The sequence below is a fragment of the Gossypium raimondii genome, chromosome 6 (assembly GCF_025698545.1).
Source record: "Gossypium raimondii isolate GPD5lz chromosome 6, ASM2569854v1, whole genome shotgun sequence".
NCBI lineage: Eukaryota > Viridiplantae > Streptophyta > Magnoliopsida > Malvales > Malvaceae > Gossypium > Gossypium raimondii.
In genome coordinates this window covers 15,896,703-15,968,791 of record NC_068570.1, presented here as the reverse complement: position 1 = coordinate 15,968,791, position 72,089 = coordinate 15,896,703, and the positions used below count along the sequence as shown (strand labels likewise).

The 72,089-nt window shown below is 32.4% G+C and overlaps 1 protein-coding gene and 1 long non-coding RNA gene across 3 annotated transcripts; both read left to right on the top strand.

Annotated features, from left to right (window-relative positions):
• Positions 1 to 21,624: 21,624 nt before the first annotated feature.
• On the top strand, positions 21,625 to 29,108 carry LOC105773443 (LRR receptor-like serine/threonine-protein kinase ERECTA). 2 transcript variants are annotated; one of them, XM_012595365.2, is made up of 27 exons: positions 21,625 to 22,286; positions 22,695 to 22,833; positions 22,978 to 23,049; positions 23,173 to 23,244; positions 23,349 to 23,420; positions 23,519 to 23,590; positions 23,686 to 23,757; positions 23,877 to 23,948; positions 24,040 to 24,111; positions 24,205 to 24,273; positions 24,371 to 24,442; positions 24,553 to 24,624; positions 24,778 to 24,849; positions 24,977 to 25,048; positions 25,123 to 25,194; positions 25,278 to 25,349; positions 25,527 to 25,598; positions 25,672 to 25,743; positions 25,825 to 25,896; positions 25,978 to 26,049; positions 26,420 to 26,488; positions 26,601 to 26,672; positions 26,774 to 26,847; positions 26,934 to 27,062; positions 27,335 to 27,682; positions 27,830 to 28,200; positions 28,328 to 29,108. In XM_012595365.2, exons 1-27 carry the CDS (start codon positions 22,202 to 22,204, stop codon positions 28,661 to 28,663), a joined length of 2,916 nt encoding a protein of 971 aa, XP_012450819.1. In that variant the 5' UTR covers positions 21,625 to 22,201; the 3' UTR covers positions 28,664 to 29,108. The 2 variants fall into 2 exon arrangements, with proteins under 2 accessions (XP_012450819.1, XP_012450818.1); XM_012595364.2 differs by having other exon boundaries at positions 21,626 to 22,286; positions 27,332 to 27,682.
• Positions 29,109 to 32,122: 3,014 nt separating this feature from the next.
• Positions 32,123 to 33,174, top strand: LOC128041646 (uncharacterized). Its single transcript, XR_008196565.1, has 3 exons — positions 32,123 to 32,175; positions 32,307 to 32,570; positions 33,093 to 33,174. It is a non-coding gene; the product is annotated as an uncharacterized LOC128041646 (long non-coding RNA).
• Positions 33,175 to 72,089: the final 38,915 nt, after the last annotated feature.

The window sequence follows — 72,089 nt, the reverse complement described above, 5'->3', positions numbered from 1 at the left end:
CGCCGCTAAAGATCATGTTCTTTAGTGGCATTAAAAAAAAGACGCCACTAAAGATCATGTTCTTTAGCAGCACTTTGGAAAAAAACGCCGCTAAAGATCTTGTTCTTTAGCGGCGCTTAACAAAAAAATGCCGCTAAAGATCATGCTCTTTAGCGGCGCTTAAAAAAAAGACGCCGCTAAAGATCATGTTCTTTAGCGGCGCTTGGTAAAAAAACGCCGCTATAGATCATGTTCTTTAGCGACGCTTGGTAAAAAAACGCCGCTATAGATCATGTTCTTTAGCGGCGCTTTCATCACGAACGCCACGAAAAGTAATGTTCTTTAACGGCGCTTTTATAAAAAACGCCACTAATTTTGGGATTTTTGTAAAATAAAATTTTTCATTTTATCAGCCCTCTTGTAACAACAAATCAAAAGCAACCAGATCTAAACCAGCCAAAAAAATAAAATTATATAATATTTCAAATTAAACGAATAAAATAATATTATTATCAATAAATAAAAGTGAATTCATACTTTTCTTTACAAAAATGTTAAAAGTTAAAATGATAAAAATATTTATGCAATACAATATGATTGAGGAAGTTATTTCTTTGAAACATCTTTATCATAATCTGAGTCTTTGTTGAAGTTCGTCGTACTTTTTGCTCTGCTCTGCTTCTCTCGATGCCGCATCTACTTTAAGTTGTAGCTGGAGTTCTTCATATTTCTTTTGAACCTCTGCTTCTCTCGCTGCTTCTCACGCTGCAGCCTCTGCTTCTCTCGCTGCAGCCTCTACTTCCCTCGTTGCCGCCTCTGCTTTAAGTTGTAGCTGGAGTTCTTCATATTTCCTTTGAACCTCAAATGTGGTTGCTTGCATCTGAGCCATCTGGTCTTTTAACCTCTGAACTTCAGCTTGAGCCTGACTCCCCGAAGCCATGTATTGCTGCGAGCTAGATCCAAAATATTGGGTTGGACTAACAAAAGATCCTTGAAATCGAACCCGACCATACCTTTCAGGACCCAAAACTTCAATAATAATTCGGTTATCAATGTCTTCTAGATGAACAAAACTATCACTAGAAGCAATCGCTTCGTACTCCGCCTTTTTATCTTTTAGTTTTTCCTAATAAATAAATCACATAGTTAGGAACGCAATATATATTAAAAAACAAATGCAACATAACAATAGTCGCATTACAAGAAATGAATTAAACCATTAGAAAATAAACACTATAAATAACTAAAACAAGTCAAATCGTATTAAGTAAACGTACCATAATTTCACCAGCTTCAGGAGTCATAGCAGATCCATCTTTCTTCCTATGTGTAATTTCAAAAAGTTGAAGGCGTCCAACTTTTTGACCGGACGACCGTTCCTACAATATAGTAGTAAAAATATTATTTAATGGAAAGTTATACATATTTGACAATATTAAAAAATTAAAAATACCTCCGCCTCAGTTACACATGCAAAACTTCTCGACCCGGTTGTGTGAGTGAATTTTTGTTTCTGCCTGCTACTTTTTCCAACTCGTTCACGATCCTACGTTATGAAATTTTTAGTACGTAAATAGTAAATACTATAAACAAAAATAATTAAAATAGTTTGGAAGTACGTCATACCTCGCCTTTCTTCGAATGCCAAAATCTAACCGCATCTTCCCATTGGTACCTCAGCATACCCGGCGGGACATTTTGTAATTTCTCATCGAGGGTTTTTTTTGTCTTATAATAATATTTCTTCAAAGTGCTTTTATGGTCTCTCCATCTTTTACCCAATGCCTTCTTTACATAAGCATCCGAAACCTCTAAAGCAAACTTCGCCTACAAAAAACACAAGTTAATAAAGTAAATATAAATGAAACTATTTCCCAAGCATTACAGATGACATTAACATTTTGTTACCTTAATATTATCGAGGGCTTGGTTTTTGTTGCTATCGGGCATTTGATGCCATGACTCGTAGTTGATAGGCAACATATTCGCATTTTGTGCTAAAATGCCCATGTATCCTGGTAAAAGTCGAGCTTCTGATCCAACAGGCTGACCAAAACTGTTTCTGCATACCTTGACACGCTCGACTGGATCTAACTCGTATAAATCTGTAAGTAGCGTACGTCCTCGACCTCTGCGCGTCCCACCATTTTCAGCTGCAAACGGTATATTATAATATAAGAATTGAAAAAATAAATTAATTATAAGTCAACATGCATGTAAATTAAATGTAAAATTACTTTGAACTTCTGTAGGATCCTCAGGTGTAATCGGAACATTTGAAGATCCAATTGATGTCTGTTGTTCAATACCATTTGTTTCTGTCGAGTTTGGATCATTTTGAACAATGCTTCCCCTTGGAATTTTTCTTCTAGGCATTTTATCTGCAATAAACATTAAATAGTTGAAAACTTAATAACTAATTACAACAATAACAGCACATATAAAATAGTTGAAATATATAATAAGACCAAGATTTAAATTATGATATTACATATAATTAAACAATCGTAAAATCTTACTACATCATTATTCGTAAATATCTTCATCCGTATCCTGAAGAACCCATTGAAATTGTGCACTAGTACTAGGGATATTATCGTTCAAGTTTTGTTCTGCAAAGGGTAAAGTTTCTGATCTGTCGTCGATGTTATCTCTACTTCGACTGCCAATGTCAAACAAGTCTCTAGGGATGTTATGGAGTACAACGTACCAACCCTCATCAGTTGGATCTTTTGAGTAAAAAACTTGTTTGACTTGAGATGAGAATACATACGGCTCATCTATCAGTTGTTGTCCTGTGAATCAATCGGTAAGTTCACCATTGTAAAACCAAATTGATCTTGCTTAATTCCACGAGCAGTATTAACATCGGCCCAATCACCTCGAAATAAGACAACTTTCCATTTGCCGTAGTAATCCAACTCAATTATGTCAATAAGATGTCTGAAATATTCCACATTTCCCTCGACAGGATTATTGTCCCTAGCACTAGCATAACTTGTAATTGCAGAATTAACAACTATTCCACAATTTTGCGTTCTCCTCAACCTCTATCAATATTTTGTATGAAATCTGAATCCGTTGATGAGGAACGCACTATATCTTTTAACCACTCGATTTGGATCTTGGGAGAGCCATTTAACTTCGTCATTTACGTTCTTCCCACTCCAAACCTATTGAATGGAAAGTAAACTGAGTAATTAAAAATGTTATGAGAAAACATTATTATTTGTAAGCGGAAGCTCCAACTGCATACCATTTGGCTTAACCATTCATGAAAAGATTTTGTAAACAACTTATTGATATCTCGATGTTGTGTTCTTCGGGAGCGCGAACGAGATCTCAATATTTGTTTGTACTCACTATGTTAAAAAAATTTTCACTTTGTTAGAAGATAAAAAAATTTTAATTTGATAAATATTTATCAAATTTATAGAACTTACTTCCGTAAAGGTTCCATTGATTCATGGTGAAACAGAACATATCGATGTGCTTGTACGCACGATAAATGATCAAATTCTGTAATTTCAACTTTGCCGATTGGTTCTCCAAAACTTTGGAACAAATAAGTATCGGCAAAGTTATGGTCCGTGAGTCCAGCATTCCTATTTGGTCTGTTCAACCTTGTTTCAACATCTTCCAAATATCTTGAGCAGAAGGTCATACATTCCTCTGCCAAGTAGCCTTCAGCAATCGATCCTTCTGGATATCGCTTGTTACGGCAGTAAGACTTTAATTTGGATAGGAACCTAAACACGATATACAACATTATCAAAAGTGTATTACTAAAGCCATAGAGGTGAATGAAGGAAAATTTTAAAAATTTTAATTAACACATTTCTATGGGATACATCCATCGATAGAAAACGGGAGATGGATTATCAAGTGAACCATAATGGTGAAGAAGGAAGGTGGGAAGATTTTCTCCATGTTGCATAAAGTCAAAGTGGCTCGATCCTGTACCTTCTGAAGTTCTTTAACATCCAAAACTTTGCCACAAATGGCTTTCATTATATTGGATAGTTCAATTATACAATACGTCACCTTCTTGGACATACAACATCGTAGAGCAACTGGCAGTAAATCTTGCATCAAGATGTGATAGTCATGTGATTTTAGCGAATATAATCTTCGATCTTTAACACTAACACATCGAGATATATTTGATGCATACGCATCTGGAACCTTTATATCCTTCAACACCATGCAAAACAATTCTTTCTCCATCTTGGACATTGAGAAAATTGAAGGCGGCAACCGATATTTCTCATTCAGAAGTGGATTCAGATGAAGATCAGGTCGAATTCCCATCTGAACTAAATCAAGTTGACTCTGAAGATTGTCTTTTAATTTTCCGTCTACATTCAATGTACCGACAATGTTCTCGCAGACATTTTTCTCAATATGTATAACATCAAGATTGTGTCGTAATAGGTGGTGCTCCCAATAAGGCAACTCAAAAAAAATAATTTTTTTCCACAAGTCCGCCTCATTAGGATCATCCTCTTCATCGGAGTCATCATCAGCTTCATCATTTGATCTTTTATTTCTTTGCGTGTTTGCCGGTTGGTTCATCTTCCCATAACTGAAATTTATTTCTTCCAACATTAACAAGATTTTAGATCCAGTTGTCTGCGAAGGAGCTTCTCTGAACTCTTCAGTACCGTCAAATGCTGAACTCTGAAATCTAAATCTATGATTTTCGGTAACCACCGATGGTGCCCCATGTAAAAGAACTTCTTCCCATTGTATAACCATTGCGAACATGTTTGTGCAGCACAAAAAGGACACGCATAACGACCTTTGGTACTCCAACCGGATAAATTGGCATAAGCGGGGAAGTCATTAATGGTCCACATCAAAGTTGCACGTAAATTAAAGTTCTCCTTTCTCAGCACATCATATGTCTCGACACCAGCCCATAATTGTTTTAACTCTTCAATAAGTGGCTGTAAATAAATGTCGATATCATTCTGGGGCCCTTTCTCTCCAGGGATAATCATAGATAAGATAAGGGAAGATTGCTTCATGCAAATCCACGGAGGCAGATTGTAAGGAACAAGCACTACTGTCCAAGTACTGTGCGCAGTACTCATGATCTTGTAAGGATTAAATCCATCAGATGCTAAGCCAAGCCTCACACTCCTAGGATCGCTTGCAAAGCTTGGAAATTTATTGTCAAATGATTTTTAAGCTAAAGAATCTGCCGGATGCTTTAATAATCAATCATCGGTTCATCCATCATGGTGCCACGTCATAGACTTCGCTGTCTTCGACGACATGAAAAGCCTTTGAAGCCTTGGTATCAGCGGAAAATACCGTAAAATCTTGACCGGCTTTTTTCTTTGTTGTACATCATTTTCATTGTCGTTCCCATCTTCTGTGTTTCTATTTATCCAACGTGATTGGCCGCACATATGAAAGCATTGTTGGTTTCTCCGATCGCCCAAATACAACATGCAGTCATTCGGGCAACTATGGATTTTGGTGTACCCAAGACCTAAATCTTTTATCATTTTTTTCATATCCTTGCATGATTGAGGATTTTGCAAATGAAACATCTCTCTCAAAACTCTAACAAAGATTGTCAAAGAGTTCGGTCCACCCTCCCAAACATTTTAATCGAAAAAGATGAATACAGAAAGACAATTTTGAGAATTTTGATCCCTCATACAGTTCTTCGTTCATGTCATTAAGTAGCGCGTAGAACTTTGCCGCTTCTCCATTCGGCTCTTCATGATGTACACTTGTTTCGGGTTCGGTAAAAGCATACCGAGATTACAATCATCAGATGCCACAAAGTCGGCTGGGAATGACTGTAAACCATGATTGTGAATGTTAAATGCTTCCCGCAACATCCCTTCCATGTCATCCCCTCTAACAGTCTGATGGTAAGCAGTACTATCATAAGATACATCCATCCTTGAAAAGGAAGTACTAGGCAGGCATTCTCCATGAAAAACCATTGTTTATAACCCCAAACAAACCCATCAACAATTAGATGCTCGTAGACAACTTCACGATAATGCCAGTTTATGTTGACACATTTCTTACACGGGCAAAGAATCATGTTCTCTTGGCTTGGATATTGAAATGCAAAATTTAGAAAAGTATGTACTCCATTTCGATAACCGTCGCTTACCCTTGACAAATTCATCCAAGATCGGTCCATTTCTTATTTCTTGAAGTCTTATTTTCACCAGAAATTACAAGGGTAAGTTGTTCAGTGGTAAGTATAAATGAGTTATGTAAGTATATCATATGATATATATTTATAAATTAAGTAAATTATGTAAGTTATATACGTGTATGTATTATGTAAGTTATGTATTAAGTAAGCTATGTAAGTTGTGTATTATGTAAGTTATGTATTAAGTAAGCTATGTAAGTTGTGAATTATGTAAGTTATGTAAGTTATCAAAGTAATGTATGTTATGTAAGTTGTAAGTTATTATGTAGTATGTAAGTTATGTAAGTTATCAAAGTAATGTATGTTATGTAAGTTGTAAGTTATTATGTAGTATGTAAGTTATGTAAGTTATGTAAGTTAAATGTATTATGTAGGTTATGTAAGTTGTGTAAGATATTTAAGTTATGTAAGTTTTGTATTATGTAAGTTATGTATGCTATGTATTATGTAAGTTGTTATGTTATTACGTAAGTTATGCAAGTTTATATATAAGCTTGTAGATAACTTATGTAAGTTAATATGTAAGTAATGTATTATGTAAGTTTATATAAAAAAATTTATAAGTTATGTATTATGTAAGTTAAAAGTTATGTATTATGTAAGTTTACATATAAGTTTATGTGATAGTCATGTAAGTTTATATAAATATTAATAAGTTATGTAAGTTCTTGTACATACAAATTTTGGTTATGTAAGATATGTATGATGTAAGTATATCACTTTTATGTATCTTATTTATAATTCTTTAAGTTATGCAAGTTTATATATTGTATGTTATTTAAGTTATGTATAAGTTATTATATTGTATGTTATTATATAAGTTATTATATATTATTGATAAATTTGAGTTATGTAAGTTATGATATGATTGATAAATCTTGAAAAATTATATATTTTAAAAATATATATATTAAATATGTATATAAATATTTATAAGTTATGTAAGTTATATATTAAAAAATTTGGTTATATAATATATGAGTAATATAGTAAGTCCATATTAATATATATATTAAAAAGATTTTGTCTTATAATATATGAGTAATATTTGTATCCCAAATTGATTGCGTTTTTTGCACGAAAGGTTGCGTACATGGTTCAAATTCAAGTAAAGGAAAATATTTTCAGCAAAGAAAACCGAACACATGAAGTCCAATTTGAGATTTAAGCAAAGACTAAATTCGGTATCCGTACGTACATGGTTGATTTAGCAGCAAAAAACAATAAAATGTACCATCTTAGCAGCAAAAACAGATGAAAAGGTACAATCTAATTAGCTGCAAAAACCAATTAAAATCCTTTATATCCTAAATCCAAAACCATTTAAATTACAAAACTTCCAAAGAACATTAAGCGAAACTTCCAATGAGAAAAGAACTTGCAAAGAAGATTAACCAAATACCAAATTAAAACAGTCCCAACTACAAATATACCAAATATAAAAATAGTCCAAAATCACATGTAAATTTATAAAATGAAAAAACAAATAAAATAAAGGATAAACTAACCTTCTGGTTATCTACCCTTTCTATGTATTGCTTCAAACCAGTGAGAGGTACCAAATTTGCAGACTAGATTGCTAAAACTAAATTGCTGCAACCAAAGGAAAGAAAAAAATTAACTAAGAAATTGAAGAAAATACCACCTAACACAAAATCAAAATCAGCAAGAAATTGAAGAAAAAATCAAGAAGCATCAGCAAGGAACAAAGAGAATTATAGCATACTAGAAACCTGCTAATGTGCATCGACAGGATTCTCTAAAATGACACATGATAGCATTTTTTTTCACTGACAGTGTATAAAACAATTAGATGTAAATTTAACGTATTTTCAAGTCATATTGGACTTAAAACTAATTCATATCAGGTGGAGAGCATTTAAGGTTCAAAGTTGCCCTAAAAAACCAGAAATGAAAACGAGATAAAAGAGAACATGTTTGTAACAAACAGTATACCTCTACCAGGCAAATACATTCAATCAGCATGCCAGTACCAACAACATAACGTCAGTTGCATACCCAATAATGAAACCATTCCCAAATAGAAGTAAAAACAAACAATTACAGTACCTGTAGGGGACGATGAACTGAAACGAACGAAAACCCTATACAGAGAGAAGAGAAATTTTTTAAAGTAAGGAACATAAACGAATAACAAACAAAATAAAATTAAGAAAGACAAGAAAACCCAAAGATTACATATGCAGAATCGGAACAAAATCGAACCTTTGGAACTTTGAAGATTTTCGAGGCCTATTGTGCGACGTTCGTCTTCTCTAGAAGGAGAAAGGAGGCGAATTAGGGATTTGGGATTTCCAGAAATTCTGCAATAATATGTATGAGAAATTCTTCAAGAAATTGGACTCAAGAAATTCACAGAAAAAAGGCGAATTAGGGATTTGGGGCCGATGAATTTGGGGCTGGGGGGAAGATTGCTTCGGGGGTATACCCCAAAATTGTTTTCATTAAGCGAAACGGCGTCGTTTTGCGAAACGTTAATTGACTTTTCTGGTGTTTTTATAATAAACGCCACTATTAGATTTTATGAAGCTCACAAACGGCGCCGCATTGGGGAAGTTTATATATAAATAATTGCGGCGTTTTCCATAAAATGATATTATAAAATTTTTTCCAACACTGAAACGGCGCCGCATTGGGAAAAGTTAATCAATCATTGCGGCGTTTCCCCTAAAAACGTCACTATTAAATTTTTATCACTATTAAAACGACCTCGTTTTGTATTATAATATTTGTGGCGCATACGCGAAAACGCCACTACTTTCACAACTTCTGCGGCGTTTTGACAAAAAACGCCACTAATCTTCAACTCGTCAACGTAACGGTGCCATATTGCTTCATTTTTTATATTTTTGCGGCGTTTTCTGAACAAACGCCGCTAATATTTAGGTTTTTTTATATATTTTATACATTGTTCTAGACATTATTTTTAATTGATACATTAAAATTATGACATTATTAATATTATTAAAATAATTATTTAAAAATTTTATCTGATTTATTATTTTCAATTGTTAAAATTTTATAAATTTTATAAATCTTAGAGAGTGTATAATTTAAATATTATCAATATTCAAAATTATTAAATTATTTATAGTATTCAAATAATGTATTATAATTTTAAAATTATAAATACTCTATTTTTAAGTGAATATATAAATGATTAATATATATATATGTAAATAACACAATTAAATAATTTGTTTCATCATAAATAACATATAAATATGCCATTCGTCATTAATTAGTAAACTAATCATTTGTGTCACTTAAACCCTAGTATCATAATAATAATTAAAAAACAATACGCATTTGTCATTTTTTTGAAATTGGTACCAAATAAGTCATTAAACCCTAAATCGCCCAAACCCCAAAACCATGCATTGTAAACCTTAAATTATAAAATGCAAACCGTTAACCACAAGCATCAAGCCCTAAAACAGTAATTAACCTCTTAACATGACTAAAGCGGACTAAACCCCAAACCTTAAATCTTAAACCCTAAACTTCTAAACCCTAAACCCCAAATTATATATGATAAACTTTTTAACTTATAATAATCACTGAACCTTAATCACCAAACTCTCAAACCCTAAATCGAAAACACTAAACCTACATCGTAAACCTTAAACCCTAAACTGTAATCCAAACATAATAAAAATTATATAATGAACCCTAATACCCTAAACCTAAACCAAATATGATAAACTAAATATATAATAACCTACATTATATAATGCATGGTTAAGAACAAAACGCTGCGTTTTGGTTAAGATATCTTGCGGCGCTTTTGAATAAACGCCACTAATAATACAGCAAAACGGCCTCGTATCAATAAATGTTAAAACATTTTTGCGGCATTTTAAGCAAAGCGCCACTAACTATAAATCAAAACGCAGTCGCTTCATCAACACTTACCTCAAACTGGTGGCGTTTTCAAAAAATCGCCACGAATAACATTTACAAAACGGAATCGTTTCTATAAATGTTAGAACAACTTTGCGGCGTTTTAAGTAAAGCGCCACTAAATATAAGTTCAAACGAAGTCGTTTCCCCAACAGTTTACTCAAGCTTGTGGCGTTTCCTGAAAAACGCCACAAATACCATAGACAAAACAACTACATTTCAATAAACATAATTACAATTTTGCAGCGTTTCTTGTAAAGCGCCACTAATAGCAACGTAAAACGGCGCAGTTTTATTAACTACTAACAAAACTTTGCGGCGTTTTCTTTAAGCGCCACTAATAGAGCAGAACAAAACGGCGCCATTCCCCTTCTCAGTTATAGGATACAAATATACTAGCACGTGAGTTGTCAAATTAGTGTCATCCAAGATTGAAGTTAAATTGATCCAAAATTAAAACCAAAGTTATAAAATGGAAAAATTAATAAAAAAAGAGAGAATAATACATTTTTAAAAAAATATAGTCCACTAAAGTATAGTCTTTTTGCGGTGTTTTGCAAAAAACACCACGAAAATTTTGCATCAAAACGTAACGCTTTTCTCAGATCGAACACAAATTTTATAGCATTTTAAAAACGCCACTAATGCATAAACACTAAAATAAATTTAATTTCTGCCATTTTTTATTAACCTTAAACCCTTAGACCCATAAACAGTAAGACACTAACTATAAAAAACTTAACCTTAAACCGTAAACCCCAAATCCAAATAACAAACATTAACCACTAAACCTAAAATACTAAACATTAAACCCGAACTCTAATATGATATACCCTAACACCCTAAACTTTAAACCATAAATATATATTATAAGTTACAATTAAAAGTAATTAAAAAGAATCGTATTGCTTATTTAAACCCTAAAATAACTTTATTTTTTATATTTTTATCAAAATCCATAACCCTTAAACCCTAATACCCTAACCCTTAAAACCGTAATTAAACACTAAGACTCGACTATAAAAACTAAACTCCAAACAATAAACTTTAAAACACTAAATCCCAAACCCAATATAACAAACCCTAAACCATAAACTTAAAATATTTATAGTACTAAACATTAAACCTTAAACTATAAAAGCCCTTAAACCTCTTAAACCCTAAACCCCAAAAAAATTTAATCAATATTAAATATTGCTTCCACAATTTTTTATAAACATATATAAGCTTTTACATTAATATATATCTATGTGTATATACATGTACATCAATATGCACATGAAATTTTTAGGGGTTTAGGGTTTTAAGGATTATGTTTTTAGGGTTTAAGGGTTTTGAAAAAGCCATATGGCCGGCATCGATTTTAACAGCTTAATGGTAGCTTAAATGAAAACTTCTAATTATAATTCATATAAATAAATCAATTAAATAACAAATAGAAAAATAATTATTTTGCGGCGCTTCATCAAAAACGCAGCTAAATCCCCAAATGCTCAGAAAACGGCATCATTGGGCTTAGGCTTTTTACGGCGCTTCCACAAAAAACGCCGCTAGAGTCCTGAGCATTAGCGGCGCTTTACCGAAAACGCCGTTAAATCCCCGAATGCTCAGAAAATGGCGTCGTTGGGCTTCGGTTTATTTGCGGCGCTTACTCAAAAACGCCGCTAAAGTCCTGAGCATTAGCGGCGCTTTACCAAAAACGCCGCTAAATCCTCGAATGCTCAGAAAACGGCGTCGTTGGCCTTCGGTTTATTTGCGACGCTTACTCAAAAACGCCGCTAAAGTCCTGAGCATTAGCTGCGCTTCACCGAAAACGCCACTAAATCTCCGAATGCTCAGAAAATGGCATCGCTGGGCTTCGGTTTATTTGCAGCGCTTCCACAAAATCGTCGCTAAAGCCCCGAATGGGCGGAAAACGGCGTCGTTGTGCTTAGGTTTTTGCGACGCTTTATGGAAACCGCCGCTAATGCTTATTTTCAGCGACGTTTTCCGTAAAACGCCGCTAATGATCGATCTTTCGCGGCGTAAACGCCGCTAGAATCGCTGCTAAAAGCCTGTTTTTGTGTAGTGTTTTGACCTTTTTTTTACCTTTAAGTCAAAATAGTGACGTTAGAAATGAAACTGCAAAGTGATATAGACCTGAAATCAATAGGCATTAACTAATCCCCTCGTCGTAGATGCTCTTCAAAGAGGTAAATGGTTGGCCATAAAATGTATTCCATTTCCATGGGCAAAGATCAAACCCCCAACCTTATGATTAAGGGATGAGCTAAGCAACCACCACACCACATCTCATGATTAAGTTAATTTTTAATTCTAAACTTTATAGGTTGAGGTTATTTTAGTTTAGGTGATTTTGGATTTGTGTTATTGGTGTTTATATTTAAGTTGAGCTATTATGAGTTTTAATCATTTTGAATTCTGGTCAAATTAAGTACATATCATTTTTAATTACTAGTTTGGGTACATATTTTTTGGGGTCTGGGTTAATTTGGATTCAATTCAAATTAACTCGGGTTTCAAGTTGAACAAGTTCCAATTGTTGATATTTTATGGTCAAATTAGTTTGAGTTGAACTTAAGTTTGGATTGAATTTTCAAATGACAAATCTATTAGTTAGGAGGTGTTTGTTTTACATAATGAAAGATTACTTATGATAATAGGACCATTGAAATATAAATTTGCTTAGGGATGTTTGGTTTGTAGAATCTTACGTTCCTAATAGGTTAAATTCTACTATTAGACTTTGTACTTTACAAAATTTGTGAATTTAGTCATTGTACTTTAATCTAATCAAATTTAGTCATTGTATTTTTCAAATTAGTCAGTTTTAGTCCATGCATTTAAATTTGTTTGGTTAAATTCAATTACTAGTCCTATACTATGCATACAATTGTAAATTTAGTCCATATTTTCCAATTGGATTATTCTAAGTCCCTATCTTGTTTGAATTTTGAAATTTCAATTTTGACGCAAATGATAGTTGTTAACCCATTAACCGAATTTTTATTGAGTAATATATGAAAATAACAACTCGACTTGTCGCATCAGTATTCTAGAAATAGTATAACTTAATTTAATGAATTTAATAATTATCATTTTGTGAGAACTGGAATTTTAATATTTGAAAATATAGGGACTAAAATGACTAAATTAAAGTACATAAACTAAATCCATATCTTTCCCAAAGTATATGAATTAATAGTAGAATTTAACCTTTCTAATAATAATGCAAGATTTTGGAAATTTGATTACCATGTTAGGACTTCAAACATTCCTTTAGGCCAAGATCTCATATTCCCAATAGTGTAAAGATTTTGAAATATGAGAGGTAATCTCAATCTCATCTCTTTCTTGTATAATCTTACATTCCAAACACAATCTAAAATTTTGGACAATTTTATCATGTGTTTTTTTTTTATTTTAACCAATTCTTGTGAAAGGTAAATTCGTTAATTCATTCAATGAATAGAACCATACAATTCAGAGAAAAAAATAGCAAATACCTGTCGTAGATGGTGAAGGACAAGTTCCATCAGCACAATAAAGGCTTTAGCCTCAGCATAAATAGAACATTATGACACGTTGGCAATAGGCTTTGTCACAACTCAAGCACGACATATTTGGAGTGATTGCAAGTACTTAATATGATAAGGAAATTAGCCCCCAATGGTCCAAAGCGACGACCAAAAATCAACAAAAGAATCTAGCATTCACCAAACTAGAGAAGATGACAACTATAACACCCCTTACCTGTATTTGTCGTTGGAATATGGTTACATAGCATTATTGTTCAAACTTTAAATCATTCAATTCATGCATTAATGCCAACATAATCTAATTACATTCAGTTACACTCATAATGTCCTTTATTCGAGCCCTCAATGACCTAAAAATACATTAGAAACAATTTGGGACTAAATTGAAAACATTTGGAAAGTTTAAGAAAAAGTTAGAATAAATTTAGACTGCAGGGGTCACACGCCCGTGTGGTCGGGCCGTATGACTCAAACGGCTGAGACATACGCCCGTGTAGCGAGGCCGTGTGACTCACACGGCTGAGACACATGCTCGTGTCTTAGGCTATGTAATCTTCGAAATAGGGACACACGGCCATGTCCAGCTCGTGTAACTCTTTGAGTTGGGTCACATGGTCAAGTCACACGCCTGTGTGCTAGGCCACGTAACTTCCTGACTTGAGAGCCTTAAACCTATAGAAGACACATGGCCATGTGTCACACACGGCTGAGTCACATGCCTGTGTCTCAGGCCATGTGGACCTAAAATGAACCTTGAATAACAAGTTTACCATTTCAAGCTTACTTGGATCCTAAGCAAACCATTTACCAACCGAAATAACTATTCAAAGTGACATTAATCAAGCCAAAAACGTACCAAATCACCCTATTAAGCACCTAACCAATGTACCCTCATTGGTACCACAAGTATATACAATTGTACATCAAAATAAAACCTCAAACACAACTTATCAATTCATCAAATCAACATTTAACCAATGTACCTATCATAGGTACCTCAAATACACATATCATTAACACGTACCATTTCTATTTGCATTGAAACATCTAACTCATTCATATATATCTTATAGTTTAACAATATGTACATAAGTCTTACTTAACATTATACACATCCAAAGCATTTACAATGACATATACACCTAATACATGCCATTTAAATTGAAAAGTACGTTCTAAAAACTACCGAAATTAAACAACCTTCTGAGTATCTACAAGAACATTAAACAACACAAGTAAGTTCAATGAAGCTTAGTAAGTTTGACGTATTTAAACGATAAATCTTACCAAAATAATAGCAACAATTCAAACATTAACTATTCAACCACGAAGGTTTCCTGTCATTCATAATCTCATCCGATAAATCACATACGTTCAATTTAATACTTAAATGTATTGCAAATCCATCAAATTCATTAAATAAATTACCTTATCGAGATTTTCAATTTGAAGAACAACTTACGGATAGGAGCATATCGTCAGTCCAACCATAACACACCCAATGCTCATACGAGCCAATCCCTCCAAAACACACCAAATGCTCATAAGAGCTAGTCCAACCGAAACACGCCAATCAGAGAGTATAAGATGAGAGTTCGCAACAAATGTTGAACCTCGATTTACTTAAAATATATATATACATCCCTCCAAAACCATCTCCACTCCAATTCCCCCACAACACACCATATCACGATTGTACTCTATCTCGCGTTTAATCCAAGCTGAACATCAAATTCAATAACAAATCTCAAATAATCATTCATTATCAACAATTGAATATATATATATATATATATATATATATATATATATATAGAATCATGTTATACTATTCATATAGATGTTAAATTTTAAACCATACAAACTTACTCGGATGAATTGTAGTAGTTGCTAAAGTTCGTGGACTATTCCTAATTTTTCCTTTTCCACGAATATCTACGAGATCTTAATATAAAATATAAAATTTCTCAATAATCAACTTACATTTCACATTTCAATCGACTTTACAATTAATACCCTTTTATTTTTAAATTTATACAATTACCCCAAACTTTTACTATTTATGCAATTTAGTCCCTTAACCCGAAATTCATCAAATTAAAAATTTTCTCAATTGAATATTCCATAAAATATAATAGGCCCTTAAAAAGTCCCTAATGAACATTAAATTTACTATCAAACCCTAAAATTTTGACATTTTCACAATTTAATCCTAAAATCAAAATCTAACAAAAATCACTTTACAAAATCATAAAACAACACAATTAAAGCTCCAAAAACATGGTATTCATCATAAACATTCAAAATTCATCAATGTAAACTTCAAAAATTTTTAATAGAGTAAAAAACGAAGGTACGGGCTAGCTGGATCTAGTTGCAACGATCTCAAAAACATAAAAAGTATAAGAAACGGGATTAAAAATCACTCACATGCAATGAATTTGTGATTGGACGATTCTCCCAAGCTAAACATCCATGGCTTTCGATTATCACAAGCAAAAATTAAAGAAGATGATGACAATTTCATATTTGTTTTATTTTTAATTTTAACCTAATTACCATTTTGCCATTAAAATCACATTATTTTATTATTTTCTTTTGTTTAGCAATCCAACTAAGTTAGTTAGGGCTAATTTACCACTTAAGTCCATAATTTAACATTCAAGCTATTTAATCAACTAAATGCAATAATTACCAAGTTTTGCACCTTTTACAAATTAGTCCTTTTTCTAAATTAACTATCTAAACTTATTAATATTTCCAGATCAAATTTTAATACGACTCAAATAGCTCTATAAATATTCTAAAAATAATATTTATGAGTCGACACGACGGAAATTTGTGGTCCCGAACCACTATTCCGTCACCACTGAAAATTGGGCTGTTACAACAATAAAATTATCCCTAAAATCACTTGTAAAACTAAGATTACATGCATAAGAAAGACTAGAAAATGTGCTACAATAGCAAAAAATAAAACTTAAGACAACACGGGTCTAAATCGACACATGAAATCATTTATTATTCTAAAATACTCTCAAAACAGAAACATATTAAGAAATTGACGAAGAGTCACCTACTTTCCAAGAAAAACTACTAGTGATCGCAAACGACAAGCACCAGCATCTGTCCATTACAACTTATGAAGACAACAAAGATACCCACAAAATAGATCTATAAACAGAAGCAAGAGAAGACATGTGTAGTGAATGAGAAGAAGAAAGAAAGAAAGAAAGAAAGTGTTGATGGAAGAAGAAAAAGGCAGGCGATAGCTAGCCTAGAGGTTGACACCGCGGTTGAGCAAAACAAAAGAAAAGGAAAAGCAAATGGAGATAAAAAAAGTTTTTAACAATTTTATTTTTTTAAATACAAATAAAATATAAATCTAATTTAAAAAACCATTTTTTCCATGAAAAATATTTATTTCCCTAGCAAAAGTCAAGTGTAATTCTATTCAAATTTTATTAGTGTTTTTCAAGCACATATCAAAATTTAATATAAATATTTAATACATGTGAATTATTTTGTGAAAATTTTGGTTTCATTCCTATTTTCATAATAAAAGGCACCAAAATTTCTAAAACAAACAATTGATAAGTGATAGAAATAAGTTATTATAATCAGGCTTGATTGTTGGAACCAAAAACTAAGGTTTAATGGTTGTTGAATTGAATTAATTGTTAAAATCAATGTGTAATAAAAATAAATTTTATTTACTATAATTTTATGAATAATTTGAGACTAAAAACATTAAATGAACTAAATGTGTTAAAAATAATTTATATAATAAAACAATTTAATAAATTATGTTGTAAGTGGTCTTATCTTCTACCACTCAAACACTAAAATTTTATATTCTAGTTAAATCAATCAAACAAAATAATATAGCACACCAAATAATATACCAGTAAACTTATATCCAAATAATCCTACGTTCCTTAAATTTTATTAGAGTTTGATGAAATCAAACACTAGGACAACTAGCAAGGAGATGAGATAAAGGTAAAGTTCAAATTTTGAAGTTTTAATAGTCGGGAGAATGGCTCAAGCAAGATTTTCTAGATCGGAAACATACTCATGTTTTAAAAAAAAGTCTATATTTTCTGGTTTTTATTAAATTTTATTTTGTTAAATTCAAATTAATTATAACATTTATTTTATTACATAATTATAAAATAATTAAATGATTAAATTTATAGAAATAAAGTACAAAAACTAATTACTAATTACGAAAGGGATTTTAATCTAAAACATTGAGACAAATAATTTTAGTACTAAATTAAAGGAAAACAAAGAGAGAGAGAGAGAGAGGCATTCGGACCCATGTGCTGGCAGATGAGGAACACGTTCTAATCCTAATCCAGAAACATTTCTCAACCTTCCTAATTATGAAAACTTAAAATTACAAATTAAAAAAAACAAAATTGAAAAAACAGAGGTTGACAGCAGCGTTAACGGCGTCAAAGGTGTCAGTGAAGGGACGAGACGAGACAAATGACCTTCCCGAGGTGAAATAAAACTTTATTAAATAAAATTAAAATTCTATTTGGAAATTTTTTGATTGATTGGATTAACTTTTTTCTTTTCTGAGGAGATTTATTAGCTCAGTGTACGATGGTCTTGGCTAGGGGTGAGTGGTGAATAGAATCATATCGAAATTAGGATAAAATTTTTGACTTGATTAATTTTATTTTATTAATTTTAATTTAATTTAACTTTTTTAAATTGAATAGAGTAAAATAGTAAAATTCTTCAAATTAAATTTAAAAGAATTAAATATATCAATTATTATAATATAATTAGTTTCATATTAAATTACTTAAAATTGAAAATTATATATATTTAAAAATTCTTTAGAAAAATACATGAATTGACAATTTAATTTTTATTTTGAATTTTTAAAAGTTTTATTTTTATTTATATATCTTTTTAGAATTTTTCGATTTTTAAAAAATGAATTTTTAATTTTTTTAAAATATTTTGAATATTTTGTAATTTTTATTGAAAGAGATCAATTTGCTCATTTTAAAATTGATAAGGACTAAAGTGGTGTTTATACTAATCTATTATTTGAGTTATTCAAATTATTTGAATTATAAAATTCAATTCAACTCAAATTGAAAAATCGATTTACTTATTTAAGTTGACTCGAAAACCAAACAATTCAATTCGGTTAACTCAAAATTTGAAAAAATCGATTTTTCAAGTCAAAACAAGTTTTACTTACCCTTAATCTGAATCCTTATTTATTTTTAAGATTCTTAATTTAGTTTGCTTTGGTTTTATTTACAGCAACAAAAATTACTTCAATTAAAATACATATGAAAAATTACTTGATATGCTCTTAGTGAAATTTTAAATTTCATAAGAATTTGAGAGATAATAAATATCGAATAAAATATTAAAAAGAACATACGTTAATTTTTAATATTACTTATAAAAGAATATATATATATATATATTATCACCATATAATATAATTAACACCAACGTAAACAGTATTTTAGGATATTGTACCTGCAAACAGATATACCTGATTTAAAATAGTACACAACGTAGATTTGTTATACGTGAGTTTTGTATGGTTAAAAAAATGCGAGTTTCGTGCTTTGGTTTATTTATTTTATTGTGTTTTACGCTAAATTGATTTTATATTATAATAGGTTATACAAATATTTATAAATATTATGCACTGAAACTTTGGAAAAATATCACTTTAAAAATTATTATTTTATCAATTTTGTTATATATATGTTTTTCACATAAAGAGGTAATTTTAAAGAATCAAAAGTCATTATAAACATAGAACAATGACGATAAATTAAAGATAATGATTCCATATAATCAAGATCTCTAACATTTAAAAATGATAAAATCAATAAAATAACAATAAAATATATAAATTTATTAAAATATTAAACTATTATAAAATATAAAATATAATTATCATAATAGAAAATATTTGATCCATTGTTGGTAAAGTTTTAGACTCCACAAACACAGACAAGCGTTGACAAGTATCCTATAAAAGTAAAATAAAATATTGACAAATTTTTAAAGTTGTTTATGAAATTAAAAAGAAGTACAAATACTAATTCTTATTATAAAATATATAAAAATTAATCTTTTCCCCGCTTTGTTGGCTGTCTCAAGGTATTCGTTTTCAATATATACCGGAAAACATTTTGGCATCAACAAACATATATGTTGAGTAAAAATCTCAAATTTTAGAGTAGTCAAAGGGATGATGATGACCAGTGAATAAGGAGCCAGCAGCAAATATGGTGAAAACAACTTAGGCTCATATCATTAACAAATTTCTGGCACTCCTAATGAAACATCCATGCTTTGTTCATTGTAGTAAATTGAAAACGAAGAGTATGAGATAATTTAATGCAATCAACAAAGGGGGGAATTTTTTTATACATTTTATAATAATTTTTCTATATTTTTTATATTTTAAAACAATTTTTATATTTTTTTAATAATTCTCTCTATGCTTTCCTTTTTTTTTACATTTTTAACTTTTGCTTATTTTTCCTAAAGTTTAAATATTTTTATAAATTTTATTGAGTTTAATATTATTTTATCATTTTTCATCGGGGTCACAGGTTGTGTAGATAATAACTTTAAAATTTTAGGATCTTCTTATAAATTTTTCTATATCTTTTATATTTTATAATATTTTTCCTATATATATATTTTTATAATATTTTCTATATATATATTTTTCTAATTTTATTGATTTTTATCAAACTTCCTCTTAGTGTAATAATCAAGATGTGACTCGTGGCTAATTTAATTGAAAAAAGAAAAAAAGCGAGAGATAGTTAATTTTAATGGTCATTTATTAAAGTTAATAGTTAAATGACTTTTTAATGTATTTTAGCAGTTCAAATATCGCAAAAAAAAGGCTTAATAATTTTTTTAAAAAAAGTTTTTTTACACCATTAAACTTTACTTTTAAACCTAACAAAATTTAATGATTAAAACGATATACATTGATTTGGTGTGATTCACGCGAAAATGCCAAGAGTCATTTGGTATGGATCCGAGAAGATTAAAAAGTAAAGAATACCGAGAGAGATTTGGATCAAGTTTTTATTAATGAGAGAAAATATTATCCTTATTAAGGTGATGTAAGAGTTTTTATGAGCTACAAACTTAGAAGCGATTCCGTTGCACAAGTGTTCGTTGTAAAGAGTTCAAAGAATTGAATTACGGTAAACCTTCTTACATGTATATTTGTGATAAAAGTGAGATCAAATTGACTTGCTTCCTATAAACTTGTGGATGAGCGAAGGACTAGGATTTGGGCAAGTTGGCTAGTTGTTCTCTAATTCGAGCTCCTCCTTATGATTCAGTGATTGAAGAAATTAACTCGACAAAGTGTTCCGAGTGAGGTGAAATATTAGCTTTTCATTTGCTTATGGTATATGGGGTAACTTATGTTTATCAAAAAGAAATCACTGATTATTGATAAAAATATTTTAAAAATAAAAAAAGAGAGAGTAAATTTTACATAAATTATATCAAGTGTTGAAGAAATTGTTTCGAATAATATTTCGCAAATTTTTTAGTACTGAAATTAGTAATCTTCCTCTATGTAATTAAAAAATAATTAAATAACAAAAAGACACAAAATGATTAGTATGTTTCATAACTTACTTTTCTTTTATTTAAAAACAGAAAGACCTTAAATAAAATCTAAAATTGTATAAAATAAATTTAATATCCAAAACATGACAGAAGTTAAAAAATAAAATTAAAAAGTGATCTTTCTTTGTCAACCTAGAAAAGAAAAGATTATTTTATCTGCTGCCAAAATACACAAAGAAAGCGACCCTTGATTTGTTTCATAACTATAATCTTTAGTACTTGAAAACAAATTAAACTACAATCTTTACTTAATCATCACATTATATTCTATTATTCATTATCCTCTGCAGAAATTAATATGAAAACAAAAAGAGAGAGAAAGTTGTATGTTTGTATGTTTGCAGTAGGCAGCGAAAATGGCAGAGCTATGATAGAGAGTTTTTCTTTTTTTTTTACATTAATTAAAATAATTCTTCTTTTGTTCATTAAATGATTCTTCTTTCTTACACTGTCTCGTTCTCTTTCGCTGTATTTTCTTTAACAGTTGCAAGTATTTTTTCCCCTCTAGGGAGACTGTTGTTTTTATATTATTATTATTATATGGAGGATGGAGGGTCTATATTTTGCGGAACGATGTGATGTAACAGAGCAGAGCAGACTCCTCTTCTAGCTCTTATTCTACTTTCTTCTCTTCCTTCTTAATATCGTTATATTGCAGGAGAAAAAAAAAACAACATATGTTAATAATAGGGACAACGAAAGTATCATAAAAAGTTGAGCAGATTCTTTGATTCTCCAGCATCATTTCCACAGCAAGTAGAACAGTGGGAGACAAAGCTGAGGCTTTTATTTTCTTGGGGGTTTTTATAAGAATATTTTGTTCTTCTTTCTCGAGTTTGAGATAATGGTGTACTGAGGTGGTTTGTTTGAAACAAAAAGAAAAAGGTTTCTTCTTGCAAAAAGAGGTTGAATGATGGCATTGTCATTTCGTTTGGAGTTGGTCTTGTTGGTTTCTCTCTTATGCTTGAATTTGGCTTTTGGGGATTCAGAAGATGGTAAGTTTTCCATTTTGTAATAAATAAAGAGGGTCTCTCCTCTGTTTATTACTGTATGTATGGCTCTATGCCTTTTTCTTTCTGGGTTTTGTTTGGTTTCTCTGGTATTGTAAGAAACCATTGACGAGTAGGAAACTTTTATTTTTCAAACGTATTTAAGTGTTGGTCTCGTTTTTTTTTTCAGAAGAAAATGGCTGCTGGTTTATGAACCTTCTTCTTGCTCGTAGTGTTTGTTTATCGTTACAGTTGTGGTTCATGCTAGAAGCAACAATTATATGATTTAAACTTCTTTTTAATTCTTTCAAAAGGTTTTGAAGATAAATTGATTCTTCACGTGTTGTCTAACTGTATATTTTACAAAGGAGCTAAGTTTTCGTGCTTTTCTATATGGTATGTTATGTAATGAAGGGGCAACACTCTTAGAGATAAAGAAGTTCTTTAGGGATGTGGACAATGTCCTATATGACTGGTCGGATACACCATCTTCAGATTATTGTGTTTGGAGAGGGGTCACTTGCGACAATGTCACCTTCAATGTCGTTGCACTGTAAGTTTTCTTTCATTTTGGTGTCTTTTGTTTTTTCTATTACTTTCTTGGTCTTGATGGTACAATTTTTCTTCGTTTTCCAAGGGTTGGTTTTTGTTTTTCATCATTCAACTGTTTTTTTTTTTGGGTTCTCTTGCACTGTAGCAACCTATCAGACTTGAATCTTGATGGGGAAATCTCACCAGCCATTGGAGATCTCAGGGATCTTCTCTCTCTGTAATGTTCTTAATTTTCTCTGCCTTCTCTTTGAAATCCTGCACCTTTTGTCGTTTGAAAAGAATCGTTATAGCCAAAACTTATTTGCCATTTTGCACGAATTTTTTTATGTGTTTTGATCAGTGACCTTAGAGGAAATCGTCTGTCTGGACAAATCCCAGATGAGATGGGTGATTGTTCATCTTTGAAAAGCCTGTAAGTGCTTCAAAGGAAAAGAGCTCAAGAATCTAATATTGTGAATGAGTTTTATGAAGTGGCTTTTAAGTTAGATTGAGCACTATTATCTTGTGTTACATCAGGGATTTGTCATTTAATGAGTTATATGGAGACATACCGTTTTCGATCTCGAAACTGAAACAACTGGAATTTCTGTAAGTTATTTTGAAGCATTTCTTACAATACCGTATCATATGAATTCTTGGTTGCTCAGTGGTGCGAATTTGATTTTTTTTAATAAACGACTGTTTAGGATATTGAAAAGCAATCAGTTAATCGGACCAATACCTTCAACTCTGTCACAGATTCCAAACCTGAAAGTTTTGTAAGTTATTTTGTATAATTTCTTAACATCAGCGAATGATTCACTGGTGACTGGATGAAGTTTTCATTCCCTAACGTATGATATATTGGTTCCAGGGACTTGGCACAAAATAGACTCAGTGGAGAAATTCCGAGGCTAATCTATTGGAATGAAGTGTTACAGTACCTGTGAGTGTAAAAGTGTTGCTGCACCCTTTTATTTCTACCATATAACAGTTCAATTTTAATGTTTTTCCCATCAAATGGCATGAATCCTTTATCCTTGGTTCTTTTTTTCGCTATTTTAGTGGTTTGCGAGGAAACAAACTAGTTGGTGGGCTCTCTCCGGACGTGTGCCAGCTAACTGGTTTATGGTACTTGTAAGTTTACTTTCTATCCCACTTTATTTAAGAACCTTGTTATGTCTTTTTTTTTTTGGCAAGTCTAACTTAAGTTCTCTACTCTTTGAAGTGATGTGCGGAACAACAGCTTGACTGGCAGCATTCCTCAGAATATAGGCAACTGTACTGCCTTCCAAGTCTTGTATGTACTCCTCATTCAGCTCAAGAGGACAAATGCTTTCAAAATGTCTGTATTGGTTAATTAAAAACCTCTTTTTTATCTTCTGATTGGTAGGGACTTGTCCTACAACCAGCTAACTGGGGAAATTCCATTCAATATTGGGTTCTTGCAAGTAGCTACGTTGTATGAGCTGAATTTTCTCCATTCTTCATCCTCAATGACCATGTAGCTAGTAAAATTTCAGTTTATTAATTGTTCTCATGTTGATTTTTGTGGCTAGATCTCTGCAAGGTAATCGACTTTCTGGGAAGATCCCTTCTGTTATTGGTCTGATGCAGGCACTCGCTGTATTGTAAGTGCATTTTGTTAATAACTGCACTTAAGTTCTTTCACTATCATCGAGTTCTCTCCTTTTTCCGTGCTATCAATCTCATGTTTCAATTTGTCATATGTGCTAACCAGGGATTTAAGCAGCAACAAGTTAAGTGGACATATCCCTCCTATTTTGGGGAATCTGACCTACACTGAAAAATTGTAAGTTGTTGCTCACAGTTCATATTATTTTAGTATCATTTGTCAGTGAAACTCTGATTTTAAGTTTTAGATTATGAAATTCAAAATATGATGAAACAGCTGCTAGTTTATATTCTTGACTGATATTTTGATGGGAAAATACCGTTTGTGTAGATATTTGCACGGTAACAAACTGACTGGGTCAATTCCCCCCGAACTGGGAAATATGTCGAAGCTGCACTATTTGTAAGATTAGATGGTCTTTGTTTATCTCGCTTATATGCATTGCTAATTGGCCTCTGCCAAATTGTTGTGCTATGTGAAATCTGGGATGGCAATGTAACATCTGTTATGTCGGTTCTGCCTTGTGCAGGGAACTGAATGATAATCAACTTACTGGGCATATTCCACCAGAACTTGGGAAGCTAACTGAGCTATTTGATCTGTATGTTAGTTTTCCTGGTGGTTCTGTATATGAAGTTCTTAGTATATACAAAGCACTTATACAAAATTTTGCAGGAATGTTGCTAATAACAACCTTGAAGGACCACTTCCCGATAATCTTAGCTCATGTACAAATCTCAACAGCCTGTAAGCACTGATATACTGATCTAATTTCTGTTCTAAACTTGAATAACCTCAAGGTAGTAACCTATTGATTGATTTGCTGACAGTAATGTGCATGGCAACAAGTTGAATGGAACCATTCCATCTGCTTTTGAAAGGCTAGAGAGTATGACCTATCTGTAAGCTTCACTCTTGTTATATTAATGCTCTATTTGGGATCTCAATGGGGGGCACCATGCTACCAAATGGAGCCTAAATGCTTGGTTCAAATATTCACTAATATGTATTATCCTTTTTAGTTTCCTTTAATTTTTCATGATGATGCTCATCACTCTAATCGTGTTGTTTTACCTCAGGAATCTCTCCTCTAACAATATCAAGGGCTCTATACCAATTGAGCTCTCCCGAATTGGTAATTTAGATACTCTGTAAGTACAAGTGCCCAAAGTTCTTCTTCTTTGCTCCTTTTATTGGTTCTTATTTGTTGTTTATTTTCTCCAGGGACATTTCTAACAACGAAATTAATGGCTCTATTCCTTCATCCCTTGGTGATTTGGAACACCTTCTAAAGCTGTAAGTGTTACTAGAAAAGGGATCTTGTTTAAGTGCTTAGCAATGACTCAACTGTATTATTGTCTTCTTTTTAACTTGTAGGAATTTAAACCGGAATCATTTGGCCGGAGTCATTCCAGCAGAATTTGCTAATCTGAGAAGTGTTATGGAGATGTAAGAAGCCTTAATTTTACTTCATTGAGTAGGCAAATATTTTTCCTTGCTGACTTCTCTTGTTATGCTTATACTTTGTAGAGACCTTTCAAATAATCATCTATCAGGTGTCATTCCTCGGGAACTCATGCAGCTTCAGAATTTGTTCTCATTGTAAGTAACGGTCAACTCCATTTTTGAACATTTATGTGATGAAATGAACATGTAAGTATTTATGGAACTTCAATTGGGTGGCACTTTTTATAGCTGTAGTAAAACTACTGTTGAGGCTCAAGTTTTAGTTACTTCCTTTTATAGCTCTGTTTTGGGTGTTTGTGGTAATCATATTAAGTCTTTACAATAATAGGTCCATCTTTTGATTAAAGTTGACACCTTATGTAGCTCAGCTAGGTTCTTAGATGATTATTGAGATGGTTATGAATTGAATATTTTCTCTTTTTCCGTTTTACCTGTTCTAGCAGGATCAAACTTCTTGATCATCTAAGTCTTTATTCTTATAATTTTTTGGTTCAAAATGATGCAGGAGGCTTGAAAACAACAACTTATCCGGAGATGTGATGTCACTAGTCAACTGCCTCAGTCTTACAATCTTGTAAGTTGACAATTCACTAAATTTTGTGGTATATTTTCAATATAGCTTTAACTTCCAATGGACAGTAATTCGAGCCTCACATGAATCCTATGCATTCTCGAAAACCTTGCAGAAACGTGTCTTATAACAACCTTGCTGGTGATATTCCCACAAGCAATAACTTTTCAAGATTCTCACCAGACAGGTTAGATTTTTCTTATTTGAATTTTGAACAAATATTTTTGAGCAGAAAAGCTACCATTTCCCCATTAAAGCTAACTTGGAAGTGAAAACAACTGTTTGCAGCTTTATTGGAAATCCCGGGCTTTGTGGCTATTGTCTCTCTTCTCCATGCCATGTGTCTCATCCTGCGGAGAGAGGTAATTCTGACCTGTAGAGTAACAAGTATTTTATCTTGGTATCTCGACTATTAATCATTTTGTTGTTCTCTCTCTTGTTTATGCAGTTGTAATCTCCAAAGCAGCAATCCTAGGCATTGCACTTGGTGCCCTTGTGATTCTTTTGATGATCTTGTTTGTTGCATGTCGCCCGCACAATCCTACGCCTTTTCCAGATGGATCGTTGGATAAGCCAAGTAATTTCTCTTTTTATGTAACTCCTTTTGCTTTGAAGTATTGAAACATTGGTGTACGGTGAATTATCTGAGTTCCAAGGTCCCATTTTTGGTTGCCAAATTGTTTATGCAAAATATATCATTTAACAATGTAAGATGGTAAGCTGAACTAGTCTAGAACAATTTGGAGAAGATTGGACAAGAAAATTAATCATGAAAGATTTTATGTTTTTTCTAGATGCCTAGTTGAATTTTATGCTCATGTTTTTGGCTTGTGAACTTATTAACAGCAGTTACTTACTTGAGACCGAAATTAGTGATTCTTCACATGAATATGGCACTTCATGTATATGAGGACATCATGAGGATGACCGAGAATTTGAGTGAGAAGTATGTAATTGGCAATGGTGCATCAAGCACGGTCTATAAATGTGTTCTTAAGAATTGCAAGCCAGTTGCCATCAAGAGACTCTATTCGCAGTATCCACAGTGCTTGAAGGAGTTCGAGACAGAACTTGAAACAGTAGGGGGTATTAAACACCGAAATCTGGTCTGTCTTCAAGGATATTCATTCTCCCCTTCCGGGAATCTTTTATTCTATGATTACATGGAAAATGGCAGTCTTTGGGATCTCCTCCATGGTAAGTTGTCTTCTGAAGTGGAAAAATGATTACATTGCTAGAATAATATGTTGGTAAAGAAATATTTCTTAATTTCTATGGCAAAGGAAGCATCTTTTTTTTTTTTTAAACTCTGAATTACAAATTTAAGGTATACTTTTACTGCAGTTTCTACCAAGAAGAAAAAGCTTGGTTGGGACATGCGTTTAAGGATAGCACTTGGAGCAGCGCAAGGGTTAGCTTATCTGCATCATGATTGTAGTCCCAGAATCATCCACAGGGATGTCAAGTCATCTAACATTCTGTTGGACAAGGATTTTGAGGCTCATATTACTGATTTTGGCATTGCGAAAAGCTTATGCATCTCAAAGTCTCACACTTCCACTTACATCATGGGCACTATTGGTTATATAGACCCTGAATATGCCCGCACTTCCCGCCTGACTGAGAAGTCAGATGTTTACAGCTATGGGATTGTCCTACTCGAATTACTGACTGGAAGGAAACCTGTAGACAACGAATCCAATCTCCATCATCTGGTAAAACCATCATCCAGTATCTTAAGTTTTATATAAATGTAAATGCGGTTGGCAAATCTTTATTTTCATTTTGATTTGGGTATTACATTTAGTTTAAATCGCCAATCAGTATTTATATGCGTATCAGATTTTGTCTAAGACTGCCAATAACTCTGTCATGGAAACTGTTGATCCGGAGATCACTGATACATGCAAGGATCTTGGAGCAGTTAAGAAAGTTTTTCAGCTAGCCCTTCTATGCACGAAGAGACAACCGTCTGATCGACCAACCATGCACGAAGTGACCCGGGTTCTAGGAAGCCTAATGCTATTAGACACCCCACCAACAAAACAGCTGGCATCGATACAACTGTCCAAAGTTACTTGCTACAAAGATGAGTATGTAAATCTCAAGACTCCACACTTAGTCAATTGCCCCTCAATGAGTACCTCACAAGGATCATGGAGAGGTCATATCTCTTGAAGCCAATCAATGTAAGCATCAAAATATTCCAGGAGTGAACAGCATTAGATGATTTGAGTGAAAAGTGATCATGGGGAAATGTGTATAGAGACTATGGTTTCAATTATTGTAGCTTAGAGAAAGAAAAAAGGAAAAGGATGGGACTTGGAAAGTTGATAGTACTGGTACCACAAATTAATGCTTGTATATTGTACCATATGAAATTATGGTGGTAACTTTGTTATTGTCTCAAAATGGGGTCTCTGCCTCTGGCAACTAAGCTTCTGCATTAGTGGGGTCGCAGTTTCAGGCTGAAAGGGGGAGAGTTGGGTGTGTGCTCTGCATAAAAAAACACATAATATACATGACCTGCAATAATGCACCGAGAAGCCTTAGCTGTGTTCTGAACGCTATCAGTTATTAGTACATATTTTTTATTACTGAAAGATAACCATCGATTTGCTCAGATGTCACCGTCTTAAAGCCAACCTGGGGCTTCCCTCCACTTTACTGCTTATGGACAACTCTTATCAATCAAAACACTCTATAAGTTGGCTGGGATCATGTTATACTCTGCTGTTAAAACAGAATAATATGACAAATATCTTTAAAAAAATGATAGAAAATATATTTGAAAAAAATTGATGTGTCGAAACCATAGTTTTGAAAAATAAAAGTTTTAGGTTGTCGACTTTAAAAAATAAAAATTGAGAGTCGTCACCAATATTTTATTAAGGTGTGATTGGGTCATTTAAAAACGACTTTGGTCTACGAATTTTAGAAAAACAGGTTCGGGAGTCGGTTACGTATGAGGAAGGATTAGCACCCTTATTACGCCCAAAATTGGTACCTAGTTAATTAATTAATGTCTTAATGTCGAGAATTTGCAAAATATAATCCTTAACAAAAAAAAACTTAAAACGTTACGTATTAAGACCCTTATCATTTCAGAGAAGAAAAAATAACACACGCAATGCGTTAGGTCACAACATTCTAATTTCCTCCAAAATGAATTAAGTCAGAATACTCGTATAATAAAAAAAATTTAAAAGAATACCCATTTATCCAAGATTTAAGAAATCGCGGCCCAATACGTTAGGGCACAATTCCTTTAAAATCTCAAACTCGGAATATTTCCTTTATTATTTTTTAGAGAAAAATCTTCATTTCGAGAAATCAATGCGTCACATCCAATACGTTAGGACACAACGTGTTGAATTCCCAATAATGAGTTCTTATTTTTTTGATTAAAGAGAAATGCTCGATCGTTAGATTTAACGAAGAAAATCGGAACCCAATACGTTAGGGCTCAATTTTCTTGAAAATCCTAAATACTGAGTATTATCTTTATTTTGAAAATTTTCTATTTTTAAATTTGAGTAAAGATGATGTAATGTTATATTATACGTACAAATGCTATAATAATAAATACAACAATAATAAATACATCAATAGCATAAAATAATATAAACAAATAAATAAACGAAATGAATATATATGAAAGCAATATTTCATGACATGCAAAATATTAAATAAAAAATATAAATGTAAACACAATTAAGTAGCGAATGAAAAAACAAGCAAAATAAATAAAGAAAAGAATGTATATAATCTACAGAAATTTTAAAGAAAAATACATATGATTTACAAATAAAATTTTGGGTTATAAAACTTATATATACGAAAGTCATAACATATTAAAAATAAATAAATAAAAATAAATAAATAAATATGTATATGTAAATTATAAAATACGTGTTAAAAATATAAGCATGTATTTAAGCATTTTCGAAAGTAAAAAAACATACGTGTATATATATATATATATATATATATATATATATATATATATATATATGAACATATAAAATATATTAAAATAGTTAAATAATATCTACATTATCAAAATAAATAAACATGCATAATTATATAAATATGAGAAAACTATTAGTTTAAAAAATTATGAAGAATAATATATATATACAAAATGTATAGAAGCATACGTATTTACATATTTACAAAAGTAAAAAAAAAACAAGTTTTTAAAAGTGTATATATTATAAAAATGTTTGTATTTACATGAAAATAATAATTACAATACCAATAATAATACTAAGTAATAATAATAATAATAATAATAATAATAATAAATTTAAAAAAGCAAAATTGCAAAAAAAAACCAAATAGTTAAAAACTACAATAACAAGAAATAAATGAAATTTAATCAAAATAATGGGCCAAATCGCGACATGCGAATTACATGGAGGGCCAAATCGAAATAATCCGCCTCCCCAAAGCGGTGTGCAGCGATATAATGAAATGAACAAAGGCGTAAACATTTGGGTCAAATTAAAAGGAACAATAGGTTTAATCCAAACATGTCGCAAAAGAGGAGGTCTAAATGTGCAAATTTCCCACTTATGGTGGAAATGCGTGGACCCCACTGGATGGCACCGTTCTGCTTCTTTTTCAGTTTTAAAAAAAAAAGCCAAATTTAAGGAAACAATTTTGTTTCCCCTTTCTCTGAAGCAGCATATGAAATGGCTTCTTTAGGGTTTCATCAACCCTTGAGTGCCACCGCTCAGCCTTGTGCCAAAGCTTCGATTACGACGGAGATGGCAACAACTCGGTGGTTCCGGCAGAAAAGGTAAGTTTCTCGTTCTCTTCCTCTTTATTATTTTAAGCAAACTATAAAAATAAAAGAAAAAAGAAAAAATATAGATAGATAGTAAAAGAATGATGAACGCCAATAATGTAGAACGAAAAAAAAAAAGAAACCTTTGTATTCAAAAAATTCTTGTATCTGTTTTCTCTCTTTTTCTTTGTATCCCTTTCACCCTTTTTCATACAGTATCTCAATGGCTTTTTATAGCCATAATAAAAATACAAAACAAAGAAACAAATCTGTTGCAATTTTATTGATTTTTCTTGCCATTGTTGTTTATTTCCTTTCTTGCTTTGTCAGCGGTGGAGATCGCGTGGAGGTGGCTTGCGGCGCTGTTGATCCTCAAAAACCCTAGGGTTTCCTCATCCGTTTTGGACCACTGTATTTGGGCCATATTCGAAATTGGGCCACTGTTTTAAATCGGTTTGGGCCTTTTACTCGGGCCAAAATCGGGTATTACAGCTGCCCCTCTTTGCTCGTTGTCGTGTAACAGGAACAGAGCAAAGACTTTAAAAATGCTCGATTTTGTCCGGTCGTGCTGGATTTTGGTACTCTTCTTCTTCTTTTTCAAGGTTTTAATCCGCTCCACTACATCTTCAGAAGTATAGGAGCTAGTGCTTCAATCTATTCCACTGCAACTGCAGGGAGATAAGACTTACAATCTTCAATCTATTCCACTGTTGCCCAGGGAAGTAGAATTACTGGTTTCAATGTACTCCACTGTAACCACAGGGAGGTAAAATCCGCCATCTTCGATCTACTCCACTATTGCTTAGGGAGATAAAATCTGAAATCTTTTATCTATTCCACTGTTGCCCAGGGAAGTAGAATTACTAGCTTCAATGTACTCCACTATAACCACAGGGAGGTAAAATCCGCAATCTTCGATCTGCTCCACTACTGCTAAGGGAGATAAGATATGAAATCTTCAATCTATTCCACTGTTGTCCGTGGAAGTAGATTTATCGCTTCAATGTACTCCACTATAACCACGGGGAGGTAAAATCCACCATCTTCGATCCGCTCCACTACTGCTTAGGGAGATAAGATCTGAAATCTTCAATCTATTCCACTGTTGTCCAGGGAAGTAGAATTACTGGCTTCAATGTACTCCACTATAACCACAGGGAGGTAAAATCCGCCATCTTCGATCTGCTCCACTACTGCTTAGGGAGATAAGATCTGAAATCTTCAATCTATTCCACTGTTGTCCAGGGAAGTAGAATTACTGGCTTCAATGTACTCCACTATAACCACAGGGAGGTAAAATCCGCCATCTTCGATCTGCTCCACTATTGCTTAGGGAGATAAGATCTGAAATCTTCAATCTATTCCACTATTGCCCGGGGAAGTAGAATTACGGCTTCAATGTACTCCACTATAACCACGGGAGGTAAATCCGCCATCTTCGATCTGCTCCACTCATCGCTAGGAGATAAGATCTGAAATCTTCAATCTATTCCATCGTTGTCCGGGAAGTAGAATTACTAGCTTCAATGTACTCCACTATAACCACAGGGAGGTAAAATCCGCCATCTTCGATCTGCTCCACTACTACTTAGGGAGATAAGATCTGAAATCTTCAATCTATTCAGTGTTATCCAGGGAAGTAGAATTACTGGCTTCAATGTACTCCACTATAACCACAAGGAGGTAAAATCTGCCATCTTCGATCTGCTCCACTACTGCTTAGGGAGGTAATATCTGAAATCTTCAATCTATTCCACTGTTGTCTAGGGAAGTAGAATTACTGGCTTCAATGTACTCCACTTTAACCACAGGGAGGTAAAATCCACCATCTTCGATCTGCTCCACTACTGCTTAGGGAGATAAGATCTGAAATCTTCAATCTATTCCACTATTGTCCGGGAAGTAGAATTATCGGCTTCAATGTACTCCACTATAACCACAGGGAGGTAAAATCGCCATCTTCGATCCGCTCCACTCTCGCTTAGGAGATAAGATCTGAAATCTTCAATATATTCCATTGTTGTCCGTGGAAGTAGAATTCATCGGCTTCAATGTACTCCACTATAACCACAAGGAGGTAAAATCGCCATCTTCGATCTGCTCCACTCTCGCTTAGGAGATAAGATCTGAAATCTTCAATCTATTCCACTATTGTCCGGGAAGTAGAATTATGGCTTCAATGTACTCCACTATAACCACGGGAGGTAAAATCCGCCATCTTTGATCTGCTCCACTCTCGCTTAGGAGATAAGATCTGAAATCTTCAATATATTCCATTGTTGCCCGGGAAGTAGAATTACCGCTTCAATGTACTCCACTTTAACCACGGGGATGTAAAATCCGCCATCTTCGATCTGCTCCACTCATCGCTAGGAGATAAGATCTGAAATCTTCAATCTATTCCACTGCTGCCCGTGGAAGTAGAATTATCGCTTCAATGTACTCCACTTTAACCACGGGAGGTAAAATCCGCCATCTTCGATCCGCTCCACTATCGCTAGGGAGATAAGATCTGAAATCTTCAATCTATTCCATCGTTGTCCGGGAAGTAGAATTATCGCTTCAATGTACTCCACTATGACCACGGGAGGTAAAATCGCCATCTTCGATCCGCTCCACTCATCGCTTAGGAGATAAGATTTGAAATCTTCAATCTATTCCCTGTTGTCCGGGAAGTAGAATTATCGCTTCAATGTACTCCACTATAACTACAGGAGGTAAAAGCCGCCATCTTCGATCTGCTCCACTCATCGCTAGGAGATAAGATCTGAAATCTTCAATCATTCCACTGTTGTCCAGGGAAGTAGAATTATTGGCTTCAATGTACTCCACTATAACCACAGGGAGGTAAAATCCGCCATCTTCGATCTGCTCCACTACTACTTAGGGAGATAAGATCTGAAATCTTCAATCTATTCCACTATTGTTCAGAGAAGTAGAATTACTGGCTTCAATGTACTCCACTATAACCACAGGGAGGTAAAATCTGCCATTTTCGATCTGCTCCACTACTGCTTAGGGAGATAAGATCTGAAATCTTGAATCTATTCCACTATTGTCCAGGGAAGTAGAATTACTGGCTTCAATGTACTCCACTATAACCACAGGGAGGTAAAATCTGCCATCTTCGATCTACTCCACTACTGATTAGGGAGATAAGATCTGAAATCTTCAATCTATTCCACTGTTGTTTAGGGAAGTAGAATTACTGGCTTCAATGTACTCCACTATAACCACAGAGACGTAAAATGCACCATATTCGATCTGCTTCGCTGTCAATGCAAGAAGGCAAGATCTGTTATTTCACTGATCTGTTCTATGTGGAACATGACCTATATAATGAACCTAATTATGCCTAATGATTTAGGATGGCATGATCAGAATCAATCAAATGCTCCTAACTAGACATGTGTAAATGGTGTTTGCATGAATGCAAAATTTTATTTTTCCGAGAATGATCCCGCTTAGGTCGTCATTACTCGAAGTTTATTACGGCTTTGTGACTGACGTGCTACAACGCCTTCTTGCTTGACTGGCTTTTCTGAAGAAACATTTAGCCAGGTTACCCCCACTGTGAACCTCCAAGTTTAATCTATTGGGGCGCAAAATTTGTACCATCATTCTCACACTGTAGCCTGAGGGTAGAAATGTATGGCTTTCCTCAATCCTCTCTTATCACTATTCAAGGATACAAGATCTAAATCTCTCTGGTCCCTTACACCATTCTCCGAGTGTCGTACCAAAGGCTCATGCATAGATGAAGACTTTCTTCTCCGAGGAAATCTCTTCCTATTGTCTGGTGATCATTGCTTGCTTGTTTATCTTGTCACTTTGCTCAATCAATGTTTTTGATAACAGAATCCAAAGAGAAAGTCCAAATTTACTTTTCCTTTTCAGATTCCCAAGCTTTAAACTTGGTGCATTCTAAACAATAGTCCTATTTTAGGTTCCCGTATTATTTAGAAACTTCTAGAGTAATATGTAAAACATCCTTCATGAAAGTATTATTAGTCCATTAATCGTTATTCTAATGCAACATGCTTGCAAAAAGGGTATATCAATAGATGAGAATACAATTGGTTCTGAGCATAGCTCGAAAGGAATAGATTATCAAAAATAGTAAATAAGGATAGCAAAGAAATTGATTGGGAATGTGTATCTTGGAAAAGAATGAAGTATCCCAAAAATAACAAACTCAGTATAAATAGTATGAATATTGAGTGCCCTAAATATCGCAGCTTGAGCTTCTCTGTACAAACTTTCTGAAGACTCTTCTAAGTTTGACATGTGTTTAGGAGATCCACAATACTCTGCCAATGCTCCAAGATGTTGCCTACCCTTTCCTGATAATTCAGGTATAACAAGATCACCACATGCCCCAATCTGGTTAGAATTCGAGTTGTTCTGATCACTTCGTGTCTCATTCTAATCAATATTTGAGCCGCCCTTTACGGGTTTTCAACTCAAATCCCCTTTGGTCTCAAGGTGCCCTTTGCGGGTTTTCACTTTGGCCTCTCCATTTTCCTTTTCTTTTTCTTTTCATCATTTTTTTTATTTTTATGATTTTGACCCTTTTTTTTTGAATCTGAACTCATAGGATTAGACAAGTCCTCGTTATTCCCTTTCGATCAAAACCAATGTAAGATCTTCTTTGTGATCAAATTTCTTTTATAGAGCCTTTTGGGGCAAAATTTAACTATGACGAAAAATTTGGATTTTACTATTAATTAATATGAAATCCAACAACGGAGAAATGGCAACTTGACTTCAACAGGCTAAACCATGATGAGCCAAAGAAGAAGGCATTGCCTCGGCAAAGAATTCTAAATGCATTGTTCATGATGTTAATCTTGAACCTGTAAATTTTTGATATCGCATTGTTGTACAAATTACAATGTCAATGCTTACCCAAGCATGACCATATGAAGACGTCTTTGAACTCTTTGAAGTAACTCAACAAGGTTCTACTTCATTTCTTCGGTTATGCACGTTCCCTTAAGGTCACAATCTCCATTGTCTCCTCATGAGGTAAGATTTCATTCCTGTTCTACCATCCTCAACAAGTTTGAAAAATAGACTACAATCTATGTCATCTTTAAAGTCATGAGATCCCTCTAAACACAGATCCCACTCAAAAGGAACTTCTGAGTCCGTAACAGCATCACTCATGTCATTGATATCTGGGGACCCATAGTAGGTACCAAAGAATATACAAAAGAATGTATGAATAATCATTTGTACAATTATGAATGAATAAAAGAATAATATGGAAGAAGATCCGAAAGAATGAAAATATAATTATTCGAAAAAAATGAAAGAATATTGGCTTAAAAAATTGAATGCAAAGATGTATTTTATTAGAATAACGACGTTCAGACATGAGCCTATTTCATAAAGGAATTCTTATTGCCTCTAGGCTGAAGGCAACAAGTGTGTTTTGAACATTACTCTAAGTAATCTCTAAATACTACAGGGGTTTCTTTTGCAGTCTAATTATTTAAAACACTCCCAAGTCTATAAGGGCGAAAATCTGACAAGGTCTCTTCTTCAGTTGTTTCATTGTGAACACTTCTCGACACCCCTTCATATATTGCATTCAATCATGACGGGGCACTAGATGAGCCATCTATCTTCACAATACCCATGTTGATGAATTTTTCAACTAGCTTTTTGAAGGTAATGCAATTTTCTATAGAGTGCCCCGTAATTCCTGCATGATAATCACATTGTGCACTTGCATCATACTATTTGGGATACGGGGGCTGTGGAGGCTTCACATGTAAAGGAGAAACAACATGCGCATTGAATAAGCTTTGATACAGTTCTTTGTACGACATTGGAATTGGCGTGAACTGGAGCTTTTCAGTACCTGGCTTCACACCTAATTCTTGTCTTGATTGATTAGCAATCAATTTACCGTACGTATTCACGCTGTTCACCTCATTTCCCTTTTCTTTTGAGGCTTGCCTTCTGTTATTTCCTCCAGCATCAATCTTTCCGCTCCTTATGGCGCTTTCAATCATTTCACCATTCATGATTATGTCAGAAAAGCTTTTTGTTGCACTCCCTAACATATGTGTGATGAATGGGGCCTTCAATGTATTAACAAAAAGCATCGTCATCTCTATTTCTAGAAGAGATGGCTGAACTTGGACAGCAACCTCCCTCCATTTCTGTGCGTATTGCCTGAAACTTTCACCAGGCTTCTTCTCCATATTCTGAAGAGTAATTCTATTAGGTACCATGTCAGTCACATGGCTATACTGTTTTAATAATGCTTGTGCTAGATCTCTCCATGAATTAATCTGGGTACGTCTCAATTGATTATACCACTTGGATGCTGTCCCTGCGAGGCTATCCTGGAAACAATGAATCAGCAGTTGGTCATTATTAACATACCCAGTCATCTGCCTACAAAACATGGTAACATGAGCTTCGGGGCTACTAGTTCCATTGTACTTCTCAAACTCAGGCATTTTGAATTTATAAGGGAGTACTAAATCAGGAACCAAGCTCAATTCTTTAGCGTCAATTCCATGGTAGCCTTCAGTACTTTCCATCGCTCTAAGTTTTTCCTCCAGCCATTTGTACTTTTCTTCGAGCTATTTCGGTAATTCACCATTCATTTTTTCAACTGTCTCATCGAAGTCAAGGATAGTGGGATTAGCAAGGTTGTCTCCAGGGTCAGAGCTTGATCTAGCTTGAAAGTTCATTGGTGTTACAGCACCGCCCTGAGGGTTGATGGTAATGGAGGATTTGCACTGGTATACTTCCGCTGGTTGAAAGGTAAGTTCTGGGGAATAAATAGGTCCCTCGCTGTCTCCTTCTTCAATATTGAGCACAGAGCCCTTCCCTTTATCAACTCCCCTAGTCAACAACTGAGTTATTTTAGCCATTATACTCCCCTGGGATTCCATCATTTTATCCATCATCTTTTGTTGAATCTTTTCAAGCTGCTCATTCATTTGTTCTTGCATTTCCTTCTGGAACTGTTCTAGCCTTTGATCCATGTCTTTAGTTTTTGATCGAGTGCCATAGTGGTGTTTGGTAGGTTGATTGGTTTCCAGATTAACTGAGGAGTGATTTAAATTAATTAGAATCTTTTAGTGGACTTTAATGCTATGATATCATGTAATGCGAATGCATGAAATGAATGCATAAAGAGACGTTGATTCTGATTCAATTCCATTTAGAGAACTTTACTAGAAAACAAATCTCTTTACATAAAATGAATATTTATACAGCCTTGCCCTCATAGGCGAAGACATTTGATTTTCTTCTTCATTCGAGCGTTAAGATAAATCTCACGAACTCTTCAAAAAGGACGCTCTTCTATCTCCTTTTTGCTTGATCCGAGCCACAATTCGTTGCTCACTCATCCTCGTGATGCTCTTTGGCTTCTCTTTAAGAAGGTTCAGCAGCTCTCGAATAATTTTTGTCATCTTGAATCCTTGGGCAACGGAGCCATAGTCGTGTAGTCCTCCATTAAATTATCATCCTTTTCTTATCACGTTTTCTTGGGTCATATTCGGACAACCATATTGTCATCCACTTTATCAAGAAACCCATTTTCTTATGACAAGCTCTCTATTTAGCAATTGAACATGAATCAACACCTCCTTTTTTATGATGAAATGAAATGTCATGTCATGCAATCAAAATAAAACACAAAGTCAGTATCATAAAATATAATCAAGAAATAGTAAAACACCTAATCGGATATCTACTAGGGTTCAGTATAGTTCTGCTTAAGGTGGATTCCTAAGGTTCACTATATGAAGTTCGGCTTCTAGGGCAAAGGTACCTGAACCAGCAAATTCCTCGATCCTCACCCATTATAGGCTCATATGGACCGAGTTCAGTTCAGGGGAATACATTTCCCTATGGCTGCACGAAAATGAAAATCTCACGAAGACATAGGTACGGATGTATCCCGGAAGCAGTCCACTACCCTGCACGGAGGTGAAAACCTCACGAAGGACTAGTTTCTCGCTCCCACTTAAAAGGGTAAAATTGTTCAGCTCATGAAATGTATAATGCAAACAATATTTAAACAAGAAGATAATGAAGGATGTCATGAGTTTTTTTATAAAAAAATATTTTCTCGACTATAAGACAAGAATTAATCAACTTTGTGGCTCGACTCTCTTAATTTTTTAAAAAAGAGTCCCCAGCGGAGTCGCCAAGCTGTCGAAACCATATTTTTGAAAAATAAAAGTTTTAGGTTGTCGACTTTAAAAAATAAAAATTGGGAGTCGCCACCAATCTTTTATTAAGGTGTGATTGGGTCACCTAAAAACGACTTTGGTCCACGAATTTTAGAAAAACAGGTCCGGGAGTCGGTTACGTATGAGGAAGGATTAGCATCCTCATTACGCCCAAAATTGGTACCTAGTTAATTAATTAATGTCTTAATGTCGAGAATTTGCAAAATATAATCCTTAACAAAAAAAAGCTTAAAACGTTACGTATTAAGACCCTTATCATTTCAGAGAAGAAAAAATGACACACCCAATGCGTTAGGGCACAACATTCTAATTTCCTCCAAAATGAATTAGGTCAGAATACTCGTATAATAAAAAAAATTTAAAAGAATATCCATTTATCCAAGATTTAAGAAATCGCGGCCCAATACGTTAGGGCACAATTCCTTTAAAATCTCAAACTCGGAATATTTCCTTTATTATTTTTTAGAGAAAAATCTTCATTTCGAGAAATCAATGCGTCACATCCAATACGTTAGGACACAACGTGTTGAATTCCCAATAATGAGTTCTTATTTTTTTGATTAAAGAGAAATGCTCGATCGTTAGATTTAACGAAGAAAATCGGAACCCAATACATTAGGGCTCAATTTTCTTGAAAATCCTAAATCTGAGTATTATCTCTATTTTGAAAATTTTCTATTTTAAATTTGAGTAAAAGATGATGTAATGTTATATTATACGTACAAATGCTATAATAATAAATACAACAATAATAAATACATCAATAGCATAAAAATAATATAAACAAATAAATAAACGAAATGAATATATATGAAAGCAATATTTCATGACATGCAAAATATTAAATAAAAATATAAATGTAAACACAATTAAGTAGCGAATGAAGAAAACAAGCAAAATAAATAAAGAAAAGAATGTATATAATCTACACATAGAAATTTTAAAGAAAATACATATGATTTACAAATAAAATTTTGGGTTATAAAACTTATATATACAAAAGTCATAACATATTAAAAATAAATAAATAAAATAAATAAATAAATATGTATATGTAAATTATAAAATACGTGTTAAAAATATAAGCATGTATTTAAGCATTTTGAAAGTAAAAAAACATACGTATATATATATATGAACATATAAAATATATTAAAATAATTAAATAATATCTACATTATCAAAATAAATAAACATGCATAATTATATAAATATGAGAAAACTATTAGTTTAAAAAGTTATGAAGAATAATATATATATATATATATATATAAATGTATAGAAGCATACGTATTTACATATTTACAAAAGTAAAAAAAAAACAAGTTTTTAAAAGTGTATATATATATTATAAAAATGTTTGTATGTACATAAAATAATAATTACAATACCAATAATAATAATAATAATAATAATAATAATAATGAGAAAATAAATTTAAAAAAAGCGAAATTGCAAAAAAAAAAACCAAATAGTTAAAAAACTACAATAACAAGAAATAAATGAAATTTAATCAAAATAATGGGCCAAATCGCGACATGCGAATTACATGGAGGGCCAAATCGAAAATAATCCGCCTCCCCAAAACGGTGTGCAGTGATATGGGCTGAAATGAACAAAGGCAGAAACATTTGGGCCAAATTAAAAAGGAACAATAGGTTTAATCCAAACATGTCGCAAAAGAGGAGGTCTAAATGTGCAAATTTCCCACTTAGGGTGGAAATGCGTGGACCCCACTGGATGGCACCGTTCTGCTTCTTTTTCAGTTTTAAAAAAAAAGTCAAATTTAAGGAAACAATTTTGTTTCCCCTTTCTCTAAAGCAGCATATGAAATGGCTTCTTTAGGGTTTCATCAACCCGTGAGTGCCACCGCTCAGCCTTGTGCCAAAGTCTGATTCTGACGGAGATGGTAACAACTTCGGTGGTTCCGGCGAGAAAAGGTAAGTTTCGTTCTCTTCCTCTTTATTATTTTAAGCAAACTATAAAATAAAAGAAAAAGAAAAATATAGATAGATAGTAAAATAATGATGAACGCCAATAATGTAGAACAAAAAAAAAAAAAACCTCTGTATTAAAAAAATTCTTGTATCTGTTTTCTCTCTTTTTCTTTGTATCCCCTTCACCCTTTTTCATACAGCATCTCAATGGCTTTTTATAGCCATAATAAAAATACAAAATAAAGAAACAAATTTGTTGCAATTTTCTTGATTTTTCTTGCCATTGTTGTTTATTTCCTTTCTTGCTGTGCAGGTGGAGATCGCGTGGAGGTGGCTTGTGGCGCTGTTGATCCTCAGAAACCCTAGGGTTTCCTCATCCGTTTTGGACCATTGTATTTGGGCCATATTCGAAATTGGGCCACTGTTTTAAATCGGTTTGGGCCTTTTACTCGGGCCAAAATCGGGTATTACAATATGAAAATTAATTGATTTTTTAGTTATAGGATAAGTTACACATAAGTCACTAAATTATGAGAATCAGATTCCGTTATGGTTAATTAAAAAATTACAATTTAGTCACTAAATTATGAATAAGAATCAATTTTCGTTATGGTTAATTAAAAAATTACAATTTAGTTATTTAATTGAAAGTTTTGATTGAAATCATTAAATTGTTAAAAATTATTATATGGTTTTATTCACTTTGCTTGCATTAGTTGAAAGCTCTCTCTTATTTCTTCTACGATTTAATTTTTTTTGCATGAATAAACTTGTGTATGTTACAAGTTTGCAAATAAAAATTCAAACAATTTTTCTTCAATCTCCGACATTGATCAATAGATTTACTTTGATCTAAATTATATTCTACTCTTCAAAGAATATTGATCTATTGTATTAATTGCCGAATCATCGTTTGGAGTTCACTAGTAGAACTTAAAAAAAAACTAAAATACTACATAAAGCCCCTTTTTTTAAAAAAAATTACGGAACTAAGCCGAGTTTTTAAAAATTTACAGGAATGGGCCAATTTTGGTAAATTGAGTTTTCCACATTAGTACTAAAAGTGACAGCGCTAAATTTTTTTTAAAAAATTTTTTGATGCCACCTATTTTAGTAAAAAATTTAACAACCCAATGACTAGAATGAAAACATTTGAATAGTTTAGTGACATAAATGAAAACTTTCGAATAATTTAGTAACTAAATTGTAACTTATTTTAATTAAGTAACCAAAACGAAAACTTATTCATAGTTTAATGACTAATGATTTGATTTACCCTCACTTGAAATGGAAAAGTTAAATACGTAAAATCATTATATCTTTTAAGTTCAATCTTTTTTTTTTGTGTTTTTAATTTTATTTACATTCCATAAAAGATTTATTAGTTCCACCAAAAAAAAAAACTTCAACATAAATTTTAAAATTTCATTCATATTATTTTAAAAAAATCATTCATTTCTCACCATAATAACAAAGCAAATGGAGCGTATTACGTAAAAGATGAGACTGAAATTCAAAAGCTCCTTCGATGGCATATTGTTCAAAAACAAATTTAGGTGATACATATCTGCTAAAGAAAATTATATTCTTCAGAGTTTATTTATCATAATTTTAAAACATTGCATTAATAAAAATCACAAATTTTAAAAGGAAGTCATAGTTAAATTTCCAAGTTCTCATTCCCTGCAAAATAAAAAAGGAAAACATATTTTACATATAGTTGAAAAATGAGTAAATAATTTCATGCTTATTGAAAAATTAACCTCTAAATCTCTTTCTCTGCTTTGCTGCTCCATTGCTAATTAATTCTACGAAAATAAAACAAAAAATCTATTTAGTTTCATGCTTTAACACATTCATCCATTAAATTTTTTCTCCAAACCCAAAATTTTAAAATTTTAAACTTTATTATCATTATATATATATAGATTAAAAGAAAGAAGATACCTTCCTGTTTCTGAGTCCATTAAGAGATGCAATGAGATGATTCTCCATAAACTTTATTTGGTTTAGGTTCTCAACATTTACCTGGTTTTTCCAGTTCTTATCATTGAAATATCACAAAATTATTATTAGAATATTTTATCATCTATTATACCATGATTCATGTGTTGATACGTGCTTAATATCGACAAGTGACATTTGTGTACATAATCAAAATCGATTCATACAAAGATTTGTGCATAAACATCAACATGTGACATTTACATATATAGTCAAAATAAATCCCAACAAATGGCATTTATATACAAAATTAAGATCGATTTTTGCATTAAATTGTGCATAGATCTCAACGCTTGACATTTACATAGAAAATCAAAATAAATTTAGACACATGATATTTATATATATGATCAAAGTAAATTTCAACACGTGATATTTGTATATGTAATTAGATTCATTTGTGCATTGATCTTTGTGTGAATGTTTACACGTGATATTTACATACACAACTAAAATTAATTCATATGTTGATTCATGCATAAATCTTAACTTACGACATTTACATGCACAACTAAAATAAATCATAAAACATGACATTCATATGTACAAGTCAAAATCTTTAAATACTAGAATATTTCAAACCTTAGTATCTTGCTCTTCTCAGCAAGTTTTTCCTTGAGCTCTTTCAGTTCATCTTCATATAACTAAAAAAAAATATTTGATTTAAAAATTAATAAAAAAGAGAAAAAAATTGTTATGTTTTCAACTTTAGGAACCCATTTACCTTGAGGGTATTAGCATTTCTGTTATGAGGCATGGTTAATGGATCAGACTCTGGATCCGAATTAACATAGAATTTCTTCAACATCTTCACCAAAAAAACTAATTTTAATTGTGAAAAAAACGAAATTATAAAATAAAAAATCCCTAAGTTGAGATCGGGTATCGAGACGTACCTCCATTGTATACGCCCTCCTAGCGGCAAAAAGAAAAAGAAATTTTAGAAATTGAATTAAAAAAAAAAAAGGGAAAAAGATACTTTTTATTAATATTATTTATCTTTTTTCTCGCTCTACGAATGACATATTCGACTCTTTCTCAAGAATGCTATATAAGCCACTGTTTTGATAATATTTTCAAAAAAAAAAAAGAAATCAAATTGAACTTAAATAAGGAAAAAGAAACTGGAGTTTTAATTGTGAAAGAAAATAATAATATTAATAGTGATAATGAAAAAGGAAAAAAAAAAAGAATGAAGTAATTTACTTGGGGTCTTGACCACCGGCAGAAGAAGAGAGTAAAAGAACAACTTCAACATCACATAATCTTTGGATTTTTATTTTTTTTCTCCCCATTTTTGTTTTCGTGGTGTTTCTTTAAATTCTTTTATGGGTTTCAGAGTAAAAAATAATGGTGTTTATAAATGTAAATAAGAGTTGTAAACATTTATGATAAAAATCTATGGTGATTTAAACCATTCATGAACCCAGGTTTTGCCGAAAGTAGAGAAAACCTGCCTTATGTTGTTTGCTGTTTTGTAGAGACTGGAGATGCCATACGGGGATGGGACCACATGGAGTGTTTTTTTTTTTTTTTTTATAAATCATGCTGTTAGTCTATGTAATAGCATAAGACGTGGATTTAGTCTTCTTATTTTAATTTAGTTAACTTTAGCTTTTATAAATTTTTAACTCACCAATTTTAGTCTTTATATTCTGAAATTTTAGTAATTACTCAAATGATATTAGTTAAATTCGTTTGATTAAATCTTGCTATTAATTCTATTTTATGCATAAAGTTTTATATTTAGTCCATATTCTTCAATTGAATCATTCTTAGTCTCTATGCTTTTTGAAATTTAAAATTTTAGTTTTGACATATCTATTAACTAGCTTTTGTGAATAATATGTGAAAATAGGAAGTTAACATGACATTACACATGTGATAATATGTCTCGACATCATATTTTGAAAATAGCATAATTTAATTTAACGATTTTAACAATTTCCGTTTGGTCAAAAGTGAAATATCAAAACTTAAAAATATAAGGACTAAAATGACCAAATTCAAGTACAATTATTAAATTCATAACTTACACATAATATGGGGACTAATAACAAAATTTAACCTTTTTTTTCTCGCTCCAACTTTGATTCTGAATCTATATTTATTTTTCGGTAAACTACACTAGCTGTCCTTAAACCATGTTTAAAATTACATTTCGGTAACCCAACTTTCAAAAGTTATATAATGGTCACTAACGTTATCAAATTGTAACATTTTTGCCACTCGGCTGTAAACTTTCGTTAAAAAAGTAACGTCGCACCTTAATTCAAAGGGATATAGCTAATTTGGTCCCTAAGCTATAGTTAAAAAATCATTTTGATATTTTAAAATTTTATTAACAATAATTGTAAATTATTTTTAAAAAAATCTTAGAATAGAAATTATTAGAAAATCTATAAAATAACTAAAAGACCATAATTTTTAAAAAATATAAAAATATTTAAATATGTATAAGTCTAAAAAACTTCTTGAAATTAAAACTAAATTTTTTAAAATTATTTCTCGCAATTTTTTATCAGATAAAAAAATCTTAAAATTTTCAAACTAAATTCTATTTGTTTTCCAGTGTCGATTGAACACCTTCAATCACATCAACAACTTTATGTTGTTTTATCCAAAAATTGCTTAGCAAATTTTCTTTTGATTTGTTTTTTTCTTAAAGCCTTAGCAAAATCCATCTCAATGAAATATCTAGATTCCACCCTTCTAGGGATTTCTTTTATTGGTTTAATCTTAATTATTTTTTTTGAAATATCACGCTGAGGCTATATAGTGTCAAACAAGTCTGTATAATTCATTATGGATTTTGTGGCGTTTTAAGCATAAATGCCACTAAAAAAATTAAATCTATGTAATAAAACAGTATAGATTTGAAAAATTTTAACACATATTTGCAGCGTTTTTAGTCAAAACGCCGCTATTGCTTACCTTTTGCGGCATTTTTATAATAAACGCCGCTAATGTTTGACTTTTTTTTATAATTTTATATTTAATTATTATATAATTCATATCAATTTTAAATAAATAATTTTTGAAAATTTAAGTAATATTTAAAAGAATTAGATAAATTTTAAAATGTTTTTTTATAATTTTTTATGTAAGAAAACAAAAACAAAAAATTTTAAAATATGAAAAAAAAGCTTTAAAAACTATAATGATAATTTTAATATATTAAAATTCATATTATCTCTTTACAATTATATAATAAATTATTTAATATATAAATTAGAAAACCTAATCAGTCATATACCCAAAACACTTTAAAATTATTTTAAATAATAGGATTTTAATTTTTTCATTTTTAACATATATTTTTCGTGTTTTTACTTTCAAATTTTTTCTACGTGTCATTAGTTTTTCTAAAGATTTTAAATATTAAATTAAAAATAAATTGTATTTTAATTAATATATAAGAACATATTTAAAATATAAATTAAAAAAACTAATTAATCTAAACCCAAAACCCTAACCCGACCCTTGAATCCCTAAACCTTAAATCCCTAACCCTTAACCTATAATGTCTAACCCTTAAACCCTAAATCCCAACCCTTAAACCATAATCCCTAATCCATAATCCCTAAATCTATACTCCCCTAAACCTTAAAATAGTAGCTCCTAAACCGGCCTTAAATCTTAAATTAATCATATACCCTAAACAAAAAACCCTAAACAAATTTATTATTATCTTTTTTACAATTATAGAAGAACATATTTAATATATAAATTCAAAAAACTAATTAATCTAAACCCAAAACCTTAACCCGACCCTTGAATCCCTAAACCCTAAATCCCTAACTCTAACCCCTAACGTTTAACACTTAAACCCCTAAACTTTAAATCCCAACCCTTAAACCATAATCCCTAAATCCATACTAATCCCTAAATTAACCTAAAAATAGTAACTCCTAAACCGGCCTTAAATTTTAAATTAATCATATACCCTAAACCAAAACCCTAAACTATAGTGATAATTAATTCAATATTTTAAAATTAATACTATCCCTTTTACAATTATATAAGAAATTTTTAATATATAAGTTAAAAACAATCAATAATTATGTACCCAAAAATTTTAAAAATATTTTAAATAATAGTATTTTCATTTTTCCATGTGTTTTATTTCAAATTATTTCTACGTGTCATTATTTTTTAAGATTTTAAATATTCAATTAGAAATAAATTAAATTTTATTTAATTAATATAAATAAACCAATTAAGATAAAATGTTTTTTGCGGCGCTTTTTCAAAAATGCCGCTAAAGACCGAGCATTAGCGGCGCCTTTTCACAAATGCCGCTAAAACCCCGAGCATTAGCAGCACTTTTCCAAAAACGCCGTTAAAGCTCTTAGCATTAGCGGCGCATTTGCAAAACCACCGCTAAAACCCCTAGCATTAGCGGCGCATTTGCAAAACCGCTGCTAAAACCCCTAGCATTAGCGGCGCTTTTCCAAAAATGCCGCTAAAACCTCGAGTTAGCGGCGCTTTTTCAAAAACGTCGCTAAAACCCCAAGCATTAGCGGCGCTTTCTCAAAAACGCCACTAAAGCCCCAAAAGGTGACTTAGGTTTTTTGCAGTGTTTTTCCAAAAAACGCCGCTAATGCTCTTTTTAGCGGCGTTTTTCAGAAATCGCCACTAATGTTCGATCTTTAGCGGCATTTTCCATAAAGCACCGCTAATGCTCGATTTTTCCCATCATTTTTTGTCCAAACGTCGCTAAAAGTGCCGCTAAAAACCAATTTTGATGTAGTGACTATTACTTTTATTTTCTCATTGCATATATGTTCACCTTCCAATTGTTTGACGTATGACACTATTCATTTAAAACACTTACTTTCAATTTGAGTAAATTACTCTTTTATTCCTTACTTTTAAATTTCTAAAGTTATTTAATGTCTTTTGTTTAAATTTATTTTTTAGAATTTTATATTCTTTAATATAAAATATTTTTAAGATTAAATAACATTAATATAATTAGGGCGTGTTTGATAACAATTGAAAATTTTCACTTTATTAGAAGTGAAAATTTTCAACAATTAATTTTTAATTGTGTTTGATAACCATATTAACTTTTTACATAATATATAGTTTTCTAAAAAAGAAAACATTGAATATAACAAGTATGAAGATAACTACTTACTAAATAATGTTTAATCTAAAAAAAGAAAGTAAATGATATTTATCTATTACTATTTACTTTATAATATATATATATATATATATATATATATATATATATATATATATATATATATATATATATATATAAGAGAAAAACCATATTCATTAATAAACCAAGTTGGAAAAAAACAAGGATAAAACAAAGGGAGCGATCATGTAAAGTAGACGTTTTCTTAGCATTAATAATATGAGCCATAGCGAAAGGACAATTAGTACAATCAGTGTAGTTCGCTCTCAATAAAGTTCCCATTGCTAAAACATGACTAAATTTATTAGCGTACCTATGAATCCAACATAACCAAAAAAGACAGAAGGCAATAGAGACACAATCCTTTAGTAATAAACTTGAATTGGAGGCATCCGTTCCATCAAGATGAAAAACTTGCCAAAGCCTTTGACTATTAGTCTCCATTACAATATTATCTAAATGCTATGACTTGAGTCAGGAAAGAGCCTCTCGTACCACCAGAATTTCTGCATTGTTTAAAATTATTAATAATTGGAAGATTAAAATGTCCTATAAGTTTCTATACTTTTTGTACATTTGGAATTCATTCCCTCTACTTTTATTTCAATGGATTTAGTTCCTCTATTTTTTATATTTAAAAATTCAAGTCTAATTATTAACATTGTTACCAACAGGTGTTGGGTGAAGTGGCATGGCACATCGCACTCCCAAGGAGAGAACGTGGTTCAAACCTTGGAGATGATATTGTTGGAAAGGGCAGCCACAAACTTCGAACATGGACCGTAAAATGGACATGAAAAGCACCCAAAAATTATTAACATTGTCAATTTTTTTTATTAAATTTAGGTGCATCATAATGTAAATTTTTTAGTTACATTACTACCAAGTGAGTATTTTTCTTACTTTAAAATGTCACACCAAAAAAATTAACAAAAAATAATTTTAACAGTGTTAACAATAGGGCCTAAATTTTGATATTTTAAAAGTAGAGGAACTAAAATTCTTGAAATAAAAATGTAACCTCCCTAACCTGTCCTAGACGTTATGTCCAGATTCTGAAGGTCACATGGGCGGCCGTAATGGCTTAGTAAAACAATCAAATTCAGAAGTTTACTTTTGAAAAAAATTGCTTATCCTACGGAGAATACGTTTGAGTAATTTTCTTAGTTTAATAAAAATTGTCGGGCTTTAAGTCAAATTAGGTTCGGGTTATCTTGTAAAAACTCTTATGTCATTTGGAAAACTTAGTTGATCTTAAATTTTACAAAAAAAAAAAAAGGTTTGCTATTAAACTAGTTTAAAATTTAAAGACAAATTTGTAAAGGTTTTGGTATTTTGAAATCTTTGTAAAATTTCTTGATTAAATATCTTTTCAAAATCCAATTTCAATTACGTAACGAAAAAAGTGTTTTTAACCAATTTAACATTTAAAACCAAGTTTCATGCATATTTGAGCATAATAATAAGTTTGTTCAGTTTTAAATGTTTTTGCATGTAATGTGATTTAAAACCAATAAAAAATAACTCATGCCACGGTCCAAATAAATTATTGCATTCCTTAAATAAAAATTTATAAATTAAAGTAAAAATACTTTTTAAAATAAAAAGTTCGAGACGATCCTCCGTATGTCGAGTCCAAATCCTAACCTCGTGGATTATCTATAAAGATAGTAAACTAAGGAGTGAGCTATAGAGCTCAGTGTGAGTCTTAACACACAAGTTTTTCAGTTGCAATAGGATAGAATAATAATCAAGCTAACAATAACATAGTACTCGAATGATGAAAATTTGAAAGTGTACACAATTAAATACTGTGTCAATTAATTGTAATTTCAATCCGTTTAATAGTTAATTCAATTGTTACCTTACAATTAAAATGCAAACATAACATAGGCATGATTTTATTTAATTGAACAATTTACCAATGCCTAATAACAACACAAACACAATTTTAATAATTCAAGTGGACAGAATGCAATTAATCTAACACGAATGAAATTTAAGTCATTTTAATTAATGTAAGAACATCAGCACAACAAATATTCATATTTATGATCACAACATAAACTGAAAAGATTAAGAGAAGGGAACTAGAAAAAAAAATCTCGGTGATCTTCCGAAGCCAAACTAGTGCGCTATCTCCTCTCTGCTTGTTCTGTTGATCCAAGGCCTTTACAAACATTTGATTGCTGCTGCTCCAAGGGACGTGCTAGATTTTTTCAAGAAGGGAAATCGGCAAGGAAAGAAAGAAAATTGGAAAGCAACTAGAAGGGAAAAAAGAGAAAGATGGGAGAAAAGATGTATAAGAGAGATGTGTGAAGTGAGGGATGAAAAATGAGGAAGTGAAGGGGGCTTTTTATAGTGGGAGATGACAAATAAAATTAGCTAAAAATAGCATCCAATCCCCCTTCCCATGACCGGCCATGTGTAACACCCTTATCCTGTACCCATTGTTGGAATAGGGTTACGGAGCATTATCGAAAGTTTACACCTCAAAACTATCAAATATTCAAAACATTTAAATCATAACATCATTCATAGAAAAATCAACCAATCCCCTTTCCCATGACCGGCCATGTGTAACACTCTTATCCCGTATCCATTGTTGGAATAGGGTTACGGAGCATTATCAAAAGTTTACAACTCAAAACTATCAAATATTCAAAACATTTAAATCATAACATCATTCATAGAAAAATCAATCAATCTCACACATATTGTCCCTTATACGAGCCCTCGAGGCCCTAAAAGCACATTAGAAACGAATCGGGACTAAATCGAAAATATATAGAATTTTTAGGAAAAAGTTGAAAATTTTCATACTGCATGGGGTCACATGGCCGTGTGACTCACACGGCTGAGACACATGCCCGTGTCTCAGGCCATGTGGGCATTTGAAATAAGGACACACAGCCATGTCCCAACCCGTGTCCATGCCTGTGTAACTCTCTGACTTGGGTCATACGACCAAGCCACACGCTCGTGTGCTAGGTCGTGTACCTCTTGAAATGGCCTCACACGCCCGTGTGCTAGGCCATGTAACTGCCTGACTTGCAACCCTTTGAAACCTATAGGGGACACACACCCGTGTCTTAGGCCGTGTGGATGAAAAATAGGCCATTCTCAAGCCCATTTACTCAACCAAAACTTGGTCTTTTACACAAGCCAAATGCACCTATTTTAATGCAGACAAATTATACCTAACTCATGCATATTCAAACTAGATTATCATAGTATTTAACCATACAACCAATATGCCTAAAAGACACCTCAATCACAACAATCAAACTTGATTATACATTTGTTAAGTTTAGCCATAAATCGAGCAATCATTGGAACTAATTCTATACCAACATTTACCACAATGTTCATATACCAATCATACTCAAATATACCAATTTGACCATTCAACAACTATCATCACTAAACCTTAGCAAACTTGGCCATATGCCAACCACATCCAAACATACCAAATTATCCATTTATCTACTCATTATTCACTATCTATTTCCATATCAAACCATACCTCAATGACAACATTCAGGCATATCAAAACAACATTTCATAGCATGCATTTTTATTCATCATTCCAACTACCACCATTTAAGCACCAAAATGCCAAAATAGTAATTACTAAAACACCTATACACCTATACATAACCCAAAATACCATATTTGCAAGCCAAATATAATGGCTATTTTATCATCCATAAAACACCTATACATGCCATTAGAATCATGGCTCAAAAACATCAAAATCTACCGATAAAGCTGATGGATAGTGTGATAGGTCTCTGACAAGCTTCCAACCTGAATGAGCCTCTGATTCACTATAAAACATGGAAAATAGCACAAAGTAAGTACGAATGTTTAGTAAGTTCGTATAACGTAAAACTTAACTTACCATTTCATTAAATAACATTAAAATTTAGCATGACATAATCCAACCAATAGCTTGGCCAAAGCCTAAGCATCAACACAAACATGTTAGCATACATAACATAAACCATAAGAAAATTAACATGGATAGCCAATAATCTTAACATGAATTATTTGGATTTATCATGCTTTTCAACTTGCATATTTTCCAAGTATCACCATTTCAATGAAGTTCATATATGTACAAGCCTTAGTTCATATCGATCTTTTACCCTTTCCTTTCAAAATTATGTTCGTTGAACCGTTTAGAATACTATTGGATACCCGAGATAGCTCACACGAAGTGTTCTAACATATAACCGTAGTTCGTCAATTCCTTCACATATATGCTCACACAAGTTGTGAATAAGTATGCTCACACGAGCTGTGAAAATGGGCCTGCTCACACGAGCTGTGGGTCGAAATGTAGCTACACGATGTTACTCACACGAGCTATGGAGTATCCGCAACACATGCAGGAACTCAGCCACCGGTAGGACATTCAAGACCAACACCCAAAACATTGAAACCCTAATGACATGTCATTTGTATCCTACAAATTCCTAAGGTTCAAACGGGGCTCGGTAGTCGGCGTAACATCGTTGGATATGTGAAAAATATATACATGGCAGTTCACATCACATATGTATTTCAATTAAAGGCATATAAATATAATGTAATTACACGAACTTACCTCGACGATAAAACGTAGATACAGAGTCGATTAATCCAAAACTTTATCTTTGCCCCGATCTAAAGTCGTACGAGGTTTATCTTGATCTAAATGAATAAATTCAAATCAATTCAATAATTATTCTATTTAATTCAATCCAAATTCATATTTTAGCAAAATTATGCTTTTGGCCTTATCATTTTGATTTTATAACAATTTAGTCCCTAAGCTCATAAAATGAAAATTCATGCAATTTCTCCATTAACCCATGCTAGCCGAATTTCATATAGGTCCCTAGGAACTCATGCATTTCATTATTTTCACAATTTCACCATGAATATTTTTTATTTTTCAATTTAATCCCTAATTGACATTTTCAACAAAATTCACTTTACAAATGTTGTTGATCTAACCACAAACATTCATTTTCTTCCATCAAACATCAAAAACTACATGTATTCATACATGGCAAAACCCTAACCTTTTAACAGTTTTGCAAATTAGTCTTTGGGCTAGCTAGATTAAGCTACAACTACTCCAAAAACATAGAAATCATTAAAAATGAGATGAAAAATCATTTTCATGCATACACTAAGGTTGGCTGAATGCTTCAAGCCCTAGCTATGGCTTATTTTCTTAAATTATTGGTGATAGGAAGTTTTGGAGAAGATTAGAAACTTTTGTTTTAATTAAATTAACCTTAATTTTCCTATTTACAATTTTAACCTTATTATTAACCTTTATAATTCCATTTTAATAGCCATAAAAGTCCATTAGCAATTTATATGGTCTAATTGTAACATAAATCCCTTAACTAATAAATTTCATAGTCATTTGATACCTTTAACTTATAGAACTCAAGTTTTGCACCTTTTGCAATTTAGTTCTTTTTATCAAATTAAGCATGCAAACAAAGAAAATTTCTTAACGAAATTTTTATATGATAATACTAACACATTGTAGAAATTAAAATAATAATAAAATAAATATTTTCACATCATATTTGTGGTCACAAAATCGCTGTTCCGATTTCACTGAAAACGGGATGTTACACCATGCTAGGTGGAAGGAATGGTTGACTTAAATTTGTTATTTTTAGCTTGTGGCTAAAAAAATAAAAGGCATGAAAAGGGGAACTTTCACATCCTAAATTTGGGGTTAGAAGAATCAAGGTTTCCAAGTTGATTCAGTGGTCATAGTTAGATTTTTAAGTTTAACTTTGCATTTTAGAGACAAAATGAGCTTAGTGGTTTAGTGATAAGGCTTCAGCTTACCCTTTGGTCTTGTGTTCAAACCTCTACGTGAGCAAAGTAGAATTTTTTTTGCTAATTCCTGTCACATTTGAGTAGTAGAAATTTTTTAGGTTAGGATTTTGGTTTTAAAGTATTTTATTTTATTTTAATTTTTGAAAATTAAAATCCATACAATTTCTCGTAGTGTCATTTCCCTCATTCCCACTCCTATTTTTGGTTTTAACTAGTTTTGCCATTGTGTTTTCTATTCTCCACCATCTTTTTTCCATTTTCTTCCTTGCTTTTCAATTACTTTTATTTGTTTCACTGCTAGTATACATATAAATTCGAGCAATTTTGTGTTCTTTTTCCTTTTGCGACTAAGCTTTCGTCTTTGCTGTCTCTTTAGAGTCTTGACTGCTTTTCTGTATTTTCGTTCAACAAGGATTTGAAACGAGTTTAGTGTAAGTGTTGCTTTCTTAAGTTTTAGTTGAATTTTATTCAATTCTTTTGTATCGATATGACTCAATCCTTATAAGTTTGGTGGGTATTTTTAATTAAGTTTTCAGATTCATATAGTTGAGAGGAATCGAGTGATTGTTATTCCTTTAGAAATGCGTATTCAGGTGTGTTTCTTGAACACTTGTAATTGGTGAGTATTTTATGGTATTAAAGTTATGCTTTGCAGCAAGTTTTGGTGTTGTTTTTGGTCCATACGGTCGTGTGCCGCTTGAAAAGCTAGGATAATTTTCTAGTCACACGGGCTAGGGTGAGTCACACGGGCTGGCACATGACTGTGTGACCTCTGTTGGGAATTTTTTTGATTGTACATGGCTTGGGTTGTTTTCACATAGCCTGAGGCACGATCGTGTCTCCTTTGCTTCTTAATTGTGAAATTTTTCACACGGGCACTGAGAGTTACATGGGCTACCCACACGGTCGTGTATCTTAGCCACACGGCCGTGTACCTTTGTCATACGATTTGAAACCTCCCACACTGCCTGGCGACACGACCATATGGTCCTATTTTTGTAGTTTTTTTCCTCTTTTTCGCAAATTGATTCATTTTTGTCCCTATGTGATCCCTCACATGTTAAAATCTCCATAGGAGTGATTGAGACACTAATACTCATTGTTGGTTGGTATAATACAGACTAGATATATTTATATATGTATTTTTATGTTTGAATTTTTTTATTTGGATAGATTACTAGTAAGACTTTGTTATGTTAAATTCTTATCTAAGATTGTATAGATATGTTAATTAGTATTTATGTGGGTCACTGGCTCTGCTAATTTGTATCAGTTGCAGGTATGTTTTGGATTATTTAAACTGAATATGATCATTTCTGACTCAGTATATTCGAATGTGCTTATTCATTGGCATTAACATCATGGTTGGGATATGATCATGAAGTGAAGGAAGTGTGATTTGGCAGTTAAACTGCATTGATAATATTTAGCGGTAATTCTGCAACAATGTTGGCAGCTTAACTAATAACATTCAAATGGGATATGATCGTATTCAGGTTTGTATTGTTTGGATGGGTCCACCACAACCCAAATTGGTGTGTCGTGGATGGAAAGGTCTAGTATACCCTTATTGGTATGGGTTTGATAATGGAGTTGGTGTGTAGCGGTTGGATAGGTAGGATTTTGTGCCATATTACATTTGAATATGATTTGTATTTTTTTAGTGATAAAGTATTGTGATCTATGATATGATTAGAATTTGGCTATTGTATGTTTGATCGACTATTTATTACTGCAATGTTTGCTTTTGTTCTTGACTCACACTGAGCTTTGTAGCTTACACCCTTAGTTTAACATTTTCAGGTAATTCATGAGGTTAGGTCTCAGGCTCAGCAAATCGAAGGTCCCAGGGTTTCATGTCTCGGTTTGGTTTAAATAAGGGTTTTCCTAAGATATAATTATTTATTTTCAATCGGATTTGTAAATAATTTTATATGAAATGTGGTAGGGGTTTTGAATTCAGATTCGTAAGTTGTGGTTTCATGCATGGGCTTTAGTAATTGGATTAAGAACTCCTTCCTTTAAAATTTTTGGAACAAGTATTAGTTTTAAATTCATGATTTTTCAATCAAAAGTAGATTGGTAGAAATTCTGTTGCTACACTGGTTTGAGAATTCAGTTAACAAATTGCTAAACTTGAAATGTTTGCAAAGTGAATAAAGAAATGTTAATTTGGCATTAATTTAATTTAAGCGACGATTAAACTAATGTTTGGTAAACGCAAGATAAATCTATTACTGAATTTGGTTAAACATGAGCAAAAGTGCTTGTCGAAACCACCTTTTTTTGAAAAACAAAAAAAGTTAGTAGTCGACTTAAAAAGAAAAATTAGAGTCGCCACCGATCTTTTATTGAGGTGTGATCGGCTCACCTTGAAAATGATTTTGGTCTGCAAAATTTGAGAAAACAGGTTCGGGAGTCGGTTACGCACAAGGAAGGGTTAGCACCCTCGTAACGCCCAAAATTGGTACCGAATTGATTAATTAAGGTCTTAATTTCGAATATCGAAAATTCGTGAAGAATTTTAAAAAAAACATGATCCTCCCTTTTATTAATGTTAATTTTATAAAAGATGCTTGGATAAATCGATGCGGATGCTAAAGACCTTCTCGTCTCAGAGTAATAAAATGTCACACCCAATTCATTAGGACACGACATTTTTAGTCCTCGAGAATAAGCTTGTCTTTTGATTTTCAAAACTCTTGCGGTGAAGTTAAAAAGGGATATTCAATTGCTTTAAGTCAGATGAAAAATTGAAACCCAAAACGTTAGGACACAATTTCTCAAAATTCCTAGCATTGAATATAGCCCTTGTTATTTTTTTTAAATCTTCATATTGAGAAAACGACATGTCACATCCATTACATTAGGACACGATGTATTGAATTCCCGAATGAGTTTTTGGTTTATGTGTTTTGATTGAATAAAATTTTCGATTATTTAGATTCAACGAGGAAAATTAGAACCTAATGCGTTAGGGCTCCATTCTCGAGGATTCCAAATTTCGAGTATTGCGTTATTTGAAAGCTTTTGAATAAAATGATTTTGATATTTAAATAAAATGTAATCTGATTGAATGGTAGTAAATTATTCAAAATGATAATTCGTAAATTACGATACATGCTAGTGAACGATAAATCATCAAATAATGTAAACAAGCAATGGATAAATTCAAACAAGAATAACAACAATAATCTCGATCATACAACATTCAAAAATTAAACGAGTTATTAATCAATTTTTGATACACTAAAAGCAATAACAAGAGAAGAAATCATAATTGAATAAATTATACGCATAAAAGTTTTAAAACAATATATATATGTATATTTAAATATGAAATAGACTCAAAATAGAGTTTAAAATAAACACTAGATAGAATGATAGTATTTAGATGAATTTTGCAATAAATATTATGCAAGAAGAATATTTAAAATATATGCAATAATATACATGTGTTAATTTAAAATAAGTAATAAATAATTGGATTAAATAATAATACACAATAAATTTTAAAACAAATGTATAGTAAATCCAAGGTGGTAATATAATTTTATTTATAACATAAAATAATACTACATAAAAAACGTAATGAAACTAATTATTAATACATAATGGTAATTCAAAACTTAAAGTAATAATATAAATAACAAAATAATAATATCTCGTACATAGGTAAACAAATGTATAAACTAATATAAATAATAATATTAATAGTTATAGTAACATTAATAATAATAACCATAATAATAAAAATAGTTAAGTAATTAAAAATGTAAAGGGACTAAATCGAAAATCAAAACCAAATTTAAGGAAAGACAACACAATTAGGAATATAATCAAATATAATAATAATAACAATAATAAATAGTGATAAAAAATGACAATAGCAATAATAATAAAATTAAAGAAAGAAACATTAAAAATGATAATAAGGAAAAAAGAAATAACTAATTTTAAGAATAAAAATAATAGAAGGACCGATTTGAAATCTGTTTGAAATTAAAAGGACTAATGCAGGAATTAAGCCCACAAATCCAGGCAATCAAGTCAAGTCATTGAAAACGGTGCCGTTTCGGGCTTATGTTTCCTCAACTGATAGATGGATTAAATTGAAAGTAATGTAAAGTTATGTAATGAAATTAAAAAAAATGAAAAGACCGAATTAAAACAATTAGAAAAAGTAGGAGAACCAGGGTTGCAAATAACCCATTTAACAGAAACGCGCGGATCCCCCACGGGATGGGTCGGGTCGCGCACAGGTTACCGGGTGGTGGCCAATACGGTGTCGTTTTTGACCCATTGAAAACTGGCTTAAAACGACGTCGTTGCCAAGGCTATATAAGGGTTACTTTAAAACCTAGGTCGGAGTCCCATTTGCCATTCGAAATCGCGCCGCAACCCTCCTACATGCGCCGCTCAGACATTTAGGTTGTTTTGAGGCTTCGCGAATCTCACCAGAGTTTCAATTGCGACGGAGCAAGCGGAGATTCACGATTTCAGGTAATCTTCTATTTTTTAATCCTTTTTTGATGAATAAATGATAAAATAATAAAAAGGAAACCGTGAAATCGAAAGAAGAAAAAAACCTTAAAAACTCACTGCGATATTTTTTATTCCTTCTTTTTTCCAAATGGTTTTCCCCCTTTTTTAAAACAGTAACCAAAACGTAAAAAAAAATGAAAAAGAAACAGTAAAAAAAAATCCGATCACCTTTCCAAACTTCTTGATTTCTCTGAATATTTTTTTGTATTCAATATCTCTGCGTAAAATTTTACAATGGTTGTTTGTTTCTTTTTATATCTCTATGTGGGAAATAAAAATAAAATAGAAAATCCCCTATTATTTCCTATATTTTCTTGTTATTCTCTGTTGTTGTTTTGTCTGCCTCTATTTGTTGCAGGTACGGAAGCCAGCTGGAGTGTACGGAGGCGCGTGATGGTGGTGCACGTGAGGCTCGCGTGAGGCCGAGGGAAAGCCTTGGTGGCTGCAGCGCTGGAGGTTTTAGGGTTCCTTGCTGCTGATTTTTTTCTGTTTTGGGCTATCGGGCTCGTAATTTGGGGCTGGGTTTAATGGGTTTGGTTTAGGTTTTAGGCTAGGCTAGTGTTTGGGTAGTTTAAGTTAAAATGATTTGGGCCACGTTGGGCCCATGTATTTGGACTGTGGACTTTTAAACTTTGGTTTGGTTTATTTTATTTTATTTATATTTTTTTGTTTATTTATTTCTGATTTGGGCTGGGCAAATTTGGGTTATTACAGCTACCCCTTTTTGCTCATTGTCGTGTAACGGGAATGAAGCAAAGACTTTAATAATGGCCAATTTTGCCCGGTTGTGTTGGACCTCGGTGCACTTCTTCTTCAATTAGCTTCATTCCATCCTACTACATCTTCAGAGGTATAGGAATTGGTGCTTCGATCCACTCCACTGTAACTTCAGGGAGATAGGACCATTGGCTTCGATCTGCTTCACTATCAATGCAGGAAGGCAAGACCTGCTATCTTCAACCTGCTCCACTAGAACCGAGGGAGGCAAGGCTTGTGTCTTCGATCTGCTTTTCCGTTGATGCAGGAAGGCAAGATCTACTATCTTCAACCTGCTCTACTACTGCTCACGGAGCTGGGACTTACAGTCTTTGCCTATTCCACTGCTGGTCAGGGAGCTAGGATTTACATTCTTCCTCCTATTGCACTGCTATTCAGGGAGCTAGGACTTATAGTCTTCCACCTATTCCACTGCTGGTCAGGAAGCTAGGATTTACAATCTTCCGCCTATTCCACTGCTTTCAGGGAGCTAGGACTTTCAGTCTTCCACCTATTCCAATGCTGGTCAGGGAGCTAGGATTTATAATCTTCCACCTATTCCACTGCTGTTCAGGGAGCTAGGACTTATAGTTTCACCGGTTTGTTCTCTGGGGAACATGACCTATATAATTCATTTTATGAACCTAATTATGCCTAGTGATTAGGATGTCATGATCAGAATGAGTCGAATGCTCCTAACTAGGTATGTATAAATGATGTTTGCATGAATGCAGAATGTCATTTTTGACAACGATCTTTCTTTATCGCTTAAGTTATCATTGTTCCAATTTTATCAAGGCTTTATAACTGACGTGCTACAACACCTTCTTGCTCGGCTGGCATCTCCAAAGAAACACTTAATCAAATTGCCCCCACCATGAACTTCAAAGTTCAATCCACTGGGACACAAAACTTGTACCATCTTTCTCCCGCTGTAACCCAAGGGTAGAAAAATCTAGCCTTTTCTCGATTCTTTCCTATCACAATTCAAGGATATAGAATGTGAAACTCTTTGGTCCTTTACACCATTCCCAGGGTGTCATACCAAATGCCTATGCACAAATGAAGGATTCTCTTCTCCAAGGAAACCCCATCTTATTGCTTGGTGATTATTGCTTGCTTGTTCATTGGAGCCCTATCACCGATGCAACATCTTGTCACTTTGTTCAATCAATGTTTTGACAACAAAATCCAAAGAGAAAGTCTTAATTTAGACTCTTCCTTTTCAGATTTCAAACCTTTAAACCTGGTGCGTTCTAAACAATAGTCCTGTTTCAGGCTCCTATATTATTTAGAAACTTCTAGAGTAATATGCAAAACTTCTCTTGTGAAAGTTTGATTAGTCCATTAATCATTATTCCAATGCAACATGCTTGCAAAAAGGTCATAACAATGGATAAAAATAAAGTTGGTTCTGAGCATAGCTCGAAAGGAATCAATTACCAAAAATGATAAAAAGGATAACAAAGAAATTGATTGGGAATGTGCATCTTGGAAAAGAATGAAGTATTCTAAGAACAACAAATTTAATATAAATAGTATGAAAATTGGGTGCCCCAGATATCGTAGCTTGAACTTCTCTGTACAAACTTTCTGAAGATCATTCTAAGTTTGTCATGTGTTTAAGAGATCTGCAGTACTCTGTCAATGCTCCAAGATGTCGCATACCCATTCCTGTTAATTCAGGTATAGCAAGGTCATCATATGCCCCAATCCGATCACAATTTGAGCCACCCTTTTCGGGTTTTCAACTCAAAATAAGTTGATTGGGTCAACTATATGGGACGGTTTGGGTTGCCATTTTCTTAGTGGATTAGTCATCTTGACTTAGCATATTTGGGCTCCTTTATCTTCATTAGGCTATAATAAAATTTTAACCTAATTGTGTTGGATTAAAAATAATTATTGAATGTGTTTAAGGAATATAATTTGTGGTGTCCATGGCTGGAAAATAATTAGCGATACTCTTGGGTCAATTGATATGAAAAGTGCTTCAATGGTCCAACCTTCTCAAGGTGACTGCCGAGTCGATTTTTCACCCTTTGTGCAAAATTATCAAAAATAGATCAAATTGTGCAAATTTATTATAAAAATAATTAAAATTTAATATGTTTCATATATTGAGTGCTAATTAATTATTTTATAATTAAAGTATGAAATTCGACAAAAAATACTTAGAAACTGTATGAATTAGTGCTTAAAAAGTGCTGAAAAAGTCTATATATTATTGTGTTTCCAATAACAGATAACTAACCCCAATAAAAATTATTTTAAAATTTTTTTCGACCGAAATTAATTATTTTCACTAATAATTATTTAATTAATTTAAAATTAATTTTCCAAAAATATTTTTATTTTTCTAGATTATTGTTTAATCGATTTTAGATGAAATTGATCTCCTAAATTAAATTAAAAATTACTATTAACCCGATAAATTCCAAAATTCACGCTCGGAACCCGAAAAATATACCCGAAACTACTAGACCTGGAATAAGGATATTACAACCATACTTACTGAAAACTAGCTAATTTTGCCGAAAATGCAATTTCACCACTCAAATTTAGTTTCTAAACCTTAATTTTGCTTCCAAAAATTCTAAAATTATCTAATTACATATTTAAATCTTCAATTTAGGCCAATTACACGGATCTCATTTTTCTAGAAAATCAAGTTAAACATATTCATTAAAAGGGAAAATGTCCAAATACTTTGAATTCCTTAAAGATCTTTAAAATTGACTTTAAAAACCTTTTAATAGGATCAAAATAAGTTGAAATAACTTTAAAACCACAACTTACCTTAGTAAAATGAGATCTACCGTTTTCAAGCTTAAAATCAACTTAAAATTAAATTATTTATTGATATCTTGATTTAATCGATTAAAACTCAATTTGAAAAGCTAACATACTTAGTTTGATCATGAAGAGTTAGAATGTTACTTCAATTTTGCAAAATCGATGAGCTACGAAGCTAATTAGAGTTTTGAATTTGTAAAGAACTTTAGAGAAATTGAGGTTGAAAACATGAGTATTCTTCAAAATTGAAGAGAGATTTTGTGTTTAGAGAGCTTGAAAATCAAAGGGGATGAACTGATTTTGGAAGAAAAGCTTTGATTTGGTGTTTGACAAATTTTTGAAGAAGATGAAGAATGGGAGGGAAGGAGACGGTGGGGGTTGTTAAAGAAGGAAGATGAGCAGTTTCTTTTAAATGAAGGGAAAATTGCATTTTAAAAACTCCCAATTTTCCATTTTTTTCAATCCAGTCCTTAGTTTAATTAAAACACGTTTTTCTCAATTATTTTCAAACTCGATTTAAAAAAAAATACGTTTTACCCAAATTAATTCTCGGACACTCAACTTTAATTTCTTAACCTAAAATTATTAATTATATTTATTTTCATATTTCATTTAATTAATTCCTAATTATTTTAATAATCTAACTTTATTACGATTTTCGGTTCACTAACTCCCAATTTACTATCCCGATTCTACTGGCCTGGTTTTTGGGATGTGATAGTAACTAAAAATTTACAATTTTGTCCCTATTTTTTACATTTTACAATTTCCCCTATTTTTCAGGTTTTATAATTTTCCCTTATTTTTAAAATTTTACTATTTTGACCCAAAATTTTATGATTTATATAGTTTAGTCCCTAATTGAATCCTAAACTATTTTAATGTTTAATTTTGTTCAATTAAATCCATGATAGTATGAATTATGTTCGAAATTTTATAAAATTTATATAAATATTTGCAGGAACTGTGGATAGTACATATGACTATTGTACCTAAATTTGGGATTGAAACTACAACATGCCCTATGCTACCGTTAAGGCAAATGCTTAATAAGCATGACTATTTGCTACTGAGTTGATATGTTATAAGCATATTATTTTCTTCTATATTAAACTATTATAAGCATATTGATTGCTATTGTATTATTCTGTTGAAAGCATAATTAAATGCTACCCTATTATCCGTTTGAGCTTTCCATATTGCATTGCATTTGGTGGGATGATGTGTATGGTGGGAGAATTGGTAGTTTATCTGTGTACCCACAGCCCAGTGGCAGTGTTTATCCTTTTACTGCAAATTTGTTGTACATCCACAACCCATTGACAAATTTTACTTGCAATAGGTTGCGCGTCTACATCCTAGTGGTAGATTTTATCTGCGAAAACAGTGGTGGTTAAACCACAACCTGGTGTGTAGGTGGTTGGAGTTCAAGGAAACTCCCATTGTGGTGTGTAGCGATGGGGTATAATTTTTTCTATTAAACAAAAGCTGTATGGCATTCATAAAACATGTGCATGCAATTTGGATTCTTTGTGATGACATATTTATACTTATGTATGAATTTTTTAGTGAATTGCAATATCGATATTCGAAAATTACTATTATGAATTCTGAGATGCTATTGATGGTTAATCTAAAAAATCGATACTCTGATATGCTAGTTATCTGCAATTATTTTGTATTATTATTTAGTATGACTTATTGACTGTTTGCACTGGTTTTCTTGTGATGGAACTCACACTGAGCTTCATTACTCCCTTCCTTTTTAATTTCCACCTTTTCAGATAACCCACCAGGTTAGGATGCGGACACGACATTCAGAGGGGCTCGACTCAGATCTATTTTTCTATATAAATATTTTAGATTTATTATTTGATAATTTTTATTCGAAGATTTATGAATTTATTTTTGAAATTTGGCATGAAACTTAGGTTTTGGGTTTGCATTTATTTTTCATGACACTTAATATTTTTTCTTAGGACATCATGTTATGATTACTAATTAGTATGGATGAACCCTGATTTTTATTAAAAACGAATAAATATTACTTTTCCCCTGCTAAAACCATAATTAAAATTTTGAGGAACAATAAATCAGTTTGGAACTAAGTATTCTACTAAAACTAACAAATGTTTTAAAATAACCACTTTCCAAACTCTGATAACCTTGCTCGACCATCTCACTAACTGATGTAATCTTTCGGATTCGGGTCTAACTTTTAGGTCGGGTCGGGGAGGTTATAGATTTTTTTGCTTAGGGCCTAGCCCAACCCGAACTGCCTAATTTTTTTCCCAGCTATTATTTGTGTTGTTTTGTTGCTATTTTTCTACCATTTTGCTATTATATTGCTACTATTTTGTTGTTACTATTTGGATACTATATAGACCTTGTTTTATTGTTAATTTTACTACTATTTTAGAGATATTTGCTTGCTAAGTTGCAACTATATTAGTGTTATTAAGTACAAAGACTTTTTTTTAATGTATTTTCAATTGGCTAGGTAACATTTATTTTAATTATTTTAGTGTATTTTATGTATTATATTTTTAAATTTGTTTTTATAGAAAAAAAAAGTTTAACATGGGCGGGCCGGGCACAGGTTTAACATTTTTTATCCAGGTTGAGCTTGGACAAAATTTTAGGCACATTTTTTGGGCCAAGCCTGGGGTTAAAAAATGAGCCTAAAATTTGCATCGACCCGTCTGGAACCCAACCCGACCCATGATTAGGTGTACATGATAGCTTAGGCTTCATTTCAGATGAAAGTGACATTTCTTAGAAACATACTATTATATTACTAAGTATATCAAGTAAACACACACACATTTATATGTATATATATATATATATATATTATATTACAAGGTTGATTCTCATTGCGAAGTGGTGGCGATTTCAAATTTTCTTCGGTAATCGCAGTCACACCAGTAACCGTTGACTCTTGCAGAACGTATAGGTTGCCCTTTTTCTATCCTTTCATCATAACAAGAACCCCACGAGAAACTTTTAATCCATTTGACTCAATGACTATCTTGCAACTGTTAGATTATAAAATTCCCAATGAGATAATATATTTTTTTTAAATCAAGAACATACCTGACATTTGAAAGTGTCTGAATAATTCTATCGTACATCTTAATTTGTACTGTTTTGATTTTGGATATTTTACCTTGAATCTAAGATCCATTCGAAAGTAAGATGAGAGATTTAGCTCATTGAAACCAACAAGTGTAAAAAAATAGAATGTCGGTAATGACAATATATCACAAAGAAAAGAGAAATAAAAATAAAGAACACACAAATTTTTACGTAGAAACCCTTTTGGGAAAAAACCACGGGCAGAGGAGAAGAAAATTCACTATGTCGAATTCGAATGATTACAAGAGAAGTAGACTATGTCTATTTATAGGCTTGTAAAACCATATTCTAATAGGAGTGTAGTAAGATTAAAACACCTTATTCTAATCAATATCAAATAGATGGTGTTTAATAAGGTTTAAAAAACCTTATTCTAAAATAAAATAAAAGAAGTATAATTCTTTAGGGATTTTACTTTTATTTTATTTTACCACTATATTTTATTTAAATAAGGATTTGAGTCACTTAATTCTAACAATCTCCACCTTGACACGAATTCTTAATGAACAAGTTCTTCATCGCGAACTCTCAACGAACAAGTTCTCCACCTCTTCTATAAAACCCCTTAAGGGTTTAACTTCAAAAATGAACACCAACCAAGTCTAAGCAATGCTCAAACTTGGTTATAGGAAGTGACTTAGTCATCATATCTGCAGGATTTTCATGAGTACTAATTTTGCTCACAACAATATCACCACGAGCAATAATATCACGAACAAAATGATACCGAACATCAATGTGTTTGGTTCTCTCATGAAACGTACATTTGATCTTTTGTAAGGAAGATGGCACTCGAACTGTCACAAAATACTGTATTGATTTGAAGGTCTTCATTGAGTTAACTAAAGAGTCCCTTCAACCAAATAGCTTCTTTACAAGCCTCAGTAATCGCCATGTACTCAGCTTCAATGGTAGATAAAGCAACTGTAGTTTGCGAAGTAGCTTTCCAACTGATTGCACAACCTCTGATTGTAAAGACATAACCTGTGAGAGATCTTCTTTTATCAAGGTCTCCAGCAAAATCAGCATCAACATACCCAATGACTCCATCTCTGGTTCTTCCAAACTGTAAGTAAACATCAGTAGTACCTCTTAAGTATCTTAAAATCAACTGAACTGCTTTCTAATGTTCTTTACCAGAATTTTCCATGTATCTGCTAACTGCACTGATTGCATATGATAAATCTAGACATGAACAAACCATAGCATACATGAGAGATCCCACTGCACTAGAGTATGGAACATGTGACATGTACTCAATCTCATCATCTGATTGTGGAGACAAAGCCAGTGAAAGTCTAAAATGGGCTGCTAAAGAAGTACTAATAGGCTTAGCATTCTGCATATTGAATCTGAAAAGAACTTTCTCAATTTACCCATTCTGACTTAGGTACAATTTACTTGCTTTTCTATCTCTGAGAATCTCCATACCAAGTATCTTATTTGCTGGTCCCAAATCTTTCATCTCAAATTCTTCACTTAGTTGGGCTTTAACATTTCTTATCTCTCATTTATCTTTCGCTGCTATTAACATGTCATCAACATAAAGGAGTAGTTACACAAAAGAACCATCATTGTTTTTCTTAAATTAAACACAACTGTCAAAACTACTTCTTTTGAAATAATGAGAAGTCATAAAAGAATCAAACCTCTTGTACCACTATCTTGGTGACTGTTTCAAACCGTAAAGGGACTTTTTCAGCAAGCAAACATAATCCTCTTTTTCTGAGACTATAAACCCTCTGGTTGTTGCATGTAAATTTCCTTCTCAAGTTCTCCATACAAAAATGCAATTTTTAAATCTAACTGCTCATGCTCCAAATCATGCATGGCCACAATACCAAGCAAAGATTGAATCGAACTATGCTTCACAACTGCGGATAACACATCTATGAAGTCCACTCCTGAAATTTGACTGTAACCTTCTGCAACAAGCCTTGCTTTATATATGGGTTCTTCAACTCCTGGAGTCCTTTTTTTCTTTTCAAAGACCCATTTACAACGAACAACCTTTTTACCTTTAGGAAGTTTTACAAGATCCCATGTTTTGTTTTTGTGGAGTGATTCCATCTCCTTTTGCATAGTAAACATCCATTTTTCTGAGTCTTCACAGCTAACTGCATCAGAATAATGAGATGGCTCTTGGTTTGCATCTATATCTTCAGCCACATTTAAAGTATAATTAACTAGATCAACCTCGACATACTTCTTTGGATGTTTAATTTCTCTTCTAGTTCTGTTTTTGGCGATAGAGTATTATGGTGAAGAAGTAACTCTATTCTGAATTTTTGTACTGGCTTGAGGAGTCAACTCTGTTGTAGATTTTGGATTAATCTGATGCTCTACATGCTTTTGATTTTCTTTATTGGAAGAGTCTTTAAGAGAAAAGTTAGGTAGCATAGCAGTTTCATCAAAAACAATATTTCTGCTAATCACAACTTTTCTATTTTCAGGACATCATAACTTATACCCTTTTACACCAGCTTTATAACCAAGAAAAACACATTTAATGGATCTCGATTCCAATTTTCCATTATCAACATAAGCATACGTAGGACACCCAAAGATCTTTAAATCAGAATAGTCAGCAGGATTACTAGACCATACTTCTTATGGAGTCTTTTTCTCAATGGGAACGAATGGAGATCGGTTGATCAACAAACATGCAGTAGAGGTTACTTCGGCCCAAAATGATTTTGGTAAGTTGGCATTTGACAACATAAATCGAACCTTCTCTATGATCGTTCTATTCATTCGTTCTGTAACACCGTTTTGCTATGGAGTATGATGAACTGTCAAGTGTCTCACGATCCCTTCTAACTTGCACAATTTATTAAACTCATCAGAATAGAACTCTAAGCCATTGTCTATGCAGAGGTATTTTATTTGTTTTCCCGTCTGTTTTTCAATCATAGTTGTCCAAGACTTAAATGCAGAAAACACATCGCTTTTTTGCTTCAGTAAGAATGCCCACACTTTTTTGGAAAAATCATTAATAAAAGTTAGAATATAATTAGCTCCACCTCTCGAAGGCACTCTGGATGGCCTCTACAAATCAGAATGAATATACTCTAACGTTCCCTTCGTGTTATGGATTCCTCTGGTGAATTGAACTCCCTTTTGCTTCCCAAAAACGCAGTGCTCACAGAACTTTAGTTTGCAAATTCCTTGCCCATCAAGAAGTTCTCTTTTGCTCAATTCTACCATGTCATTCTCACTCATATGCCCTAGGTGCATATGCCAAAGTTTAGTAATATCATCATTTGACAAGGAAGAGGATGCGACAGCTGTATCACCAGTAGTAGTAGAACCCTGAAAAACATATAACTTGGCAGTCTTTCTCTACCTTTTCATCACAGCAAGGGAACCTTTGGAAATCTTCAAAACCCCACATTCAGTTGTGTATTTGTACCCTTTCGAATTAAGAGTACTCAACGAAATTAAATTTCTCTTCAATTCTGGAACATGTCGTATGTCACTAAGTGTTTTGACAACTCCATCAAACATCTTAACTTTAATTGTTCCAACACCTGCAATTCTACATGAAGCATTATTTCCAATCAAAACAACACCTTTAGACACTGTTTCGTAAGTTGTAAACCAATCCCAATTGGAACTCATGTGAACGGTGCAGCCTTAATCAAGGATCCACTCCTCGCTCACTTTAGAATTGTTGACAGAAGTGACTAGAAGTTCACCATCGCTGTAGTCTTCTACAACATCAGCTTTACCAGAATTTTCTAGTTGTTTTCCATTTTGATTTGCAGCCTCCCTTTTGATCTTGTTTTGTAGCTTATAGCACTCAGATTTAATGTGCCCTTTCTTCTTGCAGAAGTTACAAGTTTTACCTCTGTTTGAAGACTTCAATCCACCCTTAGATTTACCGCGAGGATTCTGTTCATGTGTCCTTCCACGATCATCATCAACATTCTGATCTTGTCTCCCACGAACAATGAGACCTTCTCCCTGAGAGCCAATTTTAACCACAAGATGCTTCATCTTATCATACGAGGTTAAAGAATCATAAACCTTATCAACTGTGAGAGGCTCGCAGCTATATAAAACCGTATCTCTAAAGGTTGAATAATACAGGGGCAACAAACAAACTAGAATCAACCCTAGATCTTCCTTATCATACTGAACCTCCATGACCTCCAAGTTTGAGAGACTTTCTTTAAAAACTATTAAGTGTTCGTACACAAACGCACATTTCTCTAAACGATGAGTATAAAGACGTTGTTTTATATGTAGCTTGCTAGTTAGAGTTTTCGACATACATATTTGTTCCAACCTCTTCCATAATCCAGCGACGTCTTCTCCTTCATCACATCCTGTAAAATTTCGTTAGACAAATATAGATGTAACTGTGTTAACGCCTTTCGATCCTTGCGCTTCTTCTCTTCCTCTGTCAATGTTGAAGGCATCTTATCTACCCCTAGCAGGGCTTCCTCTAACTTTATCTGTGCAAAAACTGCCTGTATCTTTATCTGCCACAATGCGAATCTAGTGTTGTGATTCAACAGTGAAATTTCATACTTCAAAGAAGTCATTACCATGATTGAGATGAACAACCCAGAAGCTCTGATACCAATTTGTAAAAAAAATAGAATGTCGGTAATGACAATATATCACAAAGAAAAGAGAAATAAAAATAAATAACACACAAATTTTTACGTGGAAACCCTTTTGGGAAAAAAACCATGGGCAGAAGGGAAGAAAATTCACTATGTCGAATTCGAATGATTACAAGAGGAGTAGACTATGTCTATTTATAGGCTTGTAAAACCATATTCTAATAGGAGTGTAGTAAGATTGAAACACCTTATTCTAATGAATATCAAATAGATGGAGTTTAATAAGGTTTAAAAAACCTTATTCTAAAATAAAATAAAAGAAGTATGATTCTATATGGATTTTACTTTTATTTTATTTTACCACTGTATTTTATTTAAATAAGGATTTGGGTCACTTAATTCTAACAACAGGAAGTTATCACCTCTGCCCTTGGCTACACTAGCATCAACAAGTTCAACTTTCTGCTTATCTTTCTCCTTATTTTCGGCATCCCTTTTGATTTTTTTTAAAGTTTCCAACATTCTGTCTTAACATGCCCACCTTTTTACAATAATCACAATATTTTTCACAATTTTTGGATTTGGACCTTGCTTTAGACCTGTTTTGATTTGTCTTTCTGGTTTGTTGTCTGCCTCTTGCAACTAGAACGAGAGATGATCTCTCTCATAAATTTGAGTTTCCCTAAAAGTTTTATTTAAAGAGGGAAAGAAGCATAAAAAAACATAGCTTGATCTTCGTCACTAATCTTTACTTCGAGACCCTTCAAGTCATTAAGAAGGGTAACAAACTTTCTAGTATGAGTTATGATGGACTCACCTTTGGCCATTATGAACGTGTAAAGAAGTTATTTTAATATTAACCTGTTGGCCAGATATTTTGTCATATATAAGGCTTCTAGTTTCTTCCATAACGTAGACGATGTTTTCTCCTTGAAAACCTCTTGTAATACATTATTCGTAAGGCATAATTGAATAGTGGATAGAGCCTTTTCATCGAGCTCTTCCCATTCTAATTAATCCATATCTGCGGGATTCTTCCTTGTAATAACCTTTTTCAGACCATTCTGAACCAATATTGTCGTCATCCAAACATGCCACAAACCGGAATTTGAAATTCCGTTGATGTAACACCCCTTACCTAAGACAGTTTCCGGAGTTGAGCATGAGGCAATACTTGACTTAACTTAAAAGTTCGAGGCATAAAATTTTACTTTTGAAATTAATTTCACTATTCACAAAAAAGCTGTCCACTCGCGTAAACTCGAGCTACGAAACTCGAAATTTAGATCCGTAAATTTTCCCTGAAACTAGGCTCATATACCATTTTACCATAAATTTTTAATAATTTTTGGTTTAGCCAATTAGTACAGTTTATTAGTTAAAGTCTACCCTGTTTCACTGATCGATTGTCCTAACCTCTCATCACTAAAATTTAATCATCTCATTGTACAGACTTCATATGGTGTTCTCACTTGTTTCTAAAAGAAATAGACTCAATAAGGAATCTAGAAATATAAATTAATACTCATAAATATTTTTTTACAATTTTTAATGATTTTCCAAAGTCAGAATAAGGGATTCCAAAACCACTTTGACCTTGTCTAACTAAAATGAAAATTTCTTAGAATAAATAATTCATTTGTCTACACTTTTATTTTTTTATGAAAATAGTCTCAATAAGCTTTAATTATATATCTCATACACCCTCTAAATTGTTTTCTACTATCCTTGGTGATTTTTCAAAATCACGTCACTATCTTGTCTCAAACCGATTCACTACCAATTTTTACTTTTTCATGATTTCTATGCATAATTTATCACCTAGA

Bases quoted from the DNA above. Each gene is read 5' to 3' on its own strand.
- LOC105773443 (XM_012595364.2), top strand. From the start codon at position 22,202: ATGATGGCATTGTCATTTCGTTTGGAGTTGGTCTTGTTGGTTTCTCTC. The intron at 22,287-22,694 runs GTAAGTTTTCCA...TATGTAATGAAG, and splicing joins TTTTGGGGATTCAGAAGATG to GGGCAACACTCTTAGAGATA. The intron at 23,591-23,685 runs GTAAGTTATTTT...TATTGGTTCCAG, and splicing joins ATTCCAAACCTGAAAGTTTT to GGACTTGGCACAAAATAGAC.